The sequence below is a fragment of the Phocoena phocoena genome, chromosome 8, assembly GCF_963924675.1.
Source record: "Phocoena phocoena chromosome 8, mPhoPho1.1, whole genome shotgun sequence".
Taxonomy (NCBI): domain Eukaryota; kingdom Metazoa; phylum Chordata; class Mammalia; order Artiodactyla; family Phocoenidae; genus Phocoena; species Phocoena phocoena.
The window spans coordinates 109301770-109370084 of NC_089226.1; the positions used below are offsets into that span (position 1 = coordinate 109301770).

At 59.9% G+C, this 68315-nt stretch overlaps 1 protein-coding gene across 1 annotated transcript; it reads right to left on the reverse strand.

Annotated features, from left to right (window-relative positions):
- Positions 1–9961: 9961 nt before the first annotated feature.
- MUC5AC (mucin 5AC, oligomeric mucus/gel-forming) lies at positions 9962–42270 on the reverse strand. Its single transcript, XM_065882494.1, has 55 exons — positions 42198–42270; positions 40546–40620; positions 39479–39538; positions 39043–39304; positions 38609–38723; positions 38152–38242; positions 37333–37442; positions 36997–37210; positions 36775–36900; positions 36434–36551; positions 36020–36158; positions 35676–35786; positions 35203–35272; positions 34973–35110; positions 34728–34892; positions 34245–34339; positions 33619–33745; positions 33188–33443; positions 33066–33118; positions 32713–32813; positions 32382–32533; positions 32097–32235; positions 31896–32009; positions 31568–31747; positions 30584–30823; positions 30199–30355; positions 29677–29805; positions 29266–29428; positions 28749–28792; positions 28471–28656; positions 26144–27844; positions 23825–24835; positions 23397–23683; positions 23181–23310; positions 21069–21835; positions 19880–20786; positions 17513–19771; positions 17019–17227; positions 16293–16467; positions 15667–15917; positions 15375–15558; positions 14739–14946; positions 14095–14273; positions 13650–13737; positions 13437–13540; positions 13223–13254; positions 12700–12871; positions 12246–12347; positions 12053–12090; positions 11561–11683; positions 11384–11482; positions 10949–11068; positions 10754–10817; positions 10534–10648; positions 9962–10157 (listed from the first exon to the last, which is right to left on the reverse strand). The coding sequence occupies exons 1-55, from the start codon at positions 42268–42270 to the stop codon at positions 9962–9964; spliced, it is 13524 nt and encodes a 4507-aa protein (XP_065738566.1).
- Positions 42271–68315: the final 26045 nt, after the last annotated feature.

Below are 68315 nucleotides of genomic sequence, written 5' to 3' on the forward strand. Positions count from 1 at the left end.
TCTTATGGAGGTTTTATTTACTGTCTAGTGTCTTTTCATTTCAACCTGAAGGGTTTCTTTTAGCATTTCTTATACGGTAGGTTTAGTTTTTGTTTATCTGGAAATGTCTTAATTTTGCTCTCACTTTCGAAGGGCAGCTTTGCCAGGTAACGAATTCTTGGTTGATTGTTTTTTCTTTCACCCTTTCAGATGTATCATTCAGTGCCTTAATGGCTTCCAAGGTTTCCAATGATAAATCAGCTGATAATCTTATTGAGAATGAATTCTCTTGGTACTTTTGAGATTTTCTTCTTTGACTTTCAACAATTTAGTTATAATGTATGTCAATGTGGACCTCTTTGAGTTTATTCTACCTGGAGTTTGTTGAGCTTCTTAGAAGTTTTCAGCCATTATTTCTTCACATAATATCTTCACCCCTTTCTCTTCTCTGCAGGGACTCTCATTATGCATATGTTGGCCCACCTGAAGATGCCTGACAAGTCCTTTAGGCTCTATTCACTTTTCTTCATTCTTTTTTTCCTGCTCCCCAACTTTGATAATTTCAGTTGTTCTGTCTTCAAGTTCGTTGAGTCTTTCTTCTGCTTGCTCAAGTCTGCTTGCTATTGAGCCCCTCTAGTGAATTTTCCATTTCAGTCACTGTATTCCAGAATTTCTATTTTTTTTAAATAATTTCTATCTTTGTGTTAATATTCTCATTTTGTACATGCGTCATTTCCCTGATTTCCTTTGGGTTTTGTCCATGTTTTACTTTAGCTATTTGAGCACACTTAAGGCAGTAGTTTTAAAGTCTTTGTCTAGTGAGACTGATGTCTTGACCTCCTTATGGATGATTTCTATAAATTTATTTTGCTCCTTTGAATGGGCCATATTTTCTTGTTCTTTGTAAGCCTTGTGATTTTTTGTTGAAAATTGGGACGTAACTCTGGAAATCAGATTCTCCCCTTCCCAGCGTTTGCTATTCTTTTTCTTTTCTTTCTTTCTTTTTTTGTTGTTGAAGGATGTAGCAGTCCATCTGTTTTGGGACTTCTCCAAAGTCTTAATTTTTACAAAGACTATTCCTTGTTGTGTGTGATCACTGAATCTTTGCTGGTTTAGCTTGTGTTCAGCTGGTGTTTGGGCAGAGTTTCCTTGAGTAGCAGGAGCCTTCCCAGTCTTCACAGCCTAGCTCTGTCTTTCAACACTTAGGCAGGCTTGCTCTGAGCCTGGGGACCAGCCCAAGATGAAATCTTGCCTGGGCATGAGTGTGTCTTTCTAAATTCCTGCATGTGCATGGCTGCTTTTGAATGCCCGAATTTCTCAAAGGGTCCCACTTCAACTCCTCCAGGTCTTAGATGGTCCATTATATGTCTCCAACTGTAATCTCTTGCCCCAGGAGTCTGTGGGTCTGTAGTCACTTCACAGCTTTTATGAGCAGTGTCTGCCACTTTTGCCACTTGAATTCCAGGTTAAGCAAAACAGAGATGCGTGCCTTGCATCATTCCTTCATGAATCCACCAGATGTTCACAGTAATTTGCAAGTATGGTATTCTCTGCTCCTTCTGGCTTGGGGTGGGGGAGGGGAATGGAACTGGGCTGGCAACTCAAGACCAAAACCGCCACTGCACTGGGGATGGGCAAGGGTGAGTGAAAATGCCACAAAACTTTCCTATCCTTCTGAAGATGGCCTTTTCTGGATTGGACATTGGCTTGGTTGCTGTAAACCTCTGACTATTTTCTAGAGCTCTGAAGACAGTTATTCCAGACAGTCTCTCCTTGTCCTTTTCAATGTTTCTGTGGAAAACAAGACCTTAGAGCTTCCCAGCCCACCACAGGGTCATTCTGAAAATACAAGTTCGTGAGGCTAAACGGATATAAATGAATAAATGAAAAATAAATAAATGGAAGAAAAAAGATATCTCTTCCTACTGCAGAATGCAGGTAAGAAGAGTGGATGTGATTAGAAAAGCATCAGTGGGTGCTAACACTAAAGGGAGTGGGATCCTTACATGGTCCCAAGCCTCTCCCACAAGACCCTTATTAATTCCAAGGGGGGAAATGGCTACTTTCCAGTGGAAAACCTGACAGACCCATCCCGAGCCAAAGTGAACTCCCAGTGGTGGATCCAACCAACATCACGTGCCTCCAGGTATAAGGAACCAAGAAGGACACAGCTTCACTCCTGCTGAGTGTGTACTCCAACCTCGACACAAGGAAGCCACAGACAGACCCAGATTTGGGGATGCTGCACCATGTAACCGGCCCACACTACTCAAAAAGGGCATGGTCAAGAAGCCCAGAGAAAGGCTGGGGACAGATTCCAGGTTAAAGATGACCAAGGAGGCTGCACTCACGTGACATGCGGTCCTGGGTCAGACCCCAGACTGGGAGGAATGGACACCAGCAGGACAAGCGAGGGGTGTAGCGGCCTGAGGACGGCAGGTGGTGCTGCATCTTCACAGACCCCGCTCTACTTCTGGGAGACACACCCCCATCTATTTAGGTTGAAGGGGCAATCTTCTTAAACTCCAGTGAAACAGAGAAAATATGTAGACACAGAGAGAGGGGAGGGCAGGCACAGCACAGCCCAAGAGCAAACAGTACAGCAAAGGGAGCAAAATACAAACCCTGGAGAATCTGGGCTAAAGGCAGACAGGAGCTCTTTATACTATTTCTGTAACTTATCCATAAATTGGAAATTGTATCCAAAAGTTCTCCAGAAAGCTCCATGCTGGCTGTGATTTGGGGAATGGACTAGAGGGAGGCCATTGGGGGACCACTGTACCTGTACATGGCAGGGACACAGTGGTGAGGTGGGGGAGGGCCAAAGGGAAAGGGGGAAGGGGGAGGGGGAGGAAATAAGGGAGAGCGGAGGAGGGGCAGGCACCCTATCTTCTGGGCAGAGCCAGCCTGAGCAGGGACCCCGTGACGTGGCAGGTCCCCAGGCAGGTGCAAGAGGTGCCTCCCTGTCCCCTTCTCCCCCCTCCCTCTCCACCTCTCCCCCCTCCTCTTCCCCAGCCCTGTTGTGAATCTCCTGGAGAAGCAGCACCCCCATACAGGGCCAAGGTCTTAGGGAGGGTCACAGGACCCCCCGAGGCGGCAGAGCCTGGGCGAGGGGGCAGGCATGGCCCGGCATGGACAGGCAGATGTGGACAGAGGAGAAGGTTGGGCCTCTGGGCCCACGTTTGCTCAGGATTAAGACAGCGTGAGGGAGAATAAACAGTAGCGGGTGGGGTGTCCTGGCCGCCAGCAAAGGTGACCAGGTGTCAGTGGGCAGCGTGCCCTCCTCCTTCCAGGAACCCCAGTGTTGACTCAGCACCACGACCTGGCAGAGGGGCCCGACGCAGCCCCACACAGCCCGGGGCCACACCCCCCAGCCAGTGCTGAGGGGCGCCTGGCCCTGAGGCTACGCAGGCCGGTCATCCACATCCAAGGCCCGCCTGCTGCCCTCTCCACTGGCCTCAAGGCCCCAGCAGTGACCAGTGACCGGAGAGGGCGGCCGGGGGACACACCACCGTCCTGGGCCACGCCGCCCTCGTCTGGGCTCAGGCCCCGGGGTGGGGGAGGCCCAGCCCTCCTGGGGGTCACAGGCCCAGGCCTGATCTCTGACCCCTGGAGGCCCCGACTTCACTCTGCTGCATTTTCTTGGGGAGGCTGAAGGGGTTCCCTCGTGTCTGGGTATCTTGTTCGTGTTCTGTCAGGGCCCCCGCCTAGCCCCACGTCTGGGATGTGGGCGATGCAGCAAGTGGGGTACACCCCAGCGATGGGTGAGTTTGAACTCCGGACTGTAACAGGAGGGCAGGGAGGATGGCTAACAGCAGCGATCCTGGTGGCCAGGAAAGTCCTCAAGGCACGAGCTGGACTAGCGGACTGTGGGGAGGGTTGGATGGAGGCTTCTTGGAAGCACCAGCTGGGGGAAGAGGTGCTAGAGCCGCCTCGCCATGTCTGCCCCCACATCTGCCCAGCAGAGCTGCTGACAGGCCCCTCAGAGCTCAGGACCGCTCGGGATGGACCTCGCTGGCCAGCAGGGTGGTGGGACCCGCAGGGGACAGCAGTGGCCGGAGCGCCTTGCCCACAGCCCCCTGCCCCAGCCCCCTTCCCCGGGAGGCTGCCTGGCCTCTGCAGGAGGGGTTTCTGCCAGCAGGTAGTCCCTGCCCTCCGTCCCCAGGGCTCTGGCGTCCACGTCTGCAGGTCTGGCCAGGGACTGTGTGAGTGACACGCACACCCGGGTGCCACGTGAGCAGAGACATAGGTGCCGTGGCTGGAGAGACGCCGTCTCCCTGATGCCTAGGGTTAGGGGTGTGGCCGCCACCCCAGGGGCAGCTTCTGCAGGGGCCCTGGGAGGAGACGGGGGCCGGGGGGAGCTCGCTGGGCCCCACCAAGCATGGCTTAACCTGGAGCAGCAGGACAGGGTCCCTGCTGGTTCCACACACGCTGAACTGCCCCCTCGTGGAACCGTGGAGGCTCGGCCGTCAGCTGAGGACACAGCATGGATGCAGCCAGCAGGAGGCAGAGACCCCACCCCAGGGACGGAGCTCCAGGCCCCACTTCCTGGGGCTGGAGGCTAAGGGCCGGGAGGGTGTCCAGGAAACGACGGGTCTGGAGACAGGGCGTGAAGTCCCTCCACCCGAGGGCTCAGCCTGTGGCCTGCGAGATTGAGTCTAGGGTCCACGAGGCCAGGCCACCCTTCCCACCTGGGGGACAGTCTCCAGACACCCAGGCTGCCATGGGGCCGCTGGCTCTGTGGACGCTGTGTGCCCCCAGGGCTGGCTACCCTGGTGGAAGCAGGAAGGGCCGGGGCCCAGGGCGGGGCGGGGCCCCCGGGAGGGGCTGGGCGGGAAGGGGGCCACCTCACGCCCCCCGGGGATTTCGTGCCCCTCACGTCCTCCAGTGGGCTGGGTGCCTTGCTCTGAAAGGTCTCCTGAAGTGGGCAGCACCTGCTGACAGGCTGTGTCCCCAGAGGGCACCCTACCTGCTCCTTCGTTTCATGGGTGTGGGGGGCTGTGGCACTCACAGGACAGGGTGGCCCTGAGCTTGGCATGGGTGCTGGGGTCCCCTCAGGGCCTGTCAATCTGGGAGTGAGGGCACCAAGTTCCCTGAGCCCTGCGGGGGCTGGGGGCGCCCAGGCTGTTTGTCTTGGTGGAGGGGTGGTTCCCATTCAGCTGCGTCAGCTCTGACCTGCCCTGGCGACCCTCCTGCCCAGCCCCCCAGGCAGCCCCCTGCTCGGCAGCTGGACACCCCTGGGGTGGATGCTGGGTTGTGGGGCTGTCCTGAGTCCCAGGCTGATCACTGGTCGTGCAGAGCCCACCGCTGCTGTCAGAAACACACCTAATCGTGCCCATCATCCGAGTTCCACGCTGGCTTTCCACCTTTGTTTTTGTTTGCAGCTCTAGGCGTCTTCCACAGCCCTCTGTCCATCCTTGCTTGGCTCCGGGAGTCATGCTCTTTGGAACATCAGTCATAAACACATTTTCTTCTGGGAGCCGGGACACAGGGGCTTTACAGTGGTAACACGATGCTGTTTTATTTTTATTCTGTTCTGTAGAGAAAGAAAACCCTGGAGTGCCTCTCTATAGGTGGTTCTATGAGCCACGAGAAAGCCACGGGTGCAGACAGCGACCCCAGGTATGTCACCCTGTCCACGGACCGCGGTGAAGGGGAGCCACAGAGTTTATGTCAGTGAAGCCCAGGGCTGTTGCCGGCATCTACTGTTTTACATCTCGCGGAAGGGCTCCCTCCCCACTTCCCGTCACAGAACCATCTCCCACAGCTTCCCTGGGGCTGCAGGGTCCTCACCTGCGAGGTCTTGAGCCTCCTGGAGTCCAGAGGAGAGGAGACCTACCTCCCGCCTCCCTCCCCCCACCTCCCCTCCCTTTATTTTCACTCACTCCCTTGACAATCTCCCGAGCTGAAGAGCTGAAGCTCCGACTTCTCCCATCTTTGCCTCCCGGTGAGGGCAGGCTCCAGCCCTGGCCCCCCCAGCTCACATGTCCACCTACCACCCTGACCTCTCCACCGGGCATCTAATGGTCAAACACAGTGTGACCCCACCAAGCTCCTACCCACCCCAATGCCCTTCCCCAGCCACCCCATCCTTCCCCGGCCCCCCGATGGAGGGTGCTGTCTATTCACCCACACTCCACAGCCGGTCCATCGCCAAACAGTCACCTTCACCACTGACCTACCCCCCCAGCTCAGTCTCCCGCTTCCCTCAGCCCGTGTGTCCGTCCTCACCCTGCAGTGGGGCCTGAAGGGCAAGGCAGGGCTCTACAACCTCTGCCCGGCCCCCCAGGGCCCTTCACTCAGGGCTAAGGCCCGGTTCTGGCTCACCCTGAGGCCCCTCACCCCGCCCACCTCAGGCACAGCCATGTGCCTGCAGCTCCGCTCTCCGACCCCGCCAGGCCCTGCCAGGGCACCTCCCCCAGACATGCGCAGGCTCCCTCCTTCCCTTCCTCCCTCCCTCCCATGACGGCCACTGAGCAGGACCCCACCAGCAGAAAGGGGTTCTCTGCTTTACTCCCCCGTGGCACTAACGCGTGGCCTCATTCCCAGTGATCTGTCCACTCTGCCCGCCGTCGCCAGGCTCCCGCTGTGCGTGGCTCTGCACGTGGCCCAGTCCCTGAACGCGGCTCGCCCTGGGTCCCGGGCTGCCGCGTGGCACGGCTCCTGGCGCAGCCCTGGCCCCGAGATCGCCGCGGTACTTCCCGCGCCGGCGGCAGCGCCCTCACTCTTTGTCAGTTGATCCGGATATCTGAGGACCTTTGACGTCCATGCAGATTCTGCAGTGAGTTTGCTGACTTTCTCTGAAGACCAGGCCACGAGGCTGTCTGGGCCGTGCTCACGGAGACGCCTGTGTGATGGCCCAGGCCCCACGTGTCCCCACGGGGTTGGCTGTGAATCGCCAATCCGGTGCCCAGGGCCCAGGTCAAATAGGTCAGAGCTGTGACCTGCATGTACCCAGGACCAGGCCAGCCGCTGGCGCCCAGCTCTGGCCTCAGACCAAGCGGCCCTCTCCAGGGGTTCGGGCCTGGGTGGGAGTCCGAGTGTCCCTGGATGGAGTGGGCTTGCTGGGGGCAGAGGTCAGGAGAGGGCTGCAACCCGACCTGCCCACCACGGTCACAGGCTCCCCAGTGTCCTGTGTCCCTGTCCATCTCCTTCCCCATATCCAGGAGCCCCCAGCGCCCTTTATCTGGGCAGAAGCTGCCCCCAACCAAGTCCCCCCAGCATGAGGGTGGACGCCCCTTCCCCATCTGCCTGGGGCAGGACCCAGAAATGAAGGGGTGGCCCTGCCAAGGCCAGACTCCACGGGGGCCAAAGGGGGTGGGGTGTGAGCCGCAGAGGCCAGCCCTGGCCCCGGGACCTCTTCTGGCCATGTGTCCCCACCCCCGTGGTGACAAATCATCCCCTCTCCCCCCGCAGCATCCAGCAGGTGGGGGCCCCAAGCACAGCCTGGAGGAGCTGCCCTGCAGGCAGAGCCGTGGACGCCTCGGTGGGCCGGACCCAGCTCTGTTGCGCTTCCTGGCACCACCTGGCCAGGGCTGCGGGTCTGGGGTGGCAGCAGGGACCCATTATCTGGTTACCCTTGCTGCCTGGTCACAGTTCCAGGCAGGGGAGGGGTTGTGCACTCCTGGGGGTGTGGAAGGTTAGTCACTGTGTTGGCGTCCATCCCAGCCAGAGAGGAAGAGGGGCCTCCCTCCGACACCCGGTCCCCCCGGGGGCAGTGGCACTGATTAGGGTACCACCTGCAGCTACAGGGCCAGCCGGTCTCTGGGGCAGCAGCTCCCAGAGCCAGAGGGCCGGGAACTTCCTGCTCCCAAGGAGGGCGTCCCATGGGGGTGGCAGTGACTTCCCTGCCCGGACCTCGTTGCCACGCCCATCCACCTCCCACTCAGACTGTCTCCTGGGCCCAAGGGGTCGTGGGGTCATGGCTGTGGGAGCGCCTCGGCCCCTACCTGGTCTCTGACAGGAGAGGTCAGGCTGTGAGGTCAGCTCCACTGCCCACACGGCCGGCCGGAGCAAACAGCCGGGTCAGGCGGGCCATGGGGGGCTGGACCAGGGCACCGGGCACTTGGCGCTCAGGACGGGGCAGACAGGGCTGGGAGTGGGCAATGCCGGCCAGAGGGGTGTAAACTGTAAAGGGCGGTCCTCGCCCTCATCCAGGGTCCTGGCGGCCCTGCGGACCTCAAGGGGCGGCCCAACCTCAGAGGACGTAAGCCGCCTCCCTGGACCCCTGAGACCCCTGACTCTGCTTCCTGAGCCCCTGGCCCAGCCGGAGGCGCCAAGACCACTGTGCTGCCACCTTGTGGCCGTTCAGGGACTGCAGCCGGGTCCTGGAGGTGGGACTTTCGGTGCCACCAGCCACGGACCCACCCGGCCCCGAGACCCAACTCAGCCTGGCCCTGGTTCTTGTGACCAAGGCAGCGTGAGGTGGACGCAGTGGGCATATCTAATTCCAGGAGCCGCAGCAGGGACATGAGGACGTGAGTCCAGCTTCCTGTGTTTCCACAGTTGACCTCCAGCAAGCTGCCCTCCCCAGGCCTAGATTCCAGCAGGACAGAGAGCCTGCTCCCACCCCCCATGTCGTCGTGGAGGACAGGTGGTGAGGCATCCGCCCCTGCCCTGCATCCACGCCTGGCCACTCGAGCCCACTGGCCAGTGTCCTCAGGTCCCCGAGGCCTTCTCTGGCCCAGCAAAGGGGCCCCAAGATGCGTAGAGCGGTGGGAAGCTCGGCAGGACTGTTAGCCCCAGGCGACCCTGGTGGCCGGCACGGTCCAGCCTGGCAGTGCCTGCCCCGTCGGGGTCCAGGCCGGGCTGGCCTCCCAGCAATGGCCGGGGTCGGCGGGCTGGCACCTGGCCCCGTGGGCTTGTCTGCTCTGGGTGCCCCTTCCTGGCACTCAGGCTTGGGGAGCTCGGGACACCCTGTGCATTCCTGTGCTGGACCCTGCCCCCTGCCCCCCTCCGCTGCCCTGTCTGGGCAGCAGGCTCCCTCCATGCCTGGAGAGGGACATCCGCACGGCCCTTGCCCACCCTCCCGGTGCTGCTGTGGAGCTGGGTCCGGCCTGAGGCCAGTGTGTCACCGGGGGTGTCAGGGACTCCCCTGGGGCCTCTGAGGAAGAGGGGGCTGGGTTTTCGAAACTTGGAGGTTCTCAGGGCAGGGGGCAGGGGTCACAGAGGGGAGGGCAACAGCACTTCTGGGGGATTGGTCTCCCTTGGGCCTGCGTGCACACACACATGTGCACACACGTGCACCGCACACCGAGCTTGACTTTGGTGTGACGGGAGAGTCCAGAGATTTGTAGAGAGAAGATGGAGCCTTCCCAGTCTGACGGCTCAGCCGGGTGGACCCACGGGACTCCCGTCCTCCGTCCGGCCAAGTGCACAGAAGACCAGGCAGCTGGCCTGTCCCGCCCCGGGCCCACGTCTGCCCTCCGACCTGCTCCCGGCTTTCACGGACAAGCTTAAAAATCACACGGAGCCCACGAAATGCAAATGCTCCAAGTGTATTTCCGAAATCGACGGCCCTTTCCTGAGGCCCAGGGCCGAGGCAGGGTGAGGCTCTGCCTCCCAGTGGCCGGCTGAGCAATCAGTTGCTGCATCTGAGGGACCGCTGTGGATCAGGCCCTTACGGGATGCTGAAGGCTGGGGCCAGCAGGCTGGACCCACAGAGGAGCCTCCCCCACCCCCTGCCCCCCCGGGCTGGTCCCGAGCCGGCGGCTGCAAGCCCGTCAGGGCCGCTGCACACTCGGGGCCTCGGGACTCGGAGAGGGACGAGAGGGGTGGACCGTGCGTCCTAGGCTTGGGTCACCTGGCCCGGGGCTCAGGTTCCACCGGCCCTGGAGGCCGAGATTGCAGCGAATACAACCGTTCTCGTGGGCCTGTCCTGGAGGGACAGGGCGGGGCTCCAGCCCGTCTACTGCAAAGGCCGGGGAGCCAGGGCGCCTCTGCTCCAGCGCCTGAGCCCCGCCTCCTGGCTGTGCTCAGTACCCTACACCTCCCCTGAGCGGCTGGGGCCCCCGTGGGAGTCGCAGGGCAGGTCCACGCAGCCGCACTCCTGCACCTCGGTGTAGCTGAAGGCCTGGCTGGAGCCGTCCTCACAGCGCAGGGTCACGTGCCGCAGAGAGGCCCGCAGCTCCCAGCAGCACCTGCACCTGTGCTCCACGGTGCGGGCCTCCAGGGAGAACCTGCGGGCAGGGGCCGCCTGAGCCAGAGGTCGCGGGGGCGTTTAACAGTGGCTCCCGCGAGCCAGTCACGGCAGCTGAGGGCCTGTGGTTCCTTCTGAGCCCCCAAAGGCTGGGGGGGGCCCAGCAGCCTCTCAGCAACCACTTGACCAGCAGGTCACCAGTGGGGACCCCGAGTCTGGGGTCTCAGTAAAGAGAAGAGTGTGAGTCCGGACAGGCCGCGAGCCGTCCTTGGCCCCCGGCCCAGCCCCCTGCTGGCCCCCGGCCCCCCCATCCTGCCCCTGTCTGCCCGCCCCGGGCCCTGCCCTGCGGGAGCCCTCTGTGGGCCAGGGGTGGGGGAGTTGCGGGTCTGCCCTGGGCGAGTCAGGGACTCACGTACATGGAGGTGGTGTCCCCACAGTTGCCCCGGCAGTAGGTGAGGCGCACGGGCCCCACGGAGCTGCAGCCTGGCTGCCGGAGGACCTGAAGCTCGTGGTACACGGCGCAGGTCGACCCTGAGGAGGGACACAGGAGGCGGCGCAGAGGTCAGCCCTGGCCAGGCGCCCCCCGCCCCCCGCCGCCTCCTGCGTCCCCCGCCCCTGGCAGACACGCCCACTCACTGTTCTGGGCTGGGGGTTGGGGGCAGGAGAGGCAGCAGCCGTCCTCGCTCAGCCGAGCCTCGTCCTGTGAGGACAGAGATGCCGTTGGCGAGGGCAGGGACGCAAGACGGTGGCGCCCACTCCCATGCAGGGCCCCATCCTCCCGTGGCCACTGTCGACCCCCCTGGGCAGGGCAGGCGGGCTCCCAGGACTCACCGCTGGACAGCCGAGGGGGGCACACGCCTTCTTCGTGGTCACCACCACGAGCCCACCCTGCTGCCTCTCACACTTGTGTGTCACGCAGTAGCTCCCCGGGTCTGACCAGGACTCGCCGGGCTGCAAGGAGGCCCAGCCAGCAAGTGAGTGGCCCTCCGCAAGGCCCCCCTTCCAGCAGGGGAGGGTGCTGCATCCGTCTGTCTGTCAGCCCCCAGCCCACGGGCGTCCAGAGGCTTCCGCGGCCTCTGCCCTGCGCCCGCCTTGCACTGACGGCTCCCCAGGGGCCCCAGTGCACCAGGAAGCCATCCACCCAGCACCCCCGCTGTCGCTGTGTGCCCCCGGCGGCCCCCCTGTGCAGGGGTGGGGCTGGCCCCCCTGGAGCCTGTGGCCGGCCCCGCCCGGAACTCACCCCAAGGCCCCGTGACCGCTACTCACGTAGAAGAGGTGAGCAGAGCTGTCGCTGGCGTTCGTGACACAGGCCACCTGCACGCACGTGCCACAGCACTGCCCGCTCTGTGTCTGGTACTCGAAGCCCTGGGAGGGGGGCAGGGTGTGTGGCCTGAGCCCCGGCTGGGCGCTGCGTGGGGGTGGGAGTGTGAGGGGGGCACTCACCACGGGGCAATGGGTGCTGCAGATCTGGGTCTCACAGCTGATCACGACCGTGTCCGACTGGGGGCCACCGGGCAACTCACACCAACACTTTTCGCACAGGTTCGAGGAAACTATGGCACCAGGCTGGGGGAGTCAAGGCGACAGTGTCTTCCCAGCTGGGCCTGGTGCCCCCGCCCTCCCGGACATCCCCTCCAGGCCTGCCCCCGCCAGGCAGACTCTTCCCCTGAGGTGACCCTCAGTAGTGCCTCCTGGTTGGGGTCCCGGTCTTGGGGACAGAGCCCCAAGGCTGCTCCTCCAGGGAGGTCACATGCTCTGGAGGACCCGGCATGGGGAGAGAGAGGCTGGGGACCTTCTCAAGTTCAGGACAGGGGTTGTGGTCCCAGAAGAACCCACTGCTGCTCCAAAGGCCACCCAGCCTCGGGGAGAAGCTGGCAGGACGGGGGGACTCTGGTCCCTGTGCACCAGGGGGCCTGACCTTCGGCTGGCTCTTACCTGGTACAAGGTGCTGTTGATGCTGCAGACGGTCCAGCCTGCTCAGGGGAGAAGGCAGACCTGCAGACCCACCGTCCCCTTGTCCCACCGGCCTCCCGAGTAGCAGCTGCCCGCGCCGCCACTACAGCATCCCAGTCCCGGGCGACGGCCCACATTCCCCCCAGCCTGGCCGCCGCTGAGCCAGGACACTCACTGCAGTTTTGGGTCGGGCAGCAAGCCCCTTCCTCATAGGCCAGGATGGAGCGCGAGCCTTCCGGGCAGTCCACGGGCGCGGGGCAGTGTGTGGTGTTGCAGACTGCAGCAGACGGAAGGGGGTGTCAGGGCACCTGCCTCCCTCCCAAGCCTGAGTGTCGCCTCTCCCTGGGGGTCTCCAGGAGTACTGACTACCCAGTGGACAGGTGGTAGGCTCTCCAGGGGGTGCCCACCGCCACAGGGGACGAGGCTTCTGCTCGGTGCTGACTTCCGTGGTACCCCTCACCCTTGAGCCTTCCTGCTGGGGGTCAGCAGCTGAAGTCACATACAGGGAGGGTATGCCCACCACCCTCCTGGGGGGTGCCGCCAGGTGCCAGCACCTCGGGACCCTGCAGGGGCAGAGCTGGCCAGCCCTGAGCCTGTGCACGTGCGCCCCCGCCCGGCCTGGGGCTCACCGCAGGTGTACTGGGGACAGCACTGGCCGGTCTGCAGGGCCGCAGGCACTGGCACGAAGCCGGCCTCGGGGCAGGCGGGGGGCGGGGCGCAGGGCCGAGTCTGACAGCTCAGAGTCCAGGTGCCGCCCTTGCAGGTGCACTCCTGGCAGCCCACGCTGACAGTGTGGCCAGGCTGTTAGGGGAAGGACATGGGACCCCCGGGCCCACGGCTGAGGGCCTGCAAGGGGTCTTCCAAAGTGTGGGCGGGGCTGAGGGCTGCTGGGGCTCTGGGAGGCCCATGAGGGCCAGGAGGCGGGGTGGGAGGGGGCTGTGCGGGCGACCGGCCTCCCTCCCCACCGTCCCCACCTTCACTATGTGGGAGCAGGGTCGGGGGTTGTCTCCAGGGAGGGCGGGATGCGGCCAGCCTTGGGGCCAGCACCCACCCTCCTCCAGGACCGTGCAAGGAGGCCTCCTGAGTCTTTGCTCAGGAAAACCTGGCCCCTCCCTTCCCCTCCTCTGAGTCCCCTGAGGGTGCCACACTCACCTCCACAGGCTCCCCGTCAGGCCCCATGCAACCTGGAGGAAAAGAGAGGACGTCATCGCTGGGCTTCCACGGCCCCCAGCCCATCACGGGCAGACCCGGTGTCAGGGGCTGGGGGAAACCTAGGCTGTGGTGGAAAGCCCTGGGGTCTGGCTGAGAAGTGCAGAGCCCGAGGGGCCAGTGCATGGAAGCCCCAAGCCCAGCCCCAGGGACGTACTGCTGCAGTTGGCTGGCACGCAGACCTCCGAGCTCGAGCTGAACAGCGTCATGTCCTCCGGGCAGAAGCAGCCTTCCGTGATGGGAATGGCTTCCGGGAGGGCCCTGTGGGGAGCGGAGGGTGAGCGGGGCCGTGACCTCCAGGATGGGGAGAGGCGGCCTGGGGACACAGGGCGGGGTGGGTGTGTCCCAGAGGGAGAGGGCAGGTGCTTACAGGGTATTGGCACTGTCGTTCATGTAACAGTAGGAAGGATTGGACGGGCCGCAGGGCCGGTACACCTTGTCAGCAGGGCAGGTGAAAGCTGCGCGAAGGGTGAGGCCACACCTGAGGCCGGAGGGCACGAGAAGCGAGCCCTGGCCTGGGTCCCGCTGGCTGGAGCTCTTGGCCCAGGCACCTGCTGTGTGCCCTGCACCGGCCAGCCTGTCCGAGCCCTGGACCCCTGCACCCTGGGCCCAGGTGCTCTGACCTGGATGCCCCCTCTTGTCCCTCCAGGAAACAAATGCACTCCATCCTGGGCTCAGCCCTCCTCCTCCCGGAAGCCCACCCTGACCACCCAAGCCCACCCATGGATTGCCCAGTGTGTCTGTCCCCTCAAACATGCTGATTGCCACCGCCCAGCAGGACGGGGCACTCTGGGGCAGGGGGAGGGGGCACTCACGGCACTCGTGGGTGGTCAGGCCCCGCCAGTCGATGCACACGCTGAGGGACGCACAGAGGGCGGCGTACAGCTCCAGGCTGGAGCACCCCAAGTCCACCGTGGGCGCGTGGCACTGGTCAAAGGCGCAAGCTTGGTAGTATGGCCACGGGGGGATCACCGAGTGGCACGGCTTGAAGACCCTGCAGCACAGGGACACACGGGTCATGGGGCAGCTCCGTGGTGGGGTTGCCAGGCTGTAGGCTTTCCCTAATGAAGGGCCCCGAGGGAGAGGCGTCACTGGGCCGACCTGTGTGCTGAGGGACCCCAGCCCCTGGGGCCATCTGTGTGCGGCGGGGAGGGTGTCTGGCTGCAACACAGCTTTTCTTTCTGCAGATTCTCCGCTGGGCTCCCCCCGTGCCCTGCACGCCCGGGTGTTGCCACTGGCTGAGGACTTATGCCCGGAGCCACCATGAGCTGCCTCAGCGCCTCAGAGGCCGACCCGCCACGAGCCCCGCTGGGCTCTGCGCCTGGCGTTCCAGCAGCTGTGGCCCCTCTCCCTTGGAGCCCCCTGCAGGCCCGCCCACTCCTTCCTATCTCCCAGGCAGCGTGGGATCAGCAGGGCTACTTGATACCCCCCACACCCCAGCCCTGTCAGGGAATCTCACTTGCTTAGAATCAGCTGGCAGATTGGCGAAGGTAGGCACGAGGTGGACGTTTTCTTGGGCTCAACTGTGGTGGGCGTCAGGGGAGGCCTGCTGCAGGATGGCTGGCCGGGGCGTGTCACATTCCAGTGGCGGGGCATGTCGGAGCAGGAGGGTACCACCGCCCCCCCGGGCAGGCGGCACTCGTCCTTCTGGTCATTGGTACAGGTGCCTGGGGCGTGGAAGCAGCGGTCAGTCAGCTGGGGAAAGCAGAGGCACCCTCACCCTCCCTTGGGGCGCTGGGGCCCGGGCCCCAGCGTCTCCGCGCAGCACTCGATGGGTTGCCGTGGGACCTGTCCCCTGACCTCCCTGTGCTTTCTTTTGCCTCCAAGAAGCCAGACCCCGGGGCAGTTCCCAAAGAGGCCTCATGTATGGGCCACATGGCCAGGCCCCTGGGCCGTGTGGCCGCACATTCTTGGTGCAGCTGGAAAGCAGAATCACCTGGAGGCTCCGTGCCACACGGGCGGCCTCACCCCCAGCCAAGAATGCAGTTCCTGGAGGGACACACCTGAGGCCGACCCTTCGCACACCAGACACTCCCGGCCAGAGAAAGGGCCCAGAGCCCGGAGGGCCAGAGCGGGGCTGGGGCCGAGCGCTCACCGCACTGCCCCTCCGTGTTGTTGGCGAACTTGCTGAAGGGCAGCTCCACGGAGAAGATGAGGCCACTGAACATGACCTGGACACCAAGGGCGGGGATGGTCACGTACATCTTGATGCCGATTTGGGAGACAACGATGCCGTCTTTCTGGAAGCCGGGTCTGACCACCTCACTGTTGAAGATGATCTAGACGGGGACCCGGCGAGGGAAAGAGAACCGGGTGGCGATCAGCCAGTGCCTGGCGCCCCGAGTCCGCCCGGCATAAACGGGGGCTGCCCCGGGGGGCGTCCCCACCTCGCTGGTCATCACCCCTCCGACGGGCTTGCGGGTCAGCACGACGCGGTCCTGCTGGTACTCGATGATGATGGACTGCAGGCAGGGCAGCCCATCCTCAGCATCACAGAAGTAGGTGTCGATCAGCACCCGGAAGTGTCCGAACACGGGCACGATCTGCTGTACCAGCACATACGTGCAGTTGTCCAGAAACGTGTAGTACGTGCCATCAAAGGTGACGTAGTGGGGTTTGCCCCAGCGGCTACACACGCCTGCGGGAGGACGAGCCGCCTTACCTGGCCGCACTACGGGCCTCCTCCCACCGCCCCGGGGCTCCACAGGGGCAGGTGTGTCCCGCGCCAAGCGGAGCAGGCGACTGCCCTGTTGTCGGGACCCACACGCCAACGGCACATAAAACTCTGTCCAGTAGGTGCCCAAAGAGGCCAAGAGGTGGGACCAGACTCCGGACGCCCCCTCGCGCCTGCGTGGCCCGGCTGCTCTGGGCTTGGGCAGGGTTCCGCCGGGCACCTGGGGAGGAGGCTGGGCGCCACCACCGCTGCCCTGACCTTGGGAAGTCCTTCCTGGGTCCCACCGATTCCATCCCGCCTTCTCTGCCATGGCTGCCACCCCCGGCCCCGCCAACTCACACTTGCACTCGTAGAGTGGGCAGCAGTCCTCCGGGTTGGCCACTATCACAGCGGGGTAGCCGTTGGCGCAGATGGGCTTCTGCACCTTTGGACACTGGCGTGCCCTCACGGTGATGACCCCGTTGCCCACACAAGTGGCCTCAGAGCAGTTGGGCATGGCCCAGGTTTCGCCTTTCTGCGGAAGCAAAGACTGCTGCAGGGCCTTGCCCTGACCCAGCGCCCACCCCTCGGGGCTCAGGGCTCGCCTGGGTCTCCGGGGAGAGAAGAGCCACCGGGATTGGGACCAATACTCACACCAGGCCTCTCCTCCCCCAGCACCCCGCCGAGCGCCCGGCTGACTGGGAGGGGTTCCGGGTGTTGGAGGTTGCCCCCTTCCCCCTCTGCCCATTTGCACCCACCCACTGTTTCCACTCCTTGGCCGTTTGACCCTGTCCGGAGCATCGGTCACCTGCTCTAGCCCCCTTTATAGGGGCCCCACGCTCCTGGCACCCCCTTCCAGAAGTTCTGGAGGACCAGAAATGGCCGCTTGCCGTGGTCAGCCTACATCAGCCAAGGGGTCACCAACCTTCATGCGCCCTTGATGCCACAGCCTACTTTGTTTTTTTTTTTTTTTTTAAACATCTTTATTGGGGTATAATTGCTTACCACAGCCTACTTTGAATAATGCTGAGGGTCCCTGCCCTGGCCGCCCCGAGCCCCTGAGAAGGGCAGAAAAGGCGAGGTTACCGTTCTCGGGGGGACTGCATTTGGGCACCCTCGCTGAGTAACGGGCACAGAGGCAGAAGGGGAGGACGCTGGCGTGGAGGTGGCCGGGGCGGGAGGCGGTGTGCTGGTGGGACAGGTGTGGTCGGTCCGCCTGACCACGTGGCAGTGCAGGCTGCAAAGGGCATAATAGCAGTGCCCGGAGAGGTCCGTCTGCTGGTAAATGATGGATCCTGCAAGAAAAGGAATGGGAGAGCACTAGGAGAGCCAAGAAGCGATCACCAGGAGGGACTCTAACCAGGCTGGTGGTCCACCTGGGTGCTGGGCTGGCAGGTGGCCTTCCTTCCCAGGTGTAGATGGCATATCCTCAGAGACGGCTTACTGCCTTCCTATACGCAAGACCTAGCCCTTTCGCAAAGACAAGGCACCCCTCCCTCCCCTTAACACCGTAGTTTTGTGACCAGGACAACAGTGACCAGGGTCAGCACACAGCACACACCCAGGTAGGGTACACATACCTGCGGAGTATAACCTGGGGGCCACACTGCAGTAGCACGTGGATGTGGAGGGCGCTGCGGAGCTAGGGGAGGTCACCAGGGAAACCGTGGGGGTGGTGAACTCTGGAGAGAGTGAGGGCTGGGGACTTGGAGTCACAGAGCTGACAGGGCAGCCTTTCTGGGGCTCACAGCACAGCACGCGCACCTCGTAGTTGAGGCACATCCTGAACTTGCCCTTCTGGTCCCGGTTCCGACACACCAAGCCCACTTCCGGGCTGCACTGCACCACCTGGTCCAGCCTCTGGATGCCGACGTCCGGGTGGCTCTCGGCTCTGCACTCCAGGGCGCTGATGTATTCGGGTCGGCGACAGATCTTCTCTCCTCTTCTGACGATGTTGCTGTAGGTTTCAAAGTCTCCTCCGTGGGGCCCAGGAGATGGGAAGTCCTCGTCGAACCACTTGGTCCATGTGCACTGTGGCTGGCAGGAGGTGGTCCAGGGTTGGGAGTGGGTTGTTTCAGGTATAGAGACAAAAGTTGTGCTGGTTGTAGGAGCTGTGGTTGGGCTGGTTGTCTCCACAGCGGTGGTGCTGGTTGTAGGAGCTTTGGTTGGGCTGGTTGTCTCCACAGTGGTGGTGCTGGTTGTAGGAGCTGTGGTTGTGCTGGTTGTCTCCACAGCGGTGGTGCTGGTTGTAGGAGCTTTGGTGGGGCTGGTTGTCTCCACAGTGGTGGTGCTGGTTGTAGGAGCTGTGGTTGGGCCGGTTGTCTCCACAGTGGTGGTGCTGGTTCTACGAGCTGTGGTTGGGCTGGTTGTCTCCACAGTGGTGGTGCTGGTTGTAGGAGCTGTGGTTGGGCCAGTTGTGCCCACAGTGGTGGTGCTAGTTGTAGAAGCTGTGGTTGGACTGGTTGTCTCCACAGTGGTGGTGCTGGCTGTCTCCACAGTGGTGGTGCTGGTTGTAGGAGCTGTGGTTGGGCTGGTTGTCTCCACAGTGGTGGTGCTAATTGTAGGAGCTGTGGTTGGGCTGGTTGTCTCCTCAGTGGTGGTGCTGGTTGTAGGAGCTGTGGTTGTGCTGGTTGTCTCCACAGTGGTGGTGCTGGTTTTAGGAGCTGTGGTTGGGCCGGTTGTCTCCTCAGTGGTGGTGCTGGTTGTAGGAGCTGTGGTTGTGCTGGTTGTCTCCACAGTGGTGGTGCTGGTTGTAGGAGCTGTGGTTGTGCTGGTTGTCTCCACAGTGGTGGTGCTGGTTTTAGGAGCTGTGGTTGGGCTGGTTGTCTCCACAGTGGTGGTGCTGGTTGTAGGAGCTGTGGTTGGGCCGGTTGTCTCCACAGGGGTGGTGCTGGTTGTAGGAGCTGTGGTTGGGCTGGTTGTCTCCACAGTGGTGGTGCTGATTGTAGGAGCTGTGGTTGGGCCGGTTGTCTCCACAGTGGTGGTGCTGGTTCTACGAGCTGTGGTTGGGCTGGTTGTCTCCACAGTGGTGGTGCTGGTTGTAGGAGCTGTGGTTGGGCCAGTTGTGCCCACAGTGGTGGTGCTAGTTGTAGAAGCTGTGGTTGGACTGGTTGTCTCCACAGTGGTGGTGCTGGCTGTCTCCACAGTGGTGGTGCTGGTTGTAGGAGCTGTGGTTGGGCTGGTTGTCTCCACAGTGGTGGTGCTAATTGTAGGAGCTGTGGTTGGGCTGGTTGTCTCCTCAGTGGTGGTGCTGGTTGTAGGAGCTGTGGTTGTGCTGGTTGTCTCCACAGTGGTGGTGCTGGTTTTAGGAGCTGTGGTTGGGCCGGTTGTCTCCTCAGTGGTGGTGCTGGTTGTAGGAGCTGTGGTTGTGCTGGTTGTCTCCACAGTGGTGGTGCTGGTTGTAGGAGCTGTGGTTGTGCTGGTTGTCTCCACAGTGGTGGTGCTGGTTTTAGGAGCTGTGGTTGGGCTGGTTGTCTCCACAGTGGTGGTGCTGGTTGTAGGAGCTGTGGTTGGGCCGGTTGTCTCCACAGGGGTGGTGCTGGTTGTAGGAGCTGTGGTTGGGCTGGTTGTCTCCACAGTGGTGGTGCTGGTTGTAGGAGCTGTGGTTGGGCTGGTTGTCTCCACAGTGGTGGTGCTGGTTGTAGGAGCTGTGGTTGGGCCGGTCGTCTCCATAGTGGTGGTGCTCGTTGTAGAAGCTGTGGTGGGGCTGGTTGTCTCCACAGTGGTGGTGCTGGTTTTAGGAGCTGTGGCTGGGCTGGTTGTCTCCACAGTGGTGGGGCTGGTTCTACGAGCTGTGGTTGGGCTGGTTGTCTCCACAGTGGTGGTGCTGGTTGTAGGAGCTGTGGTTGGGCCGGTTGTCTCCACAGTGGTGGTGCTGGTTTTAGGAGCTGTGGTTGGACTGGCTGTCTCCACAGTGGTGGTGCTGGTTGTAGGAGCTGTGGTTGGACTGGTTGTGTCCACAGTGGTGGTGCTGGTTGTCTCCACAGTGGTGGTGCTGGTTTTAGGAGCTGTGGTTGGGCTGGTTGCCTCCACGGTGGTGGTGCTGGTTCTACGAGCTGTGGTTGGGCTGGTTGTCTCCACAGTGGTGGTGCTGGTTGTAGAAGCTGTGGTTGGGCTGGTTGTCTCCACAGTGGTGGTGCTGGTTGTAGGAGCTGTGGTTGGGCTGGTTGTCTCCACAGTGGTGGTGCTGGTTGTGCCCACAGTGGTGGTGCTGGTTGTAGAAGCTGTGGTTGGACTGGTTGTCTCCACAGTGGTGGTGCTGGTTGTAGGAGCTGTGGTTGGACTGGTTGTCTCCACAGTGGTGGTGCTGGTTGTAGGAGCTGTGGTTGGGCTGGTTGTCTCCACAGTGGTGGTGCTGGTTGTAGGAGCTGTGGTTGGGCCGGTTGTCTCCACAGTGGTGTTGCTGGTTGTAGGAGCTGTGGTTGTGCTGGTTGTCTCCACAGTGGTGGTGCTGGTTGTAGGAGCTGTGGTTGGGCCAGTTGTGCCCACAGTGGTGGTGCTAGTTGTAGAAGCTGTGGTTGGACTGGTTGTCTCCACAGTGGTGGTGCTGGCTGTCTCCACAGTGGTGGTGCTGGTTGTAGGAGCTGTGGTTGGGCTGGTTGTCTCCACAGTGGTGGTGCTAATTGTAGGAGCTGTGGTTGGGCTGGTTGTCACCTCAGTGGTGGTGCTGGTTGTAGGAGCTGTGGTTGTGCTGGTTGTCTCCACAGTGGTGGTGCTGGTTTTAGGAGCTGTGGTTGGGCCGGTTGTCTCCTCAGTGGTGGTGCTGGTTGTAGGAGCTGTGGTTGTGCTGGTTGTCTCCACAGTGGTGGTGCTGGTTGTAGGAGCTGTGGTTGTGCTGGTTGTCTCCACAGTGGTGGTGCTGGTTTTAGGAGCTGTGGTTGGGCTGGTTGTCTCCACAGTGGTGGTGCTGGTTGTAGGAGCTGTGGTTGGGCCGGTTGTCTCCACAGGGGTGGTGCTGGTTGTAGGAGCTGTGGTTGGGCTGGTTGTCTCCACAGTGGTGGTGCTGATTGTAGGAGCTGTGGTTGGGCCGGTTGTCTCCACAGTGGTGGTGCTGGTTCTACGAGCTGTGGTTGGGCTGGTTGTCTCCACAGTGGTGGTGCTGGTTGTAGGAGCTGTGGTTGGGCCAGTTGTGCCCACAGTGGTGGTGCTAGTTGTAGAAGCTGTGGTTGGACTGGTTGTCTCCACAGTGGTGGTGCTGGCTGTCTCCACAGTGGTGGTGCTGGTTGTAGGAGCTGTGGTTGGGCTGGTTGTCTCCACAGTGGTGGTGCTAATTGTAGGAGCTGTGGTTGGGCTGGTTGTCTCCTCAGTGGTGGTGCTGGTTGTAGGAGCTGTGGTTGTGCTGGTTGTCTCCACAGTGGTGGTGCTGGTTTTAGGAGCTGTGGTTGGGCCGGTTGTCTCCTCAGTGGTGGTGCTGGTTGTAGGAGCTGTGGTTGTGCTGGTTGTCTCCACAGTGGTGGTGCTGGTTGTAGGAGCTGTGGTTGTGCTGGTTGTCTCCACAGTGGTGGTGCTGGTTTTAGGAGCTGTGGTTGGGCTGGTTGTCTCCACAGTGGTGGTGCTGGTTGTAGGAGCTGTGGTTGGGCCGGTTGTCTCCACAGGGGTGGTGCTGGTTGTAGGAGCTGTGGTTGGGCTGGTTGTCTCCACAGTGGTGGTGCTGGTTGTAGGAGCTGTGGTTGGGCTGGTTGTCTCCACAGTGGTGGTGCTGGTTGTAGGAGCTGTGGTTGGGCCGGTCGTCTCCATAGTGGTGGTGCTCGTTGTAGAAGCTGTGGTGGGGCTGGTTGTCTCCACAGTGGTGGTGCTGGTTTTAGGAGCTGTGGCTGGGCTGGTTGTCTCCACAGTGGTGGGGCTGGTTCTACGAGCTGTGGTTGGGCTGGTTGTCTCCACAGTGGTGGTGCTGGTTGTAGGAGCTGTGGTTGGGCCGGTTGTCTCCACAGTGGTGGTGCTGGTTTTAGGAGCTGTGGTTGGACTGGCTGTCTCCACAGTGGTGGTGCTGGTTGTAGGAGCTGTGGTTGGACTGGTTGTGTCCACAGTGGTGGTGCTGGTTGTCTCCACAGTGGTGGTGCTGGTTTTAGGAGCTGTGGTTGGGCTGGTTGCCTCCACGGTGGTGGTGCTGGTTCTACGAGCTGTGGTTGGGCTGGTTGTCTCCACAGTGGTGGTGCTGGTTGTAGAAGCTGTGGTTGGGCTGGTTGTCTCCACAGTGGTGGTGCTGGTTGTAGGAGCTGTGGTTGGGCCGGTTGTCTCCACAGTGGTGGTGCTGGTTGTGCCCACAGTGGTGGTGCTGGTTGTAGAAGCTGTGGTTGGACTGGTTGTCTCCACAGTGGTGGTGCTGGTTGTAGGAGCTGTGGTTGGACTGGTTGTCTCCACAGTGGTGGTGCTGGTTGCAGGAGCTGTGGTTGGGCTTGTTGTCTCCACAGTGGTGGTGCTGGTTGTAGGAGCTGTGGTTGGGCCGGTTGTCTCCACAGTGGTGTTGCTGTTTGTAGGAGCTGTGGTTGGGCTGGTTGTCTCCACAGTGGTGGTGCTCGTTCTATGAGCTGTGGTTGGGCTGGTTGTCTGCACAGTGGTGGTGCTGGTTCTACGAGCTGTGGTTGGGCTGGTTGTCTCCACAGTGGTGGTGCTGGTTCTATGAGCTGTGGTTGGACTGGTCGTCTCCACAGTGGTGGTGCTGGTTGTAGGAGCTGTGGTTGGGCCGGTTGTCTCCACAGTGGTGGTGCTGGTTGTAGGAGCTGTGGTTGTGCTGGTTGTCTCCACAGTGGTGGTGCTGGTTGTAGGAGCTGTGGTTGGGCTGGTTGTCTCCACGGTGGTGGTGCTGGTTGTAGGAGCTGTGGTTGGGCTGGTTGTCTCCACGGTGGTGGTGCTGGTTGTAGGAGCTGTGGTTGGGCTGGTTGTCTGCACAGTGGTGGTGCTGGTTCTACGAGCTGTGGTTGGGCTGGTTGTCTCCACAGTGGTGGTGCTGGTTGTAGGAGCTGTGGTTGTGCTGGTTGTCTCCACAGTGGTGGTGCTGGTTTTAGGAGCTGTGGTTGGGCCGGTTGTCTCCACGGTGGTGGTTCTGTTTGTAGGAGCTGTGGTTGGGCTGGTTGTCTGCACAGTGGTGGTGCTGGTTGTACGAGCTGTGGTTGGGCTGGTTGTCTCCACAGTGGTGGTGCTGGTTCTATGAGCTGTGGTTGGGCCGGTTGTCTCCACAGTGATGGTGCTGGTTGTAGGAGCTGTGGTTGGGCCGGTTGTCTCCACAGTGGTGGTGCTGGTTGTGCCCACAGTGGTGGTGCTGGTTGTAGAAGCTGTGGTTGGACTGGTTGTCTCCACAGTAGTGGTGCTGGTTGTAGGAGCTGTGGTTGGGCCGGTTGTCTCCACAGTGGTGGTGCTGGTTGTGCCCACAGTGGTGGTGCTGGTTGTAGAAGCTGTGGTTGGACTGGTTGTCTCCACAGTGGTGGTGCTGGTTGTGGGAGCTGTGGTTGGACTGGTTGTCTCCACAGTGGTGGTGCTGGTTGTAGGAGCTGTGGTGGGGCTTGTTGTCTCCACAGTGCTGGTGCTGGTTTTAGGAACTGTGGTTGGGCCGGTTGTCTCCACAGTGGTGGTGCTGGTTGTAGGAGCTGTGGTTGGGCCGGTTGTCTCCACAGTGGTGGTGCTGGTTGTAGAAGCTGTGGTTGGGCTGGTTGTCTCCACAGTGGTGGTGCTGGTTGTAGGAGCTGTGGTTGGGCCGGTTGTCTCCACAGTGGTGGTGCTGGTTGTCTCCACAGTGGTGGTGCTGGTTGTAGGAGCTGTGGTTGGGCCGGTCGTCTCCATAGTGGTGGTGCTCGTTGTAGAAGCTGTGGTGGGGCTGGTTGTCTCCACAGTGGTGGTGCTGGTTTTAGGAGCTGTGGCTGGGCTGGTTGTCTCCACAGTGGTGGGGCTGGTTCTACGAGCTGTGGTTGGGCTGGTTGTCTCCACAGTGGTGGTGCTGGTTGTAGGAGCTGTGGTTGGGCCGGTTGTCTCCACAGTGGTGGTGCTGGTTTTAGGAGCTGTGGTTGGACTGGCTGTCTCCACAGTGGTGGTGCTGGTTGTAGGAGCTGTGGTTGGACTGGTTGTGTCCACAGTGGTGGTGCTGGTTGTCTCCACAGTGGTGGTGCTGGTTTTAGGAGCTGTGGTTGGGCTGGTTGCCTCCACGGTGGTGGTGCTGGTTCTACGAGCTGTGGTTGGGCTGGTTGTCTCCACAGTGGTGGTGCTGGTTGTAGGAGCTGTGGTTGGGCCGGTTGTCTCCACAGTGGTGGTACTGGTTGTGCCCACAGTGGTGGTGCTGGTTGTAGAAGCTGTGGTTGGACTGGTTGTCTCCACAGTGGTGGTGCTGGTTGTAGGAGCTGTGGTTGGACTGGTTGTCTCCACAGTGGTGGTGCTGGTTGTAGGAGCTGTGGTTGGGCTTGTTGTCTCCACAGTGGTGGTGCTGGTTGTAGGAGCTGTGGTTGGGCCGGTTGTCTCCACAGTGGTGTTGCTGGTTGTAGGAGCTGTGGTTGGGCTGGTTGTCTCCACAGTGGTGGTGCTCGTTCTATGAGCTGTGGTTGGGCTGGTTGTCTGCACAGTGGTGGTGCTGGTTCTACGAGCTGTGGTTGGGCTGGTTGTCTCCACAGTGGTGGTGCTGGTTCTATGAGCTGTGGTTGGACTGGTTGTCTCCACAGTGGTGGTGCTGGTTGTAGGAGCTGTGGTTGGGCCGGTTGTCTCCACAGTGGTGGTGCTGGTTGTAGGAGCTGTGGTTGTGCTGGTTGTCTCCACAGTGGTGGTGCTGGTTGTAGGAGCTGTGGTTGGGCTGGTTGTCTCCACGGTGGTGGTGCTGGTTGTAGGAGCTGTGGTTGGGCTGGTTGTCTCCACGGTGGTGGTGCTGGTTGTAGGAGCTGTGGTTGGGCTGGTTGTCTGCACAGTGGTGGTGCTGGTTCTACGAGCTGTGGTTGGGCTGGTTGTCTCCACAGTGGTGGTGCTGGTTGTAGGAGCTGTGGTTGTGCTGGTTGTCTCCACAGTGGTGGTGCTGGTTTTAGGAGCTGTGGTTGGGCCGGTTGTCTCCACGGTGGTGGTGCTGGTTGTAGGAGCTGTGGTTGGGCCGGTTGTCTCCACAGTGGTGGTGCTGGTTGTGCCCACAGTGGTGGTGCTGGTTGTAGAAGCTGTGGTTGGACTGGTTGTCTCCACAGTGGTGGTGCTGGTTGTAGGAGCTGTGGTTGGGCCGGTTGTCTCCACAGTGGTGGTGCTGGTTGTGCCCACAGTGGTGGTGCTGGTTGTAGAAGCTGTGGTTGGACTGGTTGTCTCCACAGTGGTGGTGCTGGTTGTGGGAGCTGTGGTTGGACTGGTTGTCTCCACAGTGGTGGTGCTGGTTGTAGGAGCTGTGGTGGGGCTTGTTGTCTCCACAGTGCTGGTGCTGGTTTTAGGAACTGTGGTTGGGCCGGTTGTCTCCACAGTGGTGGTGCTGGTTGTAGGAGCTGTGGTTGGGCCGGTTGTCTCCACAGTGGTGGTGCTGGTTGTAGAAGCTGTGGTTGGGCTGGTTGTCTCCACAGTGGTGGTGCTGGTTGTAGGAGCTGTGGTTGGGCCGGTTGTCTCCACAGTGGTGGTGCTGGTTGTCTCCACAGTGGTGGTGCTGGTTGTAGGAGCTGTGGTTGGGCCGGTTGTCTCCACAGTGGTGGTGCTGGTTGTAGGAGCTGTGGTTGTGCTGGTTGTCTCCAGAGTGGTGGTGCTGGTTTTAGGAGCTGTGGTTGGGCTGGTTGTCTCCACGGTGGTGGTGCTGGTTCTACGAGCTGTGGTTGGGCTGGTTGTCTCCACAGTGGTGGTGCTGGTTGTAGGAGCTGTGGTTGGGCCGGTTGTCTCCACAGTGGTGGTGCTGGTTTTAGGAGCTGTGGTTGGGCCGGTTGTCTCCACGGTGGTGGTGCTGGTTGTAGGAGCTGTGGTTGGGCTGGTTGTCTCCACAGTGGTGGTGCTGGTTGTAGGAGCTGTGGTTGGGCCGGTTGTCTCCACAGTGGTGGTGCTGGTTGTAGGAGCTGTGGTTGGGCCGGTTGTCTCCACAGTGGTGGTGCTGGTTGTAGGAGCTGTGGTTGGGTCGGTTGTCTCCACAGTGGTGGTGCTGGTTGTAGGAGCTGTGGTTGGGCTGGTTGTCTCCACAGTGGTGGTGCTGGTTCTATGAGCTGTGGTTGGGCCGGTTGTCTCCACAGTGATGGTGCTGGTTGTAGGAGCTGTGGTTGGGCCAGTTGTCTCCACGGTGGTGGCGCTGCTTATGGGCACTGCAGTTGAACTGGTTGTCTGCACCGTGGTTGCACTGGATGTGGCCTCATGGGAGGTGGTCCCCGTCTGGCTGGTGACACTCACACTTGAGGTGCTGGGAACTGTGACATGTGTGACAGGGCAGCCTTTCTGGGGCTCACAGCACAGCACGCGCACCTCGTAGTTGAGGCACATCCTGAACTTGCCCTTCTGGTCCCGGTTCCGACACACCAAGCCCACTTCCGGAATGCACTGCACCACCTGGTCCAGCCTCTGGACGCCGACGTCCGGGTGGTTCTCGGCTCGGCACTCCAGGGCGGTGATGTATTCGGGTCGGCGACAGATCTTCTCTCCTCTTCTGACGATGTTCCTGTAGGTTTCAAAGTCTCCTCCGTGGGGCCCAGGAGATGGGAAGTCCTCGTCGAACCACTTGGTCCATGTGCACTGTGGCTGGCAGGAGGTGGTCCCCAGAGGGGACTGCTCAGTTGTTCTGGTTGTGACCCTCGTTCTTGTGGGCACATGTGCCGAGCTGGCAGTGCTGTGTTGTGTGGAAGACGAGAACGTTGCAGTGGTCCAAGCAGTGCTGGTTTCACCTGTGGTCGTCTGTGTGGGCCCAGGTGTGGTAGGGGGTGTGGCCTTTGTTCTGCAAACGTCCACCACCTCACAGCACAGGATCCGGATTTGGTAGTTGTAGCAGATGGGGGGCAGCTGGTCTCTGTTCCAGCAAATCAGCCCCACGTTTTTGTCACAGATCAGGTTCTGCCCCAGTGCCTGCAGTGAGGTGTTGGGAAAGACTTCCGCCCGGCATTCCACGTTCTTGGGGTTTGCACAGAATTTATAACCTTTGGATCTCAGATTCTGAAAACTGTCAAAATCTCCACTGTTCCTCCCTGCCCCGGGGTAGCTGCCATCAATCCACTTGGTCCAGGTGCACGTTTCTTTTAAACAGGTGACCTGGGTTGGCCCAGATGAGGTCCCCTTCGAGGGCCCGGGGGTTGTGGTTGACACAGAGGTTGTGGTTGAAACTGTTGTTGAAACTGGCTTTGGGCTAGGAGTCAAGGGGGTTATTTTCCCAGTTGTTGAGGTACCTGGGCCAGGTGTTTTGCTAGTCGTAGAGGCAGTGGTTGGGCCAAGTGTGGTGACAGGGGCTGAGGAACCTGCGCTCCCTGTCGGCACAGATGTAACCCTGCTGGGTCCTGGCGTGGGCCCAGTTTCAGTTGTGCTGAGGGTCGCGTGCAGGGTGGTCTCTGTACTGCTAGGGGGGCAGGCCCGGGAGAAGCAGCACAGGATCCGGATCTGGTAGTTGTCACAGCGCCCAGAGGCCTGGTCCCTGTTGTAGCAGGTCAGCCCCACCGTCGGGCTGCACTCCACGCGCTGCCCCAGGACTTCCAGCGGCACCTCGGGGGCACTCTCGTCTCGGCACTCCACCGCCCTCGGTGCTCGGCAAACCTGGTACCCGTAGGCACGGAGGTTCTCCAGCGTGTCGAAGTCACCGCTGTCTATGCCCCATCCCGGACGACTGACATCCAGCCATGGAGACCACTGGCATTCCTCCCCACAGCGGGGCCGGGACGAGGGCGGGGCGGAGGCTGTGGGAGGGGTTGGTCCAGGGGATGTGCCCGGGGTGGTGGCCGGGGCCGAGCTCGGAGCGTGTGCTGTCTTTTCGGACGGGCTGGGGGGTGTGCTGGGTGGAAGCGTCGAGCTCACGACTGAGGGCAGGAGAGAAAGGGCGAGCGTCAGGGGCCAGGGCTCCCCACACTCCTTGAGGACGCCACCCCCCGCCCCCTCTGTCAGTGTCAGCTGCCTGTCTGTCTCCACCCATGACGGGAACTTGGGAGACAGGGCAGTCGCCAAGCGTCCGGGATATGCCCAAACCTGGCAGGGGTAAAGCTCACCGCAGCTGAGTCAAGGGGTGAATTAAGCTCCCCGGAATCTAAAGCCAGAGCTACAGGGGCTCTTCACCCTCGGGGGAAGCTCTAATAAGGCCCTAAGTCACCCTTAGAAGAGGTTAGGATGCGGAGGTGCCTGGCCCTGGTGCGACGCAAGGCAATCGGAGAGCAGTGGATCCAGGCAGGGACTCCCCAGCCGGCTTCCCGTGGTCCTCTCCCCAGGAGCTAACCTGGGGTAGCTTTGCTCACAGCCCCTGCCCCACCCATGCTGGGTGCCGCAGCCCTGAGAGCATGACTGGGGACACGGGTCCTGCCAGCCTCGCGGTGGCTGCGGGCTGACCGGCACAGGGACATGCCCTCTGTCCCGTCCCAGCTCCTTCCTGCCGCTTGGGGCCAGGGGTGGGGGGACGGCACCACCCGGTCGGCACCCCGCCTGTCTGCCTTACCGATCGGTGTAGAGAAGGCGAAGGTGGTCTGGGGGGTGGGGGTGGTAGCGCTGCAGTCTTCGACCCTCCTCTCGATGGTGCCGTTAGCCCCACAGTGGGCGAAGATGCAGCCCCCCGTGCCGTCTGTCGTGTGGTAGATGACTTCCCTGGGACGGAAGCGCCTCCCATCGTAGGTGCAGACACAGGCTGTGGGGAGGACAGCAGCCAGGCGGTTAGGGGGCCAGGGCGCAGGCAGGGACCCGAGACCCCGGGCGCAAGGAGGGCCGCCCACCACTCACCCTCAGAGTTGTAGGTGCACTGCACGCCACTCTCGGTGCAAACGCTGGCGACAGACGGGAGATGAGTCTAGGGGCGGAGACTCACCCAGGGGCAGGCAGGCAGGGGAAGCCCCACTGGGGTCCCTGGGGGCCACGCCTCAGCCCCAGAGGTCACGCCCTCTCAGGGAGCCCTTCCTATCAATGACCAGAGAAGGCAACTCGAGCATGGCCACTGAGCCCCCTGGACCTTCTGAAGGCCACTCCCTCTCCAGGGTGTCTTCCCAGAGGTCCTTGGGCCGTGTCATGACTCAGCTTCCCCTCTGGCCCCTTCCTTCACCCCCAGACCCCCCACCCTCATCCTGCATAAAGGAAGCTCCCTGTTGGACCCCACAGAAAACCCAGGCCGGGGGACCCTCTGGCCCTGAAGGAGGGAGGCTCTGCTGGAGGATGGCCAGTTGGGGCCTTTCCCCAGTAGCAGAGGGCTGGGCGAATCCCCCACGTGCTCCAGGGCCCTCGCGGCTCCCGCCAAGCGCCTCACCAGTAGTGGCAGTTCTTTTCCGAGGGCACCACAGAGCCCGGCCGGTAGGACTTGCCCTGGACGCGGCAGGGCAGTGGTGGGGTCGGGGTTGGACATGAAGCTACACATCGCATCTGGTCCTCATCGAAGATGGGGGCCTCTGATGGGCACTTGGGGTAGCAGCCTGGGGACCAGAGAGGCCTGAGTCCCAGCCACACCAACTGCCCACTGCCTCAGCCCCGCCTTGACTCAGTCCCCAGCCCTGGGCCCCACCACGCCGTGGGGAGCTTGAGGCTATGGCCGCAAAAGCACCACGAGGGGTCAGGAGCCGCCCAGCCTGGCCGAGGGTCCCAGGATCCCCAGGACAAACCTTGGCCCCAACCACCGTCTCCCCAGCACGGCCCCGCCCAGACCAGCAGGACAGCAGCGCACCTTCCAGGCCACAGACGTCGTGCAGGTACTGGCCGCGGGGGTTCCGGCAGGTCCTCAGGCAGGGGGCCCCGCAGGGCTGGTAGTGCCACTCGCAGTGGCCCTTGGGGTTGTAGTAGTCGCAGAAGAGGGCTGTGGACAACGCGGGCAGGCTCAGGGCCAGGCGCTCGGCCCAGGGGGCCCCAGGTGGAGTGCCGCCCTTGCAAGGACAGCCCCGGGGGGCTCCCCCGTAGCCCGATCCTTGACCAAGTCCTGCGAGCTGTTCTGAAGACACGTCCCTCCTCTGTGCCTCCCGGACGCGGCTTCAGAGGCCATGGGCCTGGGATGCCCAGTTGCAAGAGGGGGCAGTGGGGAGGGGGGCTGGCTGGCTTGTCAGGGACGCCCACCCACTGCGGCCAGGCTCCATGGAGGGGGGGTGCTCTGCTGATTCCCTTCAAGCCCTTCCTCCCCTCGCACATTCAATACCACTCTTGTCACTCCCCGTGTCTCCGCCCCACCTTGACGGACACATCCGTGGGCACTCACGGCAGATGTCCGGAGTCCGCCAGGACACGCACACGCCCGCTTCGTGGCAGGCCTGGGCGTAGGCGGCCACAGCCGTGCAGAAACACTCGCGGTCACCCCCCGAGTCGCAGGCGCACGCGTCGCTCACGCAGGCCTCGTAGTACCTGGCCGATTCCACCTACGGGAGAGAGAGGCTTCAGATGCCGAGGGACCCGCCATCCCTGTGGGCTCCGGGGAATCAGTGCAGCTGGTGTCGGCCTGGGCCGGTTTCCCCTGGAGCTCGTTGTCCCACGAGGCCGGCCAGACGGGTCCTCATGGCCACAGCTGGCCCTAGAGGGCGGCAAAGAGCCACTGCTCCCATTTCTGTCCCTTCTTCCCCAGGTGCCTGGAGGAGCACCCCGCGTACGTGGGCGTGGCAGGCGCTGAAGGTGACAGCGTTGATGATGCTGCACTGCTTCTGGGCCCACGACCTGCGGTACGGGTTGGCGGTGCAGGGGTCCTTGGGGGCCTGGGCGTCCGGGCAGGACGGGGAGAATTTCCAGCTGTTGCCGAACTCCAGCACGTCGCCCGCCACGGACTGGCTCCGCGTGGTGAAGTCGTTGAGGGCGTTGTCGTCAAAGTTCCCACACAGCCCGCAGACCCTCCCCTGCGGACAGACAGACGTAGAGATGGCACAGGCTCAGGGCAAGCGCAGGAGGGGCCCTGCGACCTCACTCGCTCCCCCCCGCCCAACCCCGGGGCCCTCAGGAAGAGTCCCACTGGACTCTGAAGTCTCCAGGAGGGGAGGGCACAGGAGAAGCAGCCTAGTGGCTACGGAGTGTCCCCCAAAGACAGGCTCAGGCCCTGACCCGGGACCCACGAGTGTGGCCCAAAGCGGAAGTAGGGTCTCTGCGGATGCAATCAAGTTAGGATGAGGGCATCCTGGACTGGGGTGGCTGAACCAGTGGCCGGTGTCCTTACAGGACGAGAGACACACACAGAGTGAAGACAGTAAAGGGACGTCACATGCAGAGGTTGGGCTGACGGGGCGCCTGGGGCCACGGAAGCTGGAGGAGGTGGGAAGGATCCTCCCCTCGAGCCTCTGGAGGGAACGTGGCCCTGGGGCACCTGGTTGGACTTAGTGTCCAGACTGCGAGAGAAGGGCCACCAGTCAGGGTCATTTCTTCCAGCAGCTGCAGGACCCGGACACGACCGAGGGTCTCCTACCGTCACCTCCTCTCTGTCTCTCTGCCTCTCGGTTTCTCTCTGTCTGTCTCTCTGTCTCTCTCTATCTCTCTGTGTCTCTCTGTTTTTCCACCATCTCTCTCTGTCTCTCCCCCACCCGCACCCCCGTCTCCGGCCAGCACTTGGTCTGGGGCGAGGGCGGCGTCCTTCCCGGGCAGGGCCTCACCTTGAACTCGGGGCTGAGTCTAAGGAAGATGCTGGTCCCCTTGTCCCACAGCAACACCAGGCTGACATCCGTGTCTACCACCAGGTAGTTGCCCACCTGGCGAATGGAGAAGGGTGGCAGCTGCCCCTGTTCCTTCTCGATCACCTCCATGTTCCCGTCACTCAGCTTCAGCTCGTAGCTCTGCGTGGGGCAGGACCGGCGAGTGTCTGGGTGAGGACCCTGGCTACCTGTCGAACGGGTCCATGGCCCTGCGGCCCCTGTCCCAGCTCGGCCATGGGAGCGCAGCCTTCCTGGGGGCTCCCCACCAAGGCCCCCACCCAGTGCTCACCCCCAGGAAGATCTTGATGGCCTTGGAGCAGGTGGTCCCGGTGGTACCACAGGGGACGTCCTCGGTGATGACATGGAAGCCGTCCTGGGCGCTGCCGTCCCCCCCACAGTGGTCCTGGGGGGGCCGGGATGGGACTGAGCGTGCACCGCGGGGCAGCACAGCAGGGCTGCGGGGCGGCGGGAGGGCTCGGCAGCCACATACCTGAAGCAGCGTGTACTCGCAGCCCCCGCTGAAGCTGTAGCGCTGCCCATCGAAGGTGAGGTAGTGGCCGTCGCCGTACACCGCGCAGGTGGCCGGGCAGGGCTGGTCTGTGCACTGCCACATCCTGCCCTTACAGGTGCTGGGGCAGGGGCGGCAGGCATCAGGCCCAAACCCCCTCCTAGAGGCCCAGCTGCCTGCCTGGGTGGGGGCAGGACTTGCTGGCCAGGCGGTGCCTCCCGCTGCAGGGAACCCTCCCCCAGTTGGGGTCCGAGCCCCTCCCCATACCAGGTGTTGCAGCCCACCCGGATGATCTGGCCCGGCTTGTAGCTGGCCTCGTTGTGCACACAAGGGCAGTCGGACACAGGGATGCAGCCGCCGTCGCCAGTGGCCACCAGCCCGTGGGGACACACACAGCCGGGCACACACTGGGAGCTGTACTGGGGGGGAGCAGACACAGCTTAGTGGACCCCCAGGGCCTGCAGCGGGGCCACAGGTATGCAGGACCAGCAGCCTGCGGGCAGGGGTCCCCTGGGGCCAGTGAGTGGGCTTCTCCACAGGTGCCCATGGGGGCCGAGCAGGTGTGGGGTTGTCGGAGGGGGTCACTGGGGACACTTACACAGTCCATGTCCAGGGTGTGGCAGCTCTTCTGACAGCCAGCCCCAGCGGCCCCAAGCGTGGTATTGTGGCAGTCGAAGTAGACCATGGGTGGGGTACAGACTGGTGAGGGAGGGGCCGTTCAGGGGACCCTGACGCCACCTACCAGGCTCGCTTGAGGGACGTGTCTCCCGAGGGCAGAATTTGGCCGCCCCGGGGTGAGCGTGTGAGTGCGTGGGCAGGGTGCCCACATTGCTGAGCCAGGAGACGCTGATGGACACCCAGCAGCCTCGCTGACTCGTGGGCATTTAACCCCGTACTTAGGTAACTTCATGCAGAGATAACCGAGGGCCCCCTCCCCCACTCCGGGCTCACCTGGAGCTGGGGCATGGCCTCCAATGCAGGTCAGTGTGCCCTGGGTGCAGGTGCTGCAAGGAGAGAGTGGCCAGAGAGCCCCCCAGCCTCGCCCACCCCACCCACTCAGCAGGGGCTCTTACCAGACGACCCCCTGCTTGTGCGTCGACTCCCCGTTGGGGACCACGGAGCCCCCATGGTAGCAGGGGCAGTTGGTGGCCGGCACACACTTGCCCGTATCATCCAGGAAGGTGCCGTCAGGGCAGGTGCAGCCGTCCACGGGGACGAAGCTGATGCTGCAGGTGACGTCCGCGTCACTCCGGGCCCGGCAGGTGGGCTGGCAGGTGCTGATGTTGTAGAGGTAGGTCAGCGACGGGGGGCAGGTGGTCATGGCCTTTGCTGCATGATGCCAGGAGGGGGTAGCACTCAGGACAGGGCCGGCCCCCCTGGCTTCCCTGTTCCCACCAGGCCCTTCGTCCTTGATGGGGTCCCAGGGCACTGGCCTGGGCGCTCCTTGGCCTCTGAGCCTGGTTGGGGGACGGGGGCCCTGGGACATCCACCCTGGGACACTCACTGCACACGCCGTCCCGCCAGCCGCCGAGCAGCACGCCCCGGGCGGCACAGGCCCGCACGTAGGAGGACAGGGCCGCGCACATGCAGTCCTCACTCTTCTCACAGTTGCACGTGTCAAACATGCAGTTCTGGGGGGGCATCAGGATGTCAGGGACACCAGGCCGCACACGGTGAGCTTCCCCCGTGCTGCTGCCGGAGCCCCTGCCTCCCCAGGACCCCTCCCCGGGCCTCACGGGGGTCCCACTAACATGCACAGAGGATCTTGCCATCACGCCCCTGGGCTGGGGGGCGGGGGTGCTGGAAGGACCACAGCCCCTCATCTGTGTGACCCGGCGGTCCATCCCTGTGTATTCAGCCTTAGACACCAGTTTCTCATTTGCACCCTGGGGCCAGCAGGCTACTCACTCCCTGGGTGTAGCCCCTGCGCCTAGCATGGAGCTGGAGGAGAGGACGGACTCAGAACCACAGCAGGTGGGTGAGTGAGTGAGTGAGTGGATGGGTGAGTGGATGGGGGTGGGAGAAACTGGAGACTGAGAGACCTGCTGGGCCCAGACGCTGCTGCCATGGCCCCTGGGACCCTGAGGGTGGCCGAGTGGTCCAAGGGCAGAGGCAGGTGGGTGGCATTACCGAGTAGTAGGCGCTGGGGCTCACGGCAGCGTGACAGCGGGTGAAGGGGCCGTGGGGGTCTGTCAGCCGCGAGCACCAGTGCTGAGCGTATTTCTCTGTGGACAGAGGAGGGGGGCGGTCGGCGAGGCTGGACGGTCACGTCAGGCGGGAGCTACATGGAGATGAGCAGCTTTCCTTTTAGCCGGAATCCCTTATGCTCCGTGTGAAGGAGTGCCAGGTGTCAGCAGACCCGGGCTGCTTCCCGAGCGTCCCGCGAGCCCGGTCCCCCAGGAGAGCAGGCAAGGAGGGTGGGCCTCCACTCCCCCCAGCACCCTGATCCTCTCCTCCCGGGGCTCACCGGCCAGAACAACGCATGTTGAGTCTGCCTGTTTACCTACCACCTGACGCCCCCTTCAGGCCGGGCCCCCAAGGAGCGTATGCTCAGACCTCCGGCCCAGGGGCCCCAGCACCAGGTTGGCCCGCGGGGCTGCTGGACACACATACCGTTCTCCACGCTGAGGGAGCAGGGGTCCTCCAAGCTGTTCTTGACGTTGGGGCAGGCGGCCTGGGTCTTCCAGGTGTTGGCGAAGGCGGCGGCCGTGCCCTCCACCACGCCGCTGATGGTCCGGAAGTCGTCGGCCTGGTTCTGGTTGAAGTTCCCGCACAGGCCTGGGGGCGGGGATGGCGTGAGGCCCCTGTGTGCTGGGCTGCGGAGGGTGGGCTCGGGTGCTGGGTGGCGACCCTCTTACCGCAGGTCTGCCCCTGGAGCTGGGGCGCCAGCCTCACGAACACCTGCATGACGGGCACCAGCTGGATGTCCAGCTGCAGGCCCAGCTGGGTCTGGGCGATGATGAAGAAGGTGGAGGGTCTGAAGAGCGTGACGTTGTCTGCAGACACAGGGGACCGGGTCTCAGTGGGCGGGGCAGGGGGCTGTCAGGGGGTGGGGCTGTCAGGGGGCAGGGCAGGGAGGCGCCCTCACCTGCCGAGAGGGGCAGCTGGGTGTAGATCTGGTTCACAAACACCTCCCCGCTGGCCTTTACCACGAAGACCTGGAGAAGCACATGACAGGGCTCACGATGGCCTCCGCAGGGCAGAGGAGGGCTGATGACCTGGCCCCCCATCCCCCAGGCTCAGCCTGCTCCGCTAAGCTTTCCGCGAGGACCGGACCGCTTTTTGGCGACGTGAAAACCAAAGAGATTTACTCAAGTAAAAAAGTCGACTTCAGCAGAGAAACTTCCTGGCCTCATGGGGGAGGTGTGGAGGCCCCCTGCCAGCCCCTGAGCTATTCCCTTTGGGGATGGTCACTCAAAAGAGCCACGAGAGGTGGAAGCAGGAAGTCAGTGGGAGGGTCCTCGGGCCATGCCTCGGCCACCTGCTGCCCATGTGGGATCAAGGGCTCGGGCAGAGGTCACTTGCCGTGAAGGACACCCCGACCCCAGGGTCTGCACGCACCACGTGCCCCCCGCCCAGGGTCAGCGTCAGGCTCTTCAGGCAGGTCTCGCTGTCGGTCAGTCCACACCTGCACAGCTCGGCCAGCACGGTGAAGGCGCTGCTGTCACAGGGCTGGAAACACAGGGCCTCACACAAAGCGCAGCGCCCCCGGCCCACCTCATCCTCTCCCCTCCCCACCATCCGTCCGCCCGACCAGAGCTCCGGTGGTTTCCTGGACGACTTGGCGTCGGGGATCCCAAGGTGGCCCCAAATGCAGCACCTACATGCAGCCCAGGCTGGGGAAGGACACGTGGACCCGTGACCTGAAAGCCGCTCTGTCCGGGCAGGACCCTGGGGCCATGTACCTTGGCCAGCACGTAGCTGCAGTCCCCGTGTACCGTGTACTGCCTCTCGTCGAACGTGGAGAAGTGGGCACCGCCCAGCACCGAGCAGGTGCCCGGGCACGGCACCTCCTGGCATCTCCACCGGCCTCCAGAGCAGGTGCTGAGAGCAGGGAGCAACCACGTGGGTGCTGGCCTCCGGGAGCAGCCCGACCCCCCCAAGACGGCAGGTAGACTTGCCCAGGCCTGCCTGCATCACCACATAGACTGGAGCCCATCAGCGTCTGCCCAGAGAGCCACTGGCCTCCGCCCGGGGACCCACGTGGGAGAGGACAAGCCCCCAGAGGGGCCGGCCCGGGCGCATCTAGGGGGACCGGAAGGCAGGGGCTGTCCCTGGGCATCTCCGGGGGAGGAGAGGGCAGGGGCCCAGGGTCCTACCAGTTGGTGCAGTCTGTGGAGTAGCCGGTCCCTGGAGTGTAGGTAGCCCCGTTGTACACACAGGAGCACTGGGGCACCGGGATGCAGCCATTGTGGCCGACGTCATCCAGCACCGTCCCTGCAGAGGCAGGCAGGCCACGTGGCAGGTGCCGGACTGTGCCTGCCATGTGGGTGTGTGGAGGGGACAGGCCCTCTGCCCACAGTGGCCCTGCCCTGGAGGGTTCCTCAGACCCAGGGGTCCAGGGACACCTCGGGCCACGTCAGAGCGGCCTTCCTTCCTGAGCACCTACAATGCATTTGTGTGATTCTGGGGGCCCAGAGGGGGTGGGGCCCCGGCTCACCCTCAGGGCAGAAGCAGCCGGCGACGCAGTGGTCCTCGCAGAGCTGGGAGTGCTCCAGGTTGGAGCAGGTGTCCGTGCAGGGCGACCCGCACTCGCGGTACTGCATGTTGAGGGGGCACGTCTGGGCTGCAGGGAGGAGATGGGGCGCGTGTCACGCCCTGCCCCTGCCTCCGGCCCGAGAAGGGACGGCATGGCAGGGCCGGGGTCACACAGGGCACTCACGGCAGAGCTGGGGGCCCCGCCAGTCCAGGGGCAGCCCCCCGGCATGGGTGCACTGGCGGGAGTACTCAGCAAGGGTGTGACAGAGGCAGCTGGTGAGGTTGGCCTGCCCACAGTGGCAGAGATCTTGCCGGCAGGCCTCCACGTAGCTGCTGGCGTCCACCAGCGCGGCACAGTCCAAGAACGGCTCGCTGCTCAGCATCTCCTCGCAGATGCCCTGGGGCAAAGCCGGGGCACTCGGTCCAGGCTCTGGAACATCCCCTGGCTCACGGCCCCCTCCTCGGCTTGTCTCCGGGGCCGTGGGAGCCGGACGCCACCCCCGTTCACTCTGGGACTTACAAAACCGGTCAAGCAGTTCACGGGGGGCTCAGGGGCAGGGTCCTGACACTGCTCCGTGGGGCCGTCCATCTTCTGCAGATTCCCAAACTCGGTGGCGGTCAGCCTGATGTCTGACAGAAGCACAACACCGGGCTCCTTGCAGGCTCCCAGCGGCCCTCGCTCGGGGCGACCAGGCTACGCTGGCCTTCCCCTTCCACACCGCCAGTTTAAGCAGCGGCTACACAGGACTTTCAGGGAGTCTGGAGATGAAATGAGGAACTCCCGGGCATTCGGGGCTGCAGGGCAGCGGGTTGAGGTCCGTTAACTGACGCTCCGCTGGCCCAGGGCTGGAGAGTGACCCTGGGCCCCTGCCGGCCACTGCTGGGCACTCGGGCAGGCTTCCCCTAAGGGAGTCCCTTACGTATGGGCTCTGCGTGGGGCTTCATGGGCCTGACAGTGGGGACCCTGGGATCGGGGCTGCAGCGGGTGTGGGTCATATAAAAGGCCACTGCTTGGCAAAGTCTCAAGGACCAAGAAGCAGAGACAGGGTCTGGATGGAGGCAGGTCTTCGATTTCAGAGGAGGGTGTGTGACGGGCACTGAGAACAGGAGGGCTCAGCGGGGGCTGCCCCGCCGAGAGCGTGTGCTGGGGCATGCCCGAGTCTGTGCACACGTGTGTGGTGTAGGTGCGCGTGCATGCTGGACCTCGAGTGTGTGGGTCTGCGTGCGCGTGTGGGTGCGAAGACTGAGACCTCTGACTTGGGACCCTGGAAGGCAGGCTTCCAGGGAGCACAGAGCTGGAGCAGGCGGCAGGGAGGGGGGCTCGCGCCCCGGGGCTTACTGTGGGAGAAGAACTCGTTGAAGACGGGGACGCCATTGAAGTCTCCGCAGAGCCCGCAGGTCTGGTTGGCGTACTTGGGGTCCAGCTCCAGCTGCAATGAGAGGACACATCAGACTCCAGCCGTGCCAGGGACAGCCCCGGACCAGAAGGACAGACGAGGTTCCCCAGGCTGGAGCAGATGGGCCTCCTCACAGAGGACCCTCCCCATTTGCTCCACGCGGCTGGGACCCGGAGCAGGGGGTCTGTCCTGGAGGAAGCTACCCCCACACGCAGGGTCTCCATCAGGGGTGTGGACCCTGGGGCCCCGTTAGCATCTGGGCCCCATCCTCACTGCCACGGGGCTGGGGGTGTCTGGCTTTCCCACCCTCCTTCGCCCAGAGCACCTTCCTCCCTCCCTGGAGAGGCTGTCAGGCTGGAGGCATGTGCCTGGTCCCCCGAGCCCAGCCCCCCACCTCACCAGGAGGCTGTCATCCTGGTTCCACATGAAGACCAGGCCCAGCCTGGCCGCCACCTTCACGCCGCTGCTGCGTTGCTCAATGAGGACTCCGGAGCGGCTGAAGGGCAGCTGAATTCTGCGGAGAGAGGGCCCAGCTGAGGCGCCATAGGGCATGAGGGGACGGGCGGCATAGGTCTGGACTTCAGGCAGGGAGGGTCCCTTCAGTCACACGTATGACAAGGTCAACATGCCCACAAGAGCCTGGAGCTCTGGCATCAGAAGAACGAGGAAGGGGCCGCTTCCAGGGGCAGAGGAAGAGCCTGAGCCCCTGGGTGGGGCAGGGGGCCGAACATGGGGGCCTGGGGGGCACCGCTCCGGGACCCACTCTTGGGACAACTGCACTTCCCTCCCCCGACAGCCCAGAAGCATCCTCGCCGTCCAGGGCCCAGACTCACGGGAGGCTGTTGACCAGGACGGAGCCCTTGGTCAGCTCGACGACCATGCCGTCAAGCTTCATGGTGACCCTGCTGGGCGCGGTGGCATTGGGGCCTGGGCCGCGGCGGAGCTGGAGGTTGAAGTCCTCGTACGCGGCACCGCAGTGCGCGGAGAAGACGTAGTTGCACAGCCCGGGGAAGCGGAAGACGTCGCCGTCGAAGGTCTTGTAGTGGGAGTCGCCCCACGTGCTACACACCCGCCCGCCGTGCGCCGCATTCAGGGCTGTGGGCAGAACAGAGCGGGGCCTTTCTGAGGGCGCCGAGTCTGGGACACCCGGACGTCCCAAAACCTGGGCCCTTATCCACCTGGGAAGCCGCGGTCCCCCTGCCCGCCCCCCAGGTCTGACGAGGCAGAGCTCAGCCAACACGGCACCCCGCCTGCCTCTCGGGGTCTCACCTCGCACCAGGGGGGTGCTCCTCAGAGGCGGGTGGATGGTCGCCCCGCGGAGGGAGTTGCCTGTGGAAACAGGGCGGGTGATGCACAGCCCTCACCCCCACGGCCCAGGCACAGCTCAGCCCCCACGAGAGGCTTTGGCGGCTCCGCGACTGCTCGGGTCTGGCGGACTCTAGATCCGGCTCCGGGTTCTGCCGTGTATATGGCCTCCCGGCCGGTGTGAACACCAAGGCCAGCGGGGACCACTGTGGGCTGAGAGCAGAGCACCCCAGGGGCCCCAGCTCTCACACCCCGTGGCCCAGAATGCTGTTTGCACTGGGGCTTCCTTGCTCCCGGAATCTCAAAAATGCCTGAATCGATACCTGGAGACTGTCGTGCAGAGTGAAGTAAGTCAGAAACAGAAAAACAAATATCCTATGTTAACACATATTCATGGAATCTAGAAAAAGGTACAGACGAACCAGTTTGCAAGGCAGAAATAGAGACACAGACGTAGAGAACAAACGTATGGACACCAAGCGGGGAAAAGAGGGTGGGATGAATTGGGAGATTGGGATTGACATATATACACTAATATGTATAAAATAGGTAACAACTGAGAAGCTGCTGGATAGCACAGGGAACTCTACTTCGTTTTGCTGTACAGTAGAAACTAACACAACATTGTAAAACTACACCCCGATTAAAAAAAAAAACAAACGCATCAGCAGCTACGGGCAATCCCTTGGGTGCTGACATCAGGCACAGGTGTGCCTCCCTGGGAACCCCTTTTGGGGACATGCAAACGGAGGTGGCTGGGTCTGTCCCCGAGCCTCCCCTTGCTCTGGGGCGTCTGGCCGCGCTGGGGGCTGACCCTCACCCGCCCTGCCACCACTGGAGTATCAGGTGTTAACTCCAGGAAGAAAGGGACATTCTGTGAGCTCCCAGACAGCCTGTCACCCTGTCTCAGCCACGCCGGATGGGGATGGCAAGCAGCCTGCAGGGCCCAAGGCGAGTGACCCATGGCCCCTCAAGGGCTCTTTGACTGCTGGGGTGGGGGGGGCGCTCTGATAGGTGGGGGATCCACTCACCGCCAGGCCCCTGGGGGGCAGGAGGGAGGTCCGGGTACGCATAGCCGAGCTCTGCAGTGCTGTCCCGGCCCTGGCCTTTGGGAAGAGGAGAGGGTGCTGGGCCTGAGCCGGCCAAAGGACAGGCACGTCCCCTCAGAGGATGCACGGAGGGAGGGGCGGAAAGTCCAGATGGTGGGATTCTCTGTGCGGACGGGGGCACTGGGAGGATCTCTTCCAGGCTGCCGAGCCTTGGAGGTCACCCGGGCCCACGGCTGGGCCACCACTCCCTTGACCTCCCCCTCAGGTGGCCCCATGAGCATGTGGGGTGACCCCGGCTGGTCTCTCCAGGGGCCATTCCTTTGTTCACTGTTCATTCATGCCCACCGAGTGTCCACCGGGGCCCAGGACGTAGGGGGACAGGCAGGCAGCCCCCGTCCATCTACCGAGGGAGCAGACAGTAAAGCCACGGGTCTGCTGCAGCTGGTCCAAAGCAACCAGAGCTCTGGAGGAAAATTCAGAGCCTGTTGGGGATCTGGGACCAAGAGTGGGGACAGAGCTGCACCCAAAATGGGGTGCTCAGGGCCACTGCACGGGTAGGGGCCCAGCACCACGGAGGTCAGGTAGGCAGGGCCCAGGGACAGGCAGTGTTGGCCTGGAGGCCACCCCAAGAACCTCATTTCTGGGGTCCTCAGAGGCTGTTCCAAAGGTGCAGGATGTCACCAGACACGGGCTTGCCATCATCCTGCACAGAGCTGGCATGGCAGGAGGGTGCCCAGCCCCCCACCCAGAAGGGGAGGCCCAGCCCTCCTCTGGAAGGGGGGCTGATCCAGGGAGCACTGCTTCACTCACTGGTGTTCTGGCCCCATTTCTCAGATCACCTGGGACAACCTGGACGCATCCTTGCCATGTGTCCAGGGAACATCCAGTGGGGCAGCCTTGCCCGGAGTACTCAAGAGAGAGCTTCCCAGTTCTGAGACTGTCTGGTGGCAGCGGGAGACTGGGGACCGGGATGTGTGAGCCGCCTGGGGCAGTGGGGACCTTGGGTAACACGGCATGTTCCCCAAGCTGCCGTTCCAGGAGCCTGAGAGCCACCCCTCACCCATCCAGGGCCCTGCTATCCCCTGGGAAGCAGAGGAGGGAGGCGCAGGCCCATATGGGAAGGGGCCTCCGAGGACCGTGGGGCCTGTGAGCCGCCCTCATCACACCCTCCACCTAGGACTGAGCCCACCACAGAGAAACAGACAGGGAAAGCGAGCTTCTGAACCGGGGATGCACGGGGTGGGGTGGGGGGCGGTGTCCCAGGCAGGTGGGCAGCTCTGCCAGGCTGGGCCAGGAGTTCAAGAGTCTGCTCAGACCAGGCTTGGCAGGGGGCAGGGGGCAGAGAGCAGCAGAGACACACGTGTGGATGAGATTCTGCAGCCAGGGGCTCATAGATACTGGGCTGCTCCCAGCCCTAACCCCCACATGGACCCCACAGCCCCCAAGAACCCCTCCCCAGCCCCACAAGCTGGAAGAGCAGCTCACGGATGCACTCAGCTTGGCCAGAGCCCAGGACAAGGCCTCAGAGCTGCCCGCTGCCCGCCGGGGGCCAGGGCCACCCTAGGATTTGGGGGGGCCACAGGGGTGCCGGGCCATGGTCAGGGCCAGCCTGGGAAAGCCAGCACGAACCTTACCTGTGAGCTGGGCGCAAGCCAGAGTGAGGCCCAGGGCCCAGAGCAGGGCCAGCTTCCTCCGGCCGACACCCATGGTGTGTGGGGGGAGAAGTCCCCAGGGCAGCCTCTGAGGAGGGCTCTGCGTCTGCAGGAGCCTTTTGTAGTCCCAGAGCTGGCTCCAGCCCCACGGGCCTCACGTGGGAGGGTGGGGCAGGGCCTGTGGTTCCCCTCACCCAGGTAAACAGTGGCCACTGGCTACGGCAGCTGAAGACAGGCAGGGATGGGCGTGTCTGCCGGGTGGGACGTGGTCCCTGAGGGTCTGCCAGTCCTGGCCTCAGGCATCCTCCACCACGCCCCTGCCCCTGGACCTTCCCTGGGCACTCTGCCGTGCCGGCCAGACCCCTGAGTTCCTGGCACCTGGAGTGGCCACTGGCCTCCTCCCTGCTGCCGGGGCTGCTGTGGCCAGCCCCACCCTCACTGGAGAAGGGCTCAGGGCACGGCACCCCCAGTGACAGGACCCCGTCTCACAGTGCGGCCCCCCGACCCGTCCTGCCTGGGAGCCTGGCTGTGCTCCAGCTGGGCGGGCGACCCAAGGCCAGCTCCAGTCACAAGTGGGCCTGTGGCCTTGAGGGGCAGGGGTGGCTGAGTCCACTGCGCTGGAGAGATGCCGACTGAACGAGCCCAGAAACTGGCCCAGTGGTCTTGGCCCTGATGGGCTCTGGTTGAGAAAGCGCCCTGGTGTGATGGACACGCAGCCTCAGACAGTGGGCCTATCAGGGAGCCAGGCGCTGCGGCTGGACTTCCGTCCCAGGGGTCCGCACCCCCCCCCAAGGCTGGGGTCTCCACTGCCACAGGTGAGCCCAGCCAGGAGGCTCTACCTGGGGCGGAGTGGCAGCAAGGTGAGCAAGGTCCCCACCCTGCTGGGGCGGGGGCTGGGGCCAGGGGGCTCCCAGGAGTTGCTCTCAGCATTTGCTTCTGGCTCACTAGGGGCCTGTCCCGAGCTCCTTCTGGTCACCTGGTTTTTGGCCCCTGAGCCATCCCCTCCTCATGCCCCAAATTGGCCCTGGTACCTGGTAGAAAGAATGCCTCACACATAACAGGAGAGTGGGGGAGGGACATGGTGGGTGAGTGAACGAGTGAGTGTGTAAGAGAGTGAATGAGTGAGAGAGTGAGTGGGTGGGTGGACGGGTGATCACATAGCAGGGGGCGTGGATGCTGGTTGAAGGGAGCTGGCGCCACCTCCGAGCCCCCCTGCTCCCCCTACCCCCTGCAGGCTGGTGTTTCACATTCTCACCCTCCCCCACACAGCTGCCTGGCTCTAGAGCTTGACTGCTGTCACCTGGTGCTGAGCAGGGCCGGCCCCTAGGGGCAGGCCGAGGGGGCCAGTCTGGCTCCAAAGGGCTGTGTGGGTTTTGTGGTTAGGATGTTGGACGTTGGGAACCAGTGCCTTGGTGGGGAGGCTCAAGGGTCTGCAGCTGGGGGCCAGACCCAAGCTGAGGGAAGCATGAGTGACACGGGTCTCCCCTCCTCACGACCCCAGGAAGGCAGGGAGGTTACAGGTCAACCAGTGTCCATGCTCCCGGCGTAGGGCACGGGCCTGAGTCCACACCTCGCCCCCGACCCACCTGAGTCACCAGGCACGCCCTGCACCGGGGTTAACATCCCTTCCCAGGGTGGGGGAACCCCATAAGAGGGACCCGTGGAGAGGGGGTCTGGAGTCGGGGCAGGTGTGGGACCAGTGACCCAGCCTTGAAAACCAGGGGCCTTCTTCCCTGTGACCTCCCCGAGCCCAGTGGGGGGCTGGAAGGGGCCCCTTAAAGCAGTGGGGCAGTGATTCCACCCTCCTGCTCTCAGGGGCCTTCATGCTTCGTGAGGGCAGCACAGGGGAAGGGGCACGGCTGGGGTGAGCCTTGGCCACCCTCAGTTTCCTCACCTGAAAAGGGGGTCCATGAAAACCGCTGCAGGAAGAGGGTTCGTGTCCAGGGGTTCACAGTAGGGTGCTGTCTGTGGCAAGCGGGACCCACACATGGGGGTGTGGCTCGCCCAGGGCAGTGGCCCCAGAAGCCTTTGTTCCCCCGGGTTCCCGGGGGACCGCACAGCCTGCACCTGGGCTGCTGCCAGCCCCCCACCCAGACCTACTAAACTAGCGGGTTTACTGGGGAGCAAGGCAGTGCCTGTTTGGACAGAGGGCTGGGGTCCAGCGCTGACAGGACCGCCCAAGCGTTGCCATGGCAACAGGAGGACAGTGGAGGGATGTGGGGATAAGATGCAGGCCAGGACGCTGACTCACTCTGGCAGCTCTGATTTGGGACCAGAAGCGGGCATCAGATAGCTCCTGTTTGTATGGGGGACTGACCCAGGTGAGGATGAAATGCCCACCAGCCCGGATCCGGCCAAGAACAGGGCCCCACGGGTGGGCAAGGAGCCTATGGGTGGGAGGTGCGAGTCCAGCGCTTTCCTCTTGGGGCGGGTGGTGTCCTGGGACCCCCGGGGGCAGCATGTTCCTCACAGCTCTCTCCTCGGACACATGACATGATGGAGAGGCAGCCCCCACGACCCTCAGGACCCTGGGCTGCCTGACCCTGACCCTGATCCTGACCCTGGCCTAGCCCAGCCCAGCTGTTCCTGGCCAAGGCGACCAAGGCAGGGGACACTGGCTTCAGCATTGCCTGCCCAGGGCTGGCACTCCTCCCCCACGCCTGTCCCTTCCTTTCCAGTTTTTGGGCGTGGCCGAGGTCCCAACGCAGGTGACCTGCAGGGCCGTTGGGGTCACTCTGCTGTAGCTGCAGGACCTGGGGGCTGAGCCGTCCCAGCAACCTTCTCCAGACCCGACACTCCCACCTCCCTCAGCCCACGCAGGCTGTGGGGCAGAGGCTCTGTCCTGGTGGACAGGTACAGCTTAGGGGCAGAAAAAGGGGGCAGCTTCACAGCCCTTCCCGTGTGGGACTCTGTGGGGTTGGCTTCCTCCCCTCCAGGGCGAGGAGGTGAGAACAGCGGGGTCTGACTGGACGCACAGACTGTCCGGCTGGAGTGGCCAGGCAGCCAGACCCAGACCTTCCTCCCCTATGGCTTCCACCCCTATGGTGCCCTCGAGGGGCTGCAGTGGGGGAAGACTTGACTTCCACCCTTCCACCTGGGGCACATCTCCAACCCGGAGGTCCACACCCACAACCCAAACACCAGGTCCCTCCAACCCCCTGCCCTGGGGAAAGAGCCAGGCCTGGACCAGCCGCACGTCTTAAAGCAGACAGTCAGCTGTGGCTCCTGTTTTCTGCCGAGGCTGCGGAGTGGACGGGTGTCTCCAGGCCCCTCTGGACACTTTGCCAGCCCCGTCTCAGACGCCAGCCTGGTGGCAGCCCTAGTGGGCCGGGCACACTTCTTGCCAGCCCCGTCTCAGACGCCAGCCTGGTGGCAGCCCTAGAGGGCCGGGCACACTTCTTGCCAGCCCCATCTCAGACGCCAGCCTGGTGGCAGCCCTAGAGGGCCGGGCACACTTCTTGCCAGCCCCGTCTCAGACGCCAGCCTGGTGGCAGCCCTAGAGGGCCGGGCACACTTCTTGCCAGCCCCGTCTCAGACGCCAGCCTGGTGGCAGCCCTAGAGGGCCGGGCACACTTCTTGCCAGCCCCGTCTCAGACGCCAGCCTGGTGGCAGCCCTAGAGGGCCGGGCACACTTCTTGCCAGCCCCGTCTCAGACGCCAGCCTGGTGGCAGCCTTAGTGGCCGGGCACACTTCTTGCCAGCCCCGTCTCAGACGCCAGCCTGGTGGCAGCCCTAGAGGCCGGGCACACTTCTTGAAGGCCTCACTGTATAATTCAGTCCGTAGAAAATCAAACACTCCTGAGCGGCAGGAACTGTGGTATATCCCTGCTTTCTGGACGACACAGATGGGAGGCACCTGACCTCAGAGGGGCCAACTGGAATTCGAATCCAGGGCCTGGGGCTCCAGACACTGGGAGGAGATGGTATCCTGGCCCTGAAACCCATCAGCTGGGCCAGCACATCACCCTCTCTGTGCCGCGGGCACCTCATCTGGAAAATGGTGATCATAGGAGCACTGCTCAGAGGACTGTTGCCCCAAGGACAAAACCAACTGATGCATCAGGGAAGCATCCTCTGAGCTGCGTCTGGTCCCCCGGAAGAGCCCCTGCCGCCCTTGCAGCGGTCGCCTCCAGGAGGCTTCAGGCAAGTTGAGGGACCTCATGAAGCTCCCGCTTTCTCTTCCTGAAACGGGGCGATGATGCCGCGCTGGGTCGTCCCTTCGACTTTCTGCACACTTTGACGCACCTGGAATCTCGGCGCATTGTCGGCCGAACCTGCGCCGTGACCGCCAACCAGGCAGCACCTTCCTCTCTTGGCTGCGCCTAAAATCACAGCACCGTTTCTCACCAATGTTGGCTTAGCATCCGTGACCCACAGTCACTCCTGACGCAGGGGACACCGCGAGGCCGAGGGTGCGGCCTGATGTCATAGATGCGGAAACCAGCAGTTTGGGGAAAGTTTACCACGTATCCCGCGTGAGAGAATGATTTCAGGACAGAGGCAGATGGAACCCTTCTAACCCACGAAGAGGAAGTGGGCGCCGCCTCGGCAGGAAGGCGCTGGGAACCTCTGATAGCTTGCAGGAATTATCAAGCTATTGACAGAAAGGGCACGGTGGCTTCAGAGTTGCTCCAAGCCGGGAACTTCCTTGATAAGGAGGACGGTGTCCTAATCCCTCCTGCTTGGCTTCGGGGCCCGAGGGGGAGAGAGCCATCTGGAAGATGCCCATGGGTGGGGTCAGCCTCCCCGGGCCAAGGGGCCAAGACCCTCCCGGTACCGACGGCGCGGGCGGGGGGGGCAGGGGGGGGCGTGGGGGATGCTCTCTGGGCGGCGGGAGAAGGGAGCAGAGAGTAAACTTGGTTTTATGGCAGGGCTGACCTGATTTGGAGGCTTCCTGCACGTGTCTGTTTACCTGCATCACTGGGCAGACGGAATTCCTCCCGAGATCTGACCTGGTCCCCCAGATCCACAGCTGTAGATGAAGGGCAGTGAGACCCCGGCTTGCTGCTGACAGTGGCTCCCCCCTCACCCCACAGCTGAGCCCCTCTCTGCCCAGGCCTGGGCGGGGCAGTGCTGGCCCTGGAGTCCCTCATCGCCCTGGGCCCAGCTCGGCTCCTGGGAGCCCCCGCCCGCCCCCTCCTGCCCCAGAAAACACAAAGGCCCTCAGCCCCTCCCCACCATGCCCTCCTCCAATGCCTCTGCTCAGCGGTCACCCCTCCACCTCCTTGGGGGCACGGAGGGGACTGTCCGTTGAGGTTGTTCCCTGGAGGCAACCGCATCTGTGTCCCTCCTAGCTTCCCAGGCAGCCTGGGCACCCGGGGGTCAGGTAGCAGCTGACACTACTAGAATCCAGCCTCCTCTGCTCTAAGAGCACTGTGCCAGCCCCTCCCCCAAACACCACCATCTGCAGGCAGGGAACTGCCCGCCCACCTGCCCGCATCAGCACAAGGAAAAGTCACCCTTGACGGTCCTGTCAGCCTCTAGGGAGAGGGGCGGATGCATCCAAAGCGAGATGCCGCCCAAACAACCCTGACTGTGGCCCCCAGGGTCCTGACGCGGAGCGGGTGCCTCTGACCCCAGGACAAAAGGACATCGGCACTCGGGGGGCTGGGGATTGTCTAACGCCATCAGCACGTTTCAAAGGTATTGTTCACAGTGTAAAATCGTGCTCATAGAAATTAAAGCACCACTTCTGGGTGTGTCCCAAAAGAACTGAAGGCAGGGCTTCGAAGAGATATTTGCACATCTGTGCTCCCAGCAGCCCAGAGGTAGAGGCAACCCAAGTGTCCATTGATGGATGAAGGGATACACGTGGTCCATCCACACAGTGAGATATTATTCAGCCTTAAAAAGGAAGGAAATCTGACTCAGGCTACACAGGATGAATCTTGGGGACAAGATGCTCAGTGAAATATGCCAGACGCAGGACAAGTCCTGCATGATTCAGTCACGCGAGGTCCCTGGAGGAGTCACATCCATAGAGACAGAAGTAGACGGTGGGGCCCGGGGCTGGAGGAGGGGAGGGGAGTGAGTGTTTAAATGGGGACAGAGTGTCCGTTTGGGAAGATGGAAAGTTCTGGAGTGGGTGGTAGTGAAGTTTGCACAATGATGTGAATGTACTTAGTGCCTCTGAAATGTACACTTAGACATGGTTAAGATGGTACATTTTGTTACATGTATTTTAACACAATTTTTTTTTTTTTTTTTGCGGTACGCGGGCCCCTCACTGCTGTGGCCTCTCCCGTTGCGGAGCACAGGCTCCGGACGCGCAGGCCCAGCGGCCGTGGCTCACGGGCCCAGCTGCTCCGCGGCATGTGGGATCTTCCCGGACCGGGGCACGAACCCGCGTCCCCCGCATCGGCAGGCGGACTCTCAACCACTGCGCCACCAGGGAAGCCCTAACACAATTTTTTAATGGGAAAAGAAAATGAAGCAAAAGTTGCCACTCTCACCTCGAGAAAATACCTGTAAATAATCTGGTGTCTGTGTTTGCACATCTTGAAAGCAGGCTTTTCACAGCACACACGGTCTTCTGAGCCTCCGCTGGTGACGGCCCAGGCCCTCCTCCCTCCAAGACCGCTTCCTGTCCCTTTTCCGGGCTCATATAAATACAAAGAGAGCAGACACATCTCCAGGAACATTCATTAAAATCATGGCTTGGAGGGGAGCTGACCCACAGGGGGGCCAGGCCAGCACCCCTGAAATGCTGGTGGAGCCGAGCCTTCCCAGGGCTGGCGGGATTCCACCTCTAAGAGCACACATGCGTGGCACCCACTTCTGGGGCCAGAAACCCAGAGATGCTGGGGAACCACCCTGCCTGGAACTCCCACTCGGCAAACACCAGCCGGGAGCGTCCACCCACTCACACCTGGAATCTCTGAGGACCGTGCAGGCAGGCGAATAACCACCGCAGACCCGGGCACACCTGCTGTGAGTCACTGCCCCCCAGGCCCGGCCGGCGGGGCCTCGAGCCTCCAGCACTGACGGAGCCTGGACTCCACCGCCGCACCTCCCCGGGCCAGGCCCCTGGGAATGGTGGAGGGACCAAGGGCCCAACACGCTTGGCCCAGCGGGGGACAGGGACAATGCTGTCTCCATCCAGGGGGACCAGGGACGTAAGCGCCAGGGGCCCAGGCAGCCGGGCAGTGATCTGGAGAGAAATGCTCAGCAAAGCATCACACTGGTGCCCGCACTACCCCAGATTTGTAAAGATAAGACCAGAAAGATGGAAGGAAATCACGGCAGTGACTGCTCTGGTGTGGTCGGTGGCGCTGTGGGCGGGATTTCCTTCTGAAAACAAGCGCAGGCACCATAGAGCTGAAACATTGTAGCTGGAACTGAAACATTGTCTCAGTAGCTGTCAAAGCAATCACCCCCCCCCCCACCAAACAGGCAGCAACACGCGTGCAAATACACACGCACACAGGCACACACAGCGGGCAGGGCAGGCAGTGAACACGACCCCTCAGTGACGCGGTCCCCAGAGCCCAGGCTGCCTCTCTCCCCTCATCTGCTCTGCAGAGCTGGGGTGTGCAGAGGGACCCCTGACACCCTCCCTGGACAGGCCCTGGAGGGCTCTCAGGAGCCCCAGGGGCAACGCAGGCCCCTCCCAAGCCCGGCACATCCAGGCTCCACGCCCAAGGCTGGACACCCGCTCCGAGCCCTGGGCTGCAGGCTGAAGCAGCACAGATTCTGGGACCCCCAAGGGCTGGGCCAGGAGCTCGGCCCCCGCGGCCAGGCGTGTGGCAGTCACCCGGGACCACACGCCACTGAGCTGAGGAAGCTCAGCGCGCAGACGGGGAGCCACTTAGAGCCTCCGCCCCCTCGCCCACGGGCCACAGTCCCTTGGTAAGTCGTCCCCAGGCCGCTTCCCACCGGGCAGCCTCACTCCCTGCTGAGGCCCCTCTCCTCTTCCACGCCCCACGTCCCCCTGGCCCAAGACCCCTCTCTCCATCCACGACCCCTCAGCCCTGCCCCTGGCTTTCCTGTGGGATGACAAGTGACCCCCAGTGAAGGAGCGGAAGGGCCCCTTCGGGGAAGGAGGTGTCCCAGCTAGAAACTGGATCCAGCGGACATTCCTGGGCTGCAGACGGCCTGGGCCAGACCCCAGCACCCTCTCTCCCAGGACTTCTGCTCCCCTCGGGATGACCAGTAGTCCCAGTCTGCCCAGAGCATTCTGGTTTTAAAGCCAAAAATCCCACATCCCAAGAAACCCCTCAGTCCCCGGGGACCAGAGCAGTGGGTCACCCTCGCCCGGCCCGCAGGACTCCCACTGACCACTCGGAAAGCCATGGGGCGGGAGCAGGCGGGGCTGGGGGTCTTGGGGGTAGGGGGTTGCAGGCAGAGCCCTCTGCCCTGCACATGGCCAGGCCAGGACTGAGCCAGAGCAGTCACTGGTCACGGCTGGCTGTGTCCGGCCAGCTGACCCACAGAGCCTGCTCCGGGAGTGTTCCCGTCAGTGACCCCCACGTGGGCCGTTCTGCTGGGAGCAAGGTGGGGTCCAGGACCACCAAGCTGAGCTTCTTCCCACACGTGCTATGACACTTGGAGCCCCTCTGCTGCCGTACAGCAAGACTTGGCCTATTTCTTTTTTTGTTTTTTCAATTAATCTTTTTAGTCTCTTATTGAAACCTTAAGTCTTTGGTTTGAAATCACCGTGAATGTCAAAATAGAGCAATCACATGTAAACACTTGCATCTGTTAATAATTTATCAGATCACAGAGTTTGCAGAAAGATCAAATGTTCAAAAATCAATTAAAGGTTCAATTATTTAACTACCTGGATGAAAAAAAAATAGTTGTACCCATAAGATATGACTCACTAAACTAATTCCATCGCGGGTAATTAATATTTGAATATTTAAGATAAAATTATTTTGGTAACTAGAAAAATATAGGTGAATCTGTTTATAATTCCCAAATAGAGAAAAACGTAAGAAGCATAAAAGCAGTAGAAGAAACTTAAAAGAAAAAAATTTAGGAAATTTACACTCATACATTTCAAGGCACCACCATCCATAATAGTCAACAAATGGAAACAACCCAATGCCCACATACAGTAAAATAAACAAGCAAAGAGTGACATTTCAAACGCCCATTTTTTCCAAGTTCGTTTGTTTTTCTTTTCTTATTGATTTGTAAGAGTACTTTATACATACTTGATACAAGTTCTTTGTCAGAAGCTCGTACTGTGAGTACCTTTTTTAAGTGTGTTTTGATGAAGTTCTTAATTTTGATGGAACACAATTATCCTTTTCTTTCTTTCTTAGTTGATGTTTTCGTGTTCTAAGTAATCTTCATCTAACTCACAGTCCTGAAGACACGCTCCCACGTTTTCTCCCAGAAGTTTTCTTGTTTCCCATTCCACATATGGGACCGTGATCCAGCTGGAATCCTGTCTGTGTGTGGTGTGGCCTGGTCAGGTTCATGTTTTTCCGTCTGCTGTCCAAGGGCCCGAGCACTGCTGTTCGTGGTGTGTTCGTCACAAGCCAAGTAGCCACATGTGTGGGTCTCTTCCTGGGGTCCCCATTCTGCCCAGATGATGGAAGGGGGAGGGGAGGGGGGAGGGGCTGGGGGCTAACCGCACCGTTAACTCGCCAATGACACTGTTTTGCTTTGCTTGAATTTTTGCTGGACCATGGCTAACATTTCATAAACAAGTAACATTTATTATCTTTGGAATGAGTTGCAGTTTCCCCTGGAGACTAATATAGATTAATTTCTGTGACTATCTTCTGGACTCTAAAAATGAATGAATGTCATCTGTACTAGGGAATAAAGTTAGAAACGTATGAACAAATAAATCTTATGAATCACATAATTGAAATCTTGCCTCTATGTCTGTCTATCCGTCTCTCTTGCACCTGTCATGGGGTGGGACACTGCAACCACCTAAGGTGTAATTTATACACAGTAAAACTCTCTCTCATTCGTGCAGAATTTTGGGAGTTCTGATGAACGCATACTGTTGTGTATAACAACCACCACCCAGGCATGGGTGACTGGACCCTACGGTAAGAGTGCGTCTAGCTTATAATAAGCCACTGGGCCATATTCCAGCAGGGCTGTGCCGTCCTGGTTCTGCCAGCCGTGTGGCAGCCGGGCCACTCTGTGTGAGTCTCCTTGTAGCTTTCGTTTGAATTTTTCTCTAACAGCTTTTGATGTTGAGGATACTTTATATCCGTGTGTCTTCTTAGCTGAGGGGACCGTCAACACTTTGGCCAATTTTTAAATTGAACTGTTTGCTTTCTTATCGCTGAGTCTTGAAAAACCTTTGTGTGTTCTGAACACAAGTCCTTTATCAGACATGTGATTTGTCAACATTTTCTCCCAGTTCATGGTTGATCTTTTCACTTTTCAGAGCGTCTTTCAAAAAGCAAAGGTTTTTAATTGTGATGAGACCCAATTTATCAACTTCTTCTCTTATGGGTCTCGCTTTTGGTGTCATAGCTAAGACATCACACCTACACCAGTGTCACCAAGGTTTTCTCTTGCTTTCCTGCATAAGTCTTGTAATTTTAGGTTCTACATTTAGATCCTCATCCATTCTGAGTTAATCTGTGTGTGAGGTGTGATGTACGGATTGGGTTTCTTTTCTTTCTTTCATTTTTTTGCATGTGGATGTTCAAGGACTTCAGCACCATTTGCTGAAAAGACAGTTTAACATATTTTGATGCTATGGGGGTTTTTTTCAATTAAGCTTTTTATTTTGAGATAATTGTAGATTCTCATGAAGCTCTAAGAAATAATCCAGAAAGATTCCAGGTACCCTTTACCCAGCCTCCCCCAATGGTGACATCTTACAAAACAACAGTGGGACATCTCGACCAGGATGTTGGCATTGATACAGCCGAGACAAAGAGCCTTTCCAGCCCCACCAGGATCCTGCCTCTTGCCTTTGCTCTCCCTCTCACCACCTAGCTAACCCCCGACAACCACAAACCTGTTCTCTAGTTCTATAACTTTGCTGTTTCGGGAATTGTATAGAACCTTTGGGGACTCTTTTTTCACTCAGCACAACTCTCTGGAGAGTCACTCAGGTTGTTTTGTGTTCTCTGCTTTTTACCGCCAAGCGAGATCCCAGGGCGGGGATGGCCCACAGCTTGCTCATCTATCCACCTGTTGAACGACATCTGGGTTGTGTCCAGGTTTTGGCTGTTGTGAAGATGTGTGCACGGGCTTTGGCGTAAACATCAGTTCTTGTTTCTCCGGGATAAATAAATGCCTTCGTGCAATTGCTGTGCTGTACAGTAGTTGCGTGTTTAGATTTTTAAGAACTCGACAAACTGTTATTATTGCTAGAGTGATTGTATTATCATTTGTTTGTTTGTTTTGTTTTTTGCGGTACGCGGGCCTCTCACTGCTGTGGCCTCTCCCGTTGCGGAGCACAGGCTCCGGACGCGCAGGCTCGGCGGCCATGGCTCACGGGCCCAGCCGCTCCACGGCACGTGGGATCTTCCCGGACCGGGGCATGAACCCGTGTCCCCTGCATCGGCAGGCGGGCTCTCAACCACTGCGCCACCAGGGAAGCCCTCTCCTTGTGGTTTTAATTTACATTTCCCTCCAGGCTAATGATGTTGAGCACCTTCTCATGTGCTTATTTGCCTTCTCTATGTCCTCTTCAGAGAAGTGACTCTTCATGTCTTTTACCCATTTTCTAATTGGATTGTTTGGTTTTTAATGTTGTTATGTTGAGAGTTTGTTATATATTCTAGATACTAATCCTTTGGTGAATGTGTGGTTTGCAAATATGTTCTCCCAGTCAGTACCTTCTCTTTTTATCCCGCAACAGGGTCTTCCACGGAACAGAAGTTTTTAATTTTGATAAAGTCAAATTTACCTTTTATTTCCTTCTACGGATCATGCTTTTAGTGTCAAGACTAAGAACTTTGCCTAATCCTAAATCCTGAAGATTTTCTCCCATTTTCCTAAAAGTTTTAGAGTTTTGCGTTTTACCTTTAAGTGTGTGACCCATCCTGAGCTAATTTTTGCATAACATGTCAGTTAGGTCCACATTCTTCTTTTTTTTTTTTTGGTCTGTGGATGTCCAATGCCTCCAGCGACTTGTGGAAAAAACAGCCCTTCATCCACTGAATTGCTTTGGGCATATTTGTGTGGGTCTGTTTCTGGGGTCTCTTTTCTGTCCCACCGATCTATCTCTACCCCTCTACCTATACCACATAGTTTTGGTTATCCAGCTACACAAGAAGTCCTGGAATCAGGTACATTGATGTCTCCCAATTCCTTCTTATTCACAGTTGCTTTGCCTACTCTAGTTCCTTCATGTTTCCATATGAATTTTAGAATAATCTTGTCTATATCTACAAATATTCTTGCTGGGGTTTTGATAGGAATTGTATTGCACTTGTATGTTAATTTGAGGAGAACTGACATTTTTACCACGTCAAGTCCTCCAGTGCATGAGCATGGTATGTCTTTACGCAAGTGCGACCCCGTGGGGCCTTCCTGGGACAGACCCTGCCCTGTCCTCCGTCTACCTCTTGTTTATAGAAACCTAGCTTCCTAGGCCTTCCCTGAGTTCCAAAGAATAAATTTAATCAGAGAAGTGAGAAAATGAAAAAACAAAGGAAAACAGTCAAACAAGATGAAATAATAATAGTTTAGCCATTAAACAAAGTCAAGGACCTTTAGTTCCTCCTCCAGGGCTATAGATAATATCCTGAGCCATATCCTTTGAGCTGTTTTGCAGATACAGAAACTGGCACTGAATGGAAAAAGCTGACTGCGTGGTGACCAGACTGTAGCCATGACATAAGCTGCTCCATCTTGCACAATTCCGAGAACTGGCCTCAAGGACATGGGAACAAACCGACCCTGGAGTTGAAGGTTAACTGTACTTAAAACAATCAAGATGACGCCGGGGCTTCCCTGGTGGCGCCGTGGCTGAGAGGCCGCCTGCCGATGCGGGGGACGCGGGTTCGTGCCCCGGTCCGGGAAGATCCCACATGCCGCGGAGCGGCTGGGCCCGTGAGCCATGGCCGCTGAGCCTGCGCGTCCGGAGCCTGTGCTCCGCAATGGGAGAGGCCACATCGGTGAGAGGCCCGCGTACCGCAAAAAAAAAAAAAAAAAGATGACGCTGATCAGACCACTGCAGACCAGTTTCAAAATGACTTCCAGAGCTGACTCCGCTGTTTCTGCATTTAGCCCCTCCCTCTGCCTATACAACCCTGAAGCTCCTCTTTAAAAGCTCTTGCCCTCTGATCGGCAGCTGAGGAGTTGGTTCTTTGGGACACGGGTCCACATTCTCCCCAGGATTGCTGGCTTCCTCAATAAAGCTACCTTCCTTTTAGCCAACACTTGTCTCTCAGTATTGGATCCTTGAGCTGACGAGCAGCCGAACCTGAGGTCAGTGACACGTCCATCTGTTCAGATCCTCTTTGATTCCTTTCATCAGTGTTTTGCAGTTTGGGGCACACAAGTCCTATATACGCCTTGTTAGATCTACACCTAAGTTTTTCAATTTATTTGAGCAATCGCAAATAGTATTATATTCTTAATACAATGGTCAGTGACCACGTGGTCATTGGTAAGATATAGAAATACAGCTCATGGGTGTATGTTTATCTTGTATCCTTGAAGCTTGCAGAATCGGCTTATTCTTAGATTTTTTAAATAATAGATTATTTGGAATTTTCTGTGTAGACAATTGTGTCATTTGCAAATACGGACAGCTTCATTTCTTCCAAACTGGATGCTCTTTGTTTCCTTTTCTTACCTTACTGCACTGACTAGAACTTCCAGGCCTGTTGGAGAAGAGTGGTGAGAGTGGGCGTCCTTGCCTGGCTTCCAGCACTCATCTCTCCCCAAGAAGTTCAATGTTAGCAGCAGGGTTTTTGTAGACGGTCTTCATCCAGCTGAGGAAGCTGCCTCTATTCCTGTTTCTCTGGGAGCTTTTATCATGAATGGGTGCTGAACTTTGTCATGTGAAGTGCTTTTTCTGCATTAATTGATATGCTCATGTGATTTTTCCTCTTTGGCCGGTTAATATAGCTGATTTCATTCATTTTTGAATATTGAAGCAGCCTGCGTCCCTGGAATGGACCCCACTTGGTGAAAATGTATAATTCTCTTTATGTACTGATGAACTCTGTGTGCCGTTACTTTGTAAAACATTTTTGTATCTATATTTACGAAAGATGTTAATCTGTAGTTTTAATTTTTTCTGTACTGTCTCTATAATTATGGTATCTGGGTAATACTAACTTCATAAAATGAATTGGGAAGTGTCCCCTCCTCTTCTCCTTTCTGGAAGAAATTGTGCAGACTTGGTGATAATTCTTTAAAAGTTTGATAGAATTCTTCACTGAAACCGTCTGAGCCTGGATTCTCTTTTTGGAGTTTAAAATTATGAATCTAATTTCCTTAATAGTTATAAGGCTACACAAATTATCTATATTGAGTGAGTTGTGGTAGTTCTTGCTTTTTGAGGAATTGGTTTATTTCATCTAAGTTGCCAAGTTTCTGTGTGTAGAGCTGTTCCTAGCATTTGCTCATTACCCTTTTGACGACTGTGGGTTCTGTAGTGATATCCCCTGTTCCATTCCTGATATTGGTAACTTGGCTCTTCTCTCTTTTTTCTTTTCAGCCTTTCTAGAGTTCTGTAAATTTTATTGATATTTTTCTTTCTTTCATTTCATTTCTTCCATTTAAATGAGTTAAAATTCATTCATTTCTTTCCCATTTTCCTGTTTTCAATTTCTCCAGTTTCTGCTGTTGTCTTTGCTTTTTCCTTCCTTCTGCTTTGAGTCCCTTTTTCTCTTCTTTTCCTGTAGGTTCTTGAGGTGGGAGCTTAGTGTACTGATACGAGACATTTCCTCTTTCCTAGTATACGCCTTTACTGATATAAAATTCCCCCAGCACTGCTTTAGATTTATCCCTCAATTTTTGATATGTTGAGTTTTCATTTCTATTCAGTTCAGTGTATCTTTGTGCTTCCCTCAAGCCTTCCTCACTGGTCCATGGATTATTTAGAAATGGGTTTCTGAGTATTTGGAGATCTTCTTGTTAACTTTTGGTTACTGGTTTCTAATTTGATTCTATTGTTGTCGGAGAACAAACTCTGTGTGGTTTCCGTTATGTTAAATCTGTTGAGATTTGTTTTATGTCCCAGGATATGGTCCGTCTTGGTATATTTTCTGTGGGCACTTGAAAAGTGTGTGTATTCTGCTACTGTTGGGCGGAGTGTTCTGTAAATGTTGATTAGATCTGTTGGTTGATGGTATTAAGTTCTTCTACATCCTTGATGATTTTCTGTCTAGTTGTTCTATCAGTTGTTGAGAGACAGGGGTGGACATCTCCAGCCGGAATTGTAAATTTATATATTTCCCCTTTCAGTTATATCAGTTTTCAGTTCACAAATTTCGCAGCTTTTAGGGTATATCTTATGGTGACAGATTCTCTAGCTTTTCCTTCATCTGAGAATGGCTTGTCTTCCCCTTCCTTTCTGGAGGATATTTCCACTGGGTTAAGCATTCTGGGCTGGCAGTCCTTTTCTTTCAACACGTAGAAGATGTCATGCTTTTTTGGCCTTCGTGATTTCTAACGAGAAATCGGCCGTCATTCAAATGGGTTTTTACCCCTAAAGGTAAACTGCTGTTTCTCTCATTGCTTTCATTTTTTTAATGTTCTTGCCTTTAGGTTTCAGAAGTTTGACGACGATGCTTCTTGGTGTGGCTTTCTTTGGGTTTTACCTGTTTAGGCTTCACTCAGCTTTTTCAATCTGTGGGTCCTTTGCCAAATTTGGGACGTTTTAAAACTTTATTTCTTTGAGTACTTTTTCCAGGTCCCCTGTGGCACAGATCCCACAGGTTTCTGAGTCTCTGTTCATTTTTTTCCCATGTATTTTCTGTTGATCGGATCGGATAATTTCCGTTGTTCTACAGTCCAGTACAGTGATCCTTTCCCTCCATTGTGCTGGTGAGCACGTCCTTTGAGAGGTTTCTCTTTGTTGGGTTGGCTTTTATTTCATTTATTGTAATTTTCGGTTCCAAAGTTTCCATGGGTTCTCCTTTATATTTTCTCTTTCTTTGCTCGCACTTTATACTTTTTATTCGTTTCAATGTGTCCATAACTGAAACATTTTTTGGCAGCTGCTTTAAACTCTTTGCTGGATAATCTAACATCTGTGTCATCAGTGTTGGCCTCTGTCGATTGTCCTTTCTCATTCATTTCGAGATCTTCCTGCTTCTTGTCATGATGAGCAATATTTTTATTGAAACTTGGACATTTTGGGTACTGTCGTGAGATTCTGGACCTTATTTAAGCCTGTTTAGTTGGCTTTCTCTAGCGCAGATTTACCAAGGGAAGGGGAGAACCAGATGGGGGTCCAACCCTCTGTTGACACCCAAGAGGCCTTCTCATTACTGCTGGGTGGGGTGGGAGTCCTGGCTCCCCACGAGGCCTCCCTGGCTGGGGGGACAGGTGTTCCTCATTAGTGCACCCCTGCACAACCTCCACGGACACTCTGGGGGAAGGTGTTGCCTTTCCCCTCTAGCTCTCCTGTGGCATGATTTTTAGATATGTCTCTTATAAGCATGTAGTCAGCCTGTAAGTGTTCTTCTCCCTTTCTCACCCCACCTCCAGCTTTGTGCTCAGGGGAAGTTGGATGTGCCTTTATTCTCATAGGTAAGAGCGGGCTCTCCAGCCACCCTGTTGGATGCATCCCTGCCTCTTTCTTTGGCCTCTGCCCTTCTCATGCCATTTGGCTTATGTTTACTTTGCCTTTTCTGCCCTGTGGATATTCACTGAGTAATGTTTCCATAGAGGCTATCTTTTTCTATCAGCAATACTGAGTCACCACTGTGGATGGCAGAGAAACCACCACCCTTCCATTCTTCCAGGCCTTGTTCTGGAATGTTCACTCTGGATTGTAATAACAATTTCACCCCTGTGTCTGTCCTGCGAGAGTTACTTCTGATCTTTGCACTCAGGGCTATTGCCACAGCACACAGCCACCTGGAGCAGCCCCTAAACCAGACAGTTCCAGGGCTCTCACCAGGCTTCTTAGGCCAAGCCTTTCCCTTTCTTGAACATGCTACTGAGATTGTATCTTGATGGTATGATCTCAAAGTACGTCTTCAGGTCCTTTTAGTTTCCAGGAAAAGTATGTGGGAAATATTCTTACTAATCCTTAGACGTGACAGCGTTCAGAAGGCCCGTTCCCTCCCACTCCAGGCCGCACGTGCTTCTGAGCACCTGTGTCTGACACCTGTTTCTGGACCCCCATCCATTCCCCGCCGACCTCCATCACCTGTTTAAGGGCACTGTCTCTGGCTGTTCTCTGCTCCAGGCAGGCTCACCTCCCCAGGGTGAATATTCCCACGGAATTATGTTCCTTTTGCAATTATACACAGATTAATGAGACTATAGAACCAGAAAATTATGTTCCTGCTAAACTTTGACCTTCCTATGAGAGCAAGGATTTTGTCTGGTTTTGTGACCTTTGTTCAATGAAAAGGAGAGGTTCTCAAACAGCTAAATAAATGAGCAAAACTGACAGCTTGTGGGCTTCCCTGGTGGCGCAGCGGTTGAGAGGCCGCCTGCCGATGCAGGGGACACGGGTTCGTGCCCCGGTCCGGGAAGATCCCACATGCCGCGGAGCGGCTGGGCCCGTGAGCCATGGCCGCTGAGCCTGCGCGTCCGGAGCCTGTGCGCCGCAACGGGAGAGGCCGCAACAGTGAGAGGGAAGCGTACCATTAAAAAATAAATAAAAGGTCTTGCTTCAGCTCAAAAATGTTTTCTTTTATCATATCTTCAATCCAGTTATGTGATTGGCACGGTTGGGTTTAAGTCTATCATCTTGCCATTCGTTTTGTGTTTTACCCACCTGTTCTTTGTTCCTCTTTCCTGGTTTCTTTTCAGTTAATCAGTTTTTTCTTTTCTTTTAGACTAAACTTTATTGAGATATAATCCACACACCAGAAGATTAATTCACTTCAATAGTCAGTGAGTTTTAACAAATGTTTACACTCAGGAAACCAGCATCACGATCAAGATACATTTCCATAACCTCAAAAAATTACTTCATGCCCCTTTCCAGTCAACCTCACCCTTATTCCTGACCCAGGCAGCCGCTGGTCTGAGTGCTGTCCCTGTACCTTATTCGTGTCTGCTCTGGAATGTCATACAGATGGAATCATAAGGAGTAACTCCTGGTGCCTGGATGTCTCTGAGACTCACCTGTGCTGTGGTGTGTACCCACAGATCGTTTCTTTTCAGTCTTTTTTTTTTAAACTAATTTATTTATTTTTGGCTGCATTGGGTCTCCGTTGCTGCAAGTGGGCTTTCTTTAGTTGTGTTGAGTGGGGGGCTACTCTTTGTTGCGGTATGTGGGCTTCTCACTGCAGTAGCTTCTCTTGTTGCGGAGCACGGGCTCTAGGCGCACAGGCTTCAGTAGCTGTGGCACGCGGGCTCACTAGTTATGGCTCATGGGCTCTAGAGCGCAGGCTCAGTAGTTGTGGCGCATGGGCTCAGTAGTTGTAGCACGCGGGCTCTAGAGCGTAGACTCTGTAGTTGTGGCGCACGGGCTTAGTTGCTTCACGGCATGTGGGATCTTCCCGGACCAGCGCTCGAACCCGTGTCCCGTGCATTGGCAGGCGGATTCTTAACCACTCTGCCACCAGGGAAGTCCCCTTTTTAGCCGTCTTTAATCGTCCGTCTTTCCCTTCTTGTTTCAGAGTCAATGGTTTCTTGAATTAATAGACACTTTCTAAAATATACTTTATTTCCCTGTCGTAAATTTTTTTCTTACAAAACTATGTGTCTCTCCTGTCTCTCATACCAGCTAATGACTCTTTCCAAGGGCCCCACTTCAGTTGCTTTTATTTGTTTGTTGTTTGCTTGCCATGAAGTGGCTTCTCCAGGCCTCTGGTACTTTCCTGTTGAGGGGACCGCAGGGTCTACTGGCCCCTGGGCTCACCAGTTGGTCAGTGTATCAGTCAGTTACTTAAAAGTCTGAGACTTAAACTAGCCAAGCGCCACTCGGGACCCACATGACACGTCTGTCGTGGGCTCACTGTTCTCGCTGCAGGACCCAGGCTGCTGGAGCATTGCCATGTGCTGTGGCAGAGGGCAAAGCCTGGCCCAACAGTTTTGCTAAAGATGCCCCTTTTTCCATATCTTTGTTGCCCAGAGGGGTAAAGTAATCCTGAATAAGTGGAGATCTGTGCATGAATGAGAAGGCTGGGGTGCCAGGGAGGAAATGGCCCTCAAAGGGTTAAATCCTGAGGGGGCTGAGGTGGGACCTGATGGAGTAAGAATGTGGGTGATAATGACGCGGGGTCTCCAGAAAGTCTAGAGATACGTAGCCAGCACGGTCGAGACGCAAGGGAAATGATGCCCTGTGGAAAAGGCAGACCTGGCCCGGAGGGCCGCAGAGAATTTCCAACCGTGCGTGCACAGCTGGGCGAGGAAAGCATGGAAGGTGTTCCTTGTGCAACACCAAGCAGATACCGGCACGGTGAGGACCCGGTGGGCTGGGATGCAGTGAGGACGTGAGGGCACGCGAGGAGGAGAGATCAGAAGCTGGTGTGGTGCGTGCCGCTTCCCATACCAGAGGGTCTGAATTGCCTGTGGCAGAGGCTGGGCACCACTGGAGCACAGTGAATGGCAGCCAGGTGCCTGGGGTGGCTGCATCACCTCACAAGCCCTTAGCAGGCCCCGCAGACGGCTCCCCCATTGTGGCCCCACTGGAGGAGCTCTGAGGCTAGTGGGGGGTGGGAAGAGACAGGAGGGAGGCCACATCCTGCTGGCTTCCTGGAGGAGGTGACCGCGAGAGGAGGAAGGGCCAAGCAGGGGCAGGAGGAAGGTGACAGGGTGGGACCACGGCCTCGCCTCTCCCCACTCTGCCCCCTCAGCGGGTTCCAGGCTCCCACAGCCTCTGTGTCTCTGCCCTCCCCTGCGGGTGGGCGGTCTAGACTGCAGGCTCCTCGACGCCCCCCTCCCAGAGTGACACAGGGCTGCGGCAGTCTCCCGGGATGCACACGCAGATGCGGGGCTCGGCTGGAGGACCTGGCCTGGGGGCTCGTCCTCAGAGCCTGTTGCCCATCTGTGGACGAGGGGCGTGTGGGGTGAGGACGGACAGGGGACATGGAAGGGCTTCATGGAGGGGCGTCCGGCAAGGCTTGGTTGCAGGGTGAGACTTTACTAGGTGGATGTGGGGCTGGGAGGAGGCAGGGGTCCCGGGGGCAGATCCAGAACAGGACTTTCAGGGAGTGAAGAAGTGGGGGACGGGGCTCAGCCTGGCCGGGATGGGCAGACGAGGAGAGCCCCAACGGCTACGGGTCTGCGGCCACACCAGCCTCCTCTGTCCTCCCGCAAGCCCGCCCAGGGCTCGGCCCCTCCCCCGGGCCCCCCAGGCCACCCTGGCTCCCCCTCCCTGTCCATGGCCCTTCTCCTCACGTCCAGCCAGAAATGACAGGAAGGCTGGGTGCCAACACCCTGCCGCTTGCGAGCAGGGCCCACCTGAGCGGTACCGACTGTCCGGCCACCGGCCCGGCTCTGTCCAAGTCCCCGTGTCTGCGTTGCTTTCCCCCAGTTTCCTCTCTGGGTTTATTATATTTTCCCAGCTCGGTAGGGATGAGGTGAGGTTCAAACCACCAGCCAGTGACCTCAGGCCAGGCAGCCGAACTCCCGACACCGCCTCCTCATTTGCTGGTGGAGGTCCCCTCTTGAGCATCCATCCAGACGGCATGTGGGTGCTCTCGGTCGCCCCAGGTGCCCCCAATACCACTGCAGACACTGCCCCGCTGATGCCCGAGGCCCCTCCCCACTGGGTGCCCTGAGCAGGCCGGGCCCCCGCAAACCCCAGCATCCCCCTCCCGGTCTCTTTGTCGGTGCCCCTGACACAGGAGCTCAGGAGATGCACGAGTGGATGTTCTGTGAGGACGAGCCAGGAAGGGCAGGCCCGATGGGGACCAGAGGCCGGAACACCAAGCAGTGGGCTCCCTGCTCCCCTCCACACCCTGGCCCTCCAGGCTCCTGGCCCCGCCACCTCCCAGCCATGGGGTGGGGTAGGGAACGCCCTCCTCACCTGGGCCTGTCCAGCCCCACCTGAGACAACATCCCCACTTGATAAGGCTGACTCCACTGATTTCACGCGCTGGCGCACACAGCCTAATCTGCTTATCTGTGGGCCGCCAGGCCACACCTGAGAGGAGCTCCTGGGCCTGATAGGGGCAGGGGAAGGGGCTCTCTCTGCTGCCCCAGCTTGGATATCCTGTCCAGCAAAGGCCAGAGCAGAGGGTCCAGCATGTTCCCCTCCCCCCTTCCCTGCGCCCCACACCTGCAGCCATGTCCACCTGCACGACACCTGGGCCAGGAAGTGGCCGCCGTCCATGGTAGCGGCCAGAATCCGGGCCAGGGAGTGCCTGTTTGTGGGAGGGAAGGCTCAGGACGTCCTAACCCCCTCCCGTATGGCTGGACGGTGTCCGCACAGCCCGGGCTTGTGCCCCTCCCCACTGGGCAGCTCTGGGCAGGGCGTGCTCATGGGTGACTTGGCCTCACGCCCCGGGTGCACACCGAGCATCGGGCCGGTGCACCTGAGGCGCCCCCACCCCGGGGCCACGTCCGGCTGGCGTGGGCACTGACCACCCAGGGGCACAGAAGTGAGGGCTGCCCGCCGCGTGGAGGGGGCTGGGAGACTGAGGGCCAGCCCCTCCTGTGGGGACCAGCAGGATGGTGGGCCGGAAGTGGTTGGAAAGGGCAGCTGGAAGGGTCCTGGGGGCAGCTGTCAAGGGGGCAGCAGGGCAGCACTTGAGGGCTACGTGCAAGTGGGTAGAGGTCCTGAGAAGCTGGACCCCCGTGGCCGCAGTAGTCCTGCGTGGTGGCCTGCGGGGTGCCACCTGGGCCCCTCAAGCACCACACCCTCTCCCCCTGCCCCCGGCCACTAGGAGTGCTGGCTGCAAGGACTCGGCCATCCGTCCCCGGGAACTGCCCCCCCGGAGACCCTCCCAGCCCAAGGCCGAAACACCCCCACCCCGGGCACAGACGGCCCACAGAGCTGCTCCGAGGGCAGCCGAGGTTTCCCCAGATGGCAGGATGCAGGGCTGGGAGTGCCAGCGGTCAGCCCCGCTCAGGGCTGCCCGGGGGGGCGGAGTCTGTCCTACATCGTGAGGACTCCGACCGCCACCCGTGGGGGCTACTTCGAGGCTGAAGCGGGGAGGGCGTGTGGATGAGCCTCTGTTTCCTTCATTCAGGATTTCGGCCAAGGGCCGGCTCTGGGCCCGGCGTGTTCCCGCACTGGGGACACAGCACAGAGCAAAGCAGACCTCGCTCTCGTGGCTCTGACGCTGGGGGCAGGGGACCCACAGACCGGTGAGCGCACAGGGCAGTGTCAGCTGGTGACAGACTCTCTGAAGAATTTGGACCGGGGTGGTGTGGGGCAGGTCGGCGATTTCAGAAGCACAGTCACGGGGCCTCTGGGAGGGGACATGTGCTCAGAGGGCAGGGGCCAGGCGTGAGCACTGATCCCACAGACGCCCCTCCCCCCAGCACAACTGACGGCGGGCAGGGGCGGCGCCGGGTCAGCACGCAGGCCGGGTGGGAAGGTGGGCCGTGCACAGAGCCTTTGTTGCTCTGTGGGGCCTGAGACACCTGGCTGGGAGGGCTTAGACAGGCAGAGCCACCAGGCGTGGACAGTGTCGTCCCCAGATGGCCAGGAAGTCCCAGGGATGCTCAGCCCCTGGGTCTGGTCTGGGGGACAGAGAGGGGGCTGGAGAACAGGCACCTGAGGGTCTCTGGGGACCGTGCCTCTTCCCTCTCCAGAACAGGGCCTGCTGGCTCCCAGAGGCTGTGGGTACGCCCGTCGGGGATTTACTCTGCAGGTGCAGAAGTGAAGGGGGGCCGGGGCTGAGCGGGCGACGTGGCTCCGTCTCCAGTGCTTGAAGGACCTTAGTGACCTGTCACACAGCTCAACGGCCCAGGGTCTTTGTCCCAAAGGGTCGGGGCCTGGGGACTTTGCAGAAAGTGCCCAGTGGCCCAGGGGAACCGTGACGGTGAGCTGGCGGGGTCAGGCCTTGGGGCAGCGGGGGCCTCTATTCACACCAGGCTGTGTGGGATGTTCTCCTAGAGGGTGGATCTTCCTGAGTCAGACCCAGCTCAAGGCCCGGCTTGGGGCGGGTCTCTGTGCTCACCACGTGCCAGCCTCGGGGAGCTGCCAGGATCCCCCACCTGGGAGTCAGGTGCACCCCGCCTGGCCCGGACTCAGGGGCGTCCATGGGCCAGGGCACCGGTGGGCAGTACCCTGGGCTGCTCGGAGCAGAGCCTGCAGGTCCTCAGAGTGTGAAGCCTCACTGCCCGAGGGGCCGAGCCCCCAGGGTGGGATTCCCTCCCATCCTGCCTGGTGGTTGGATTGGATGGACTACCTGCCCTGCCCGCCCCGGGGGCCAGGTGAATGGTGGCCCCCAAAGTACATGCCCCACACCCCAGCCCCTAGAAGCCGTGAGTATGTGTATTTGGGAAAAGGATCTTCACAGGTGTAATTGTTAGGGACCTTGAGGGACCTTCATCCTGGGCTCCAACTCCAATGGCGAGGGTCCCAGTGAGATCTGAGAAGCAGAGACCACGCAGGGGACATGGCCGTGAAGACAGGAGCAGAGACAGGAGGGAGGCAGCCACGAGCCCAGCAGCGCCGGAGCCCCCAGGCCTGGGAGAGAGGCCTGGAGTGACATCCTCGGGGGCTCCAGCTCCCTGACCTCTGACCCTGAGGGCCTCCACGGGCTCCCCCAGGCCCAGGACCCTCAGGGATGCACACCGTCCTCCAGGTGCACAGGCCGGGAGAGGGTGGTCCCATGCAAAGCAGCTGCTGGCACCCTAACGGGGGACAGGCCATGGAAGGCCACACAGCCAGGGAGCTGGCCACGGTCTACCCCCCTTGCTGTCCCCCGTCACCTCAGCCAACCTGTGCTACCACAGGTCAGTGCCGGGGGGCCCCCATCACCCAGGGTGGGCAGACCTGGCGGGGAGACACTCCTGCCGTAGCTTCCGTGGCTGACAGGCCCCCTGGAACCAGGAGGCTCTGCGGGACAGCCAGGGCCGTGTGCTTGCGGCTGGCTCACCTGCACTCGTTCACCTTCCCTCACCCATTTATTGCTCAGTGTTTATGGGGCCCCTCCCTCCAGCGCACACTGCGATTTGGGGGACAGACCGTTCACAGGTCGTAGCACAGCAGTGTGAAGGGGAGATGCGGGCTCAGGACGGAAGGGCAGCAGGGCCCCTGCCTCAGGTGAGTCCTTCAGAGGCATGAACCCAAGTTCTAGACCCCCACTGGGTCAGAGAGCAGGGGCTCACACCTCTGCTTGGACACCACGACTTTGGGTCTCCAGGGCCGGGAAGTCCTCTGTCCCTGGGGCAGGGGTGTCCCCCACCCCTGGCACACGTATGTCCCGGTTGCCCTCCAGGAAGCTGTGAGGATTACACCAGCCCAGCCTGGTGGGGGTGGCCCAACGCCGGGACCAGAGGGGATGGGGCCAGATCACCCCGTCTGCACTGAGAAGCCCCTGCAGGCCTCTCCGGCCCCTCTGTCCGCTCCCTTCGGCATCACTGCTCAGAGAGTTTAGAAATTCCAACCCGAGGACAAGCGCCCAGCGGGAGGACTCGACCCCCCCGCCCCTCCCCGCTGACTGGGCTCGTGGGAACCGAGGAAGGCTGCCCTGGAGGGTTAGAGCGGAAATCAGAGTTCTAGGAGTGGGGGTGGGTCAGCGGGGGGCTGGAGGATGCTGGGCCTCGTAGGAGAGAAAGCAGTGGCATCTCCCCAGGCCAGCCCAGCCCAGCCTGGCACGGGGAGCAGCCGGGCCTGGGGCAGCTCTGAGGACACACAGGGCTGTACACACTGGTCAGCTCTCGGCCTCAGCTGCCTTCGGCCCCAGGGTCAGGCCAAGGTGCACTGCTGATCTGAGAGCGGAACCTGGGGTTTTCAGGGACCCTAAAGCCCGTCCCAAGACCATTGGCGGCTGACGCTGCCCCGCCTGGCTGCCCGCCCCGAGCCCACTGGCAGTGCCTTCACAAGGCAGCGGTCCCCAGAGACTCTTCCCAAACTGGCAAGACGTCTCAGGCCGTGGCCCCACCTGAGGGACCTGACCCTCTGCCAGTGGCTGTGCTCCCACTTCCCTGGGGTGCCTAGCAACATCTGGCAAGGCGCTTCCAGCAGGGCTGAGCACATCCAGCTGGGCCCACACTGGGGGCTGCAAGCCTGCTGCTGGGACCCTCCGTGTTTCTTGCGTGACCTTAGATCACGCCGGCCTGCTCGTTACAGAACGTCGGCCCCTTGCACACCTGTGTTCGCGGCAGTGCTACCGTCACCAAGAGGTGGAGGCAGCTCAGTGTCCGTCCGTGGATGAGTGCATTCACAAAGTGTGGTCCGTCCACATAGTAAAGCATTACTCCGTCTTAAGAAGGAAGGAGATCCTGACACAGGCTACAACAGGATGGCCCCTGGGGACACTACACTCGGTGAAATAAGCCAGACACAGAAGGACAAATCCTGTCTGATTCCACTCCCAGGAGGTCCCTAGAGGAGTCACATCCATAGAGACAGGAAGTAGACGGTGGGGCCCGGGGCTGGGGGAGGGGAGGGGAGTGTTTCACGGGGACAGAGTGTCCGTTTGGGAGGATGGAGAAGTTCTGGAGGTGGATGGGGGTGATGGTCACACAACAATGAGAACGTGCTTTGCGCTGCTGACGTCTCACTTACAAGTGGTTAAGGTGGTAAGTTTTATGTTGTGTATTTTGCCACAATTCAAAAAAATAATTTTAAAAATAAATCAACCCCGCCCCTCCCCAAACAGCATAACCTATAGGAAGCAGGGGATCCCCTGGCGGCCCAGTGGTTAGGACTCCGCGCTTTCACTGCGGTAGCCCGATTCAGTCCCTGGTCCGGGAACTACTATCCCGCAAGGGAGGGAGGGAGGGAGGGAAGGAAGGAACTGTGTCCTGGCGCCCTGCTCCTGGCACAGACCTTGCCCCATCCACACCGAAGGACTTGACCGTGTGGCTCTAGACCGGGAGGACTGAAGCCTTCCTGGGGGCTGCAGTGGACACAGGTCCAGCTGACGGGGGGTGGAACTGTCCTTTCCTTTTCTCCTGC

What these genes read in the sequence shown, in the direction of transcription:
- MUC5AC (XM_065882494.1), bottom strand. Translation starts at nt 42,270, where the DNA reads ATGGGTGTCGGCCGGAGGAAGCTGGCCCTGCTCTGGGCCCTGGGCCTC. An exon ending in TCAGCGCCTGCCACGCCCAC is followed by an intron (nt 30,356 to 30,583) that starts GTACGCGGGGTG and finishes TCTCTCCCGTAG; the next exon opens with GTGGAATCGGCCAGGTACTA. An exon ending in AACTGCAGTGCCCATAAGCA is followed by an intron (nt 24,836 to 26,143) that starts GCGCCACCACCG and finishes GCCCAACCACAG; the next exon opens with CTCGTAGAACCAGCACCACC.